General features: G+C 39.9%; 4 protein-coding genes across 5 annotated transcripts; 1 reads left to right on the top strand and 3 right to left on the bottom strand.

Annotated features, from left to right (window-relative positions):
- Window positions 1-17,304: 17,304 nt before the first annotated feature.
- On the top strand, window positions 17,305-22,110 carry LOC112173775 (salicylic acid-binding protein 2). The gene is made up of 3 exons (XM_024311455.2): window positions 17,305-17,872; window positions 21,396-21,527; window positions 21,614-22,110. Exons 1-3 carry the CDS (start codon window positions 17,420-17,422, stop codon window positions 21,896-21,898), a joined length of 870 nt encoding a protein of 289 aa, XP_024167223.1. The 5' UTR covers window positions 17,305-17,419; the 3' UTR covers window positions 21,899-22,110.
- A 23,391-nt stretch (window positions 22,111-45,501) lies between these two features.
- Window positions 45,502-46,262, bottom strand: LOC112172658. 2 transcript variants are annotated; one of them, XM_024310093.2, is made up of 2 exons: window positions 46,112-46,262; window positions 45,502-45,991 (listed from the first exon to the last, which is right to left on the bottom strand). In XM_024310093.2, exon 2 carries the CDS (start codon window positions 45,943-45,945, stop codon window positions 45,772-45,774), a length of 174 nt encoding a protein of 57 aa, XP_024165861.1. In that variant the 5' UTR covers window positions 45,946-45,991; window positions 46,112-46,262; the 3' UTR covers window positions 45,502-45,771. The 2 variants fall into 2 exon arrangements, with proteins under 2 accessions (XP_024165861.1, XP_024165862.1); XM_024310094.2 differs by having other exon boundaries at window positions 45,502-45,947; window positions 46,080-46,238.
- Window positions 46,263-49,067: 2,805 nt separating this feature from the next.
- On the bottom strand, window positions 49,068-50,002 carry LOC121049950. Its single transcript, XM_040508441.1, has 5 exons — window positions 49,868-50,002; window positions 49,660-49,767; window positions 49,484-49,553; window positions 49,278-49,376; window positions 49,068-49,166 (listed from the first exon to the last, which is right to left on the bottom strand). The coding sequence occupies exons 1-5, from the start codon at window positions 49,999-50,001 to the stop codon at window positions 49,068-49,070; spliced, it is 510 nt and encodes a 169-aa protein (XP_040364375.1). The 5' UTR covers window position 50,002.
- Window positions 50,003-65,250: 15,248 nt separating this feature from the next.
- LOC112170874 lies at window positions 65,251-67,329 on the bottom strand. The gene is made up of 4 exons (XM_024308155.1): window positions 67,100-67,329; window positions 66,177-66,980; window positions 65,973-66,078; window positions 65,251-65,886 (listed from the first exon to the last, which is right to left on the bottom strand). Exons 1-4 carry the CDS (start codon window positions 67,327-67,329, stop codon window positions 65,251-65,253), a joined length of 1,776 nt encoding a protein of 591 aa, XP_024163923.1.
- Window positions 67,330-72,089: the final 4,760 nt, after the last annotated feature.

Raw genomic sequence — 72,089 nt, 5'->3', positions numbered from 1 at the left:
TAGGAGTGTAGCATAAGCAGCATTACAAGTGGATAATGGCACAACACGTGACCAGCGTGTTTGCGTGTCAACCAATCATCATGAGATATTTAAACGTCTACAAGTTGGGTGAATCAGTCCACATAAACCCCATGGATTCTATGTAAGAACAGAATAAGTATTTTCATATCCTTTTCATAGGACGGTCTCAGTCCTAATTTCCTTAAGGAACGGGCTTTGTAAAATGAGCGAGAGGCTTTACAAGCAACCAATGAGATTTTGGTTGGGCATGAGCACCTGAAACGTTATTTGGAGCAAGTTGATGATTGCAGCATCACCTGGGGGGCCATCACCATGATGGACGCCATCTTTAGGGTTTAGGTGAGCGAGAGGCTTTAGAAGCAACCAATGAGATTTTGGTTGGGCATGAGCATCTGAAACGTTATTTGGAGCAAGTTGGTGATTGCAGCATCACTTGGGGGGCCATCACCATGATGGACGCCATCTATGGTGTCATGGATAGGGACTGTGCCAGCCCTAGGCTGGTAGTGGACGGCGGCGATACCAGAGGCAGTGGCAGCGGTCACACTTAGTCTAAGAATCAACCTTTGATTCATGCTTCATTTCGCTTGAGAGAATGGATGTCCGTGTGAAGTCTTTTGTAGACAGATCATCATATCATGACTAGGATGATCTATCCTGTCGTGACAAAGCCAATATGTGTCTAAATCCAAGAGATCTTCTCTCATAACTTTTATTGGATTAATAGCTCGAATAGTGACATAGAGTCCACGAAAGAGACACATAAACTTCTCTAAGATGCGCCTTTGTTCGTAATCATTAGAGGTATTGCAAAGGAACTCATTTCCGTTCTCTACATGTGTTTTCGCATGGAATCCGTTGGCTATTCATAGGGTACGATTTGCCCTAAGAGAGTTGAGAGTTTCTGTGACAATAATCAAGGTACCATTTGGCAAGTGGAACTTGGGCTATTCCATGTCCTTAGATCCATAATTACTCATGTTCGAATAATTGTGGTTTAAAATACGTCTACCACAGATGAGCCTACAAGTATTTAGGATAATGCAGCTTGTTTTAAACAAATGAAGTAGGGCTACATCAAAAGCAACAACACCAAGCATAATCAGCAACAACAGACTCTCCTCAAGATCAAAGTGGACTAGGTTCGATATGAGGATAGTGTGGCATACTTGCTCACTACGTCATTGCCTAAATTCCACTTTCGAGAAACATGTTAGTACCATCGTTTGCGGAAGTTATCCGAACCCTCATGACCGTAGTCATCAGGGGGAGATGCAAATATCAGGGGGAGATGTCTACATGTATGGTCTCGAAACATGAAGGGTGTGTTGTGTTCTTTTTCCCCTTCGACCGAGGTTATTTTTGTCTCACAAAATTTTTGTTACTTGGCAAGGTTTTTAATGAGGCAACGAGAGGAGCACCATGTTTGCTCTACACAAGAGGGAGTGTTCAAGTAAATCCAGAATATGTATCTGGCCCAAACTCTAGGTTACTTGACCTAGTTGTAATAGGGTATTAGAGATATTCTCGGATATATTCATAGATATCCGATTAATTGTACAATTATCTTTTCTTGTACAACTCTGATTCTATGTCTTGTAATCCTCTATATAAAGAGGCTCCTACTATCAATAAAAGTACGACTCAATTCTCTCCCAAATTCAGTTTTCCTTAAACAGATACTAATTTTTTTATAAACCTATATTTATATATCATACACTCCAAAGAGTAACCTCTATCAATTCAAAGAAAATGGGAAAACTGACTGTTGGATGTGATTATTATAATAAATTATGAGTGTGGCAGAAAATTTAGCCGATTTTACCATAATTTCTAATCTGATGGAATTGGTCGACGGTCGTCACTTGTATGTCTTCTTGGTTGACCGATGGGATGACGACCTCGAAATGTGCTTATTTTTTCACATCACATCTGTAAGTATTCCATCGATGGATGTGGGTAGACATGAGATAAAAATTTCAATTTTAGTTACAAAGATGTTGACCTCTACCAATTTGCCTCCTAAAGTTGTATGACTTATACATTGCATTACCATGAAGTGGAAAATGAATTTGGAGAAACCAACCACTCGATGGAGAGATTGTAATGTTTTATGGTGGTTATAAAAAAATCCAGCCAATTTGGTTCTCGTTTCAAATTCGATCAATTAGGTCAAACTTAGTTACTCTTATAAACATATATATATATATATATATATATATCATACACTCTAAAGTGCAACCTCTATCAATTCAAAGAAAATTGAAAAATCGACCGTTGGATGAGATTATTATAATAAATTATGAGTGTGGTAAAAAATTTAGCCAATTTCACCATATTTTCGAATCAAATCGAATTGGTCAACCGTAGTCATGATATGTAGAATATATATGCACATATTCTATATAGAAGTAGTTAAGAAGTATGAGAACTTTCACGTATATACATATATATATATATATATATGTAAACACACACACATATATCTATATATACGTATATATTCAGTACAGTCCTTCTTGGCTAAGGACATCCTTACCTAAGCTTCGGTACGGATTTCTAGTTTTTGCCCACTTTTCAGTCACATATTCACATCTTAATCATTCAATTCTGAGGTCCTAATGTATAGATCATCTCTACAAAATTTCAGCCAAATTAATGATCGTTAAGACAATCAAAACTACAAATTACAACAATATACAACAACGGTTTCGGTTCGTTCCTGTAAATTGCAGTTTTGGATGCCTTAACGATTATCAATTTGGCTGAATTTTTGCAGAGATGATCTATACATTAGGATCTAAGAACTGAAATGTTAAGATATGAATATGTGATCGAAAAGTGGGCAAAAACTAAAAATCCGTTCCGAAGGCTAAGGTAAGGACATCCTTAGCCAAGAAAATTTGATATTTTGTGTGTGTGTGTGTATATATATATATATCTGTGTGTGTGTGTGTGTATCATTCATGGCCACAAATTTCATTCAGTGAATTAAGGAATAATATTCACATGAGAGGAACTGATATAATATATTTTCAGACCCAAAAACAGAAAGGGAGGACTTTAAGGGATGCAACTGCATAAAACAAAATGGCCAAATCATATTTACTTCACAGTGCCCAGCTCCTTATATGTGTGCGCGTGTGTGTGTGCACACACATATATATCTATATATGTATATAATAGTTTACGGGCTTTTACGAGCTGGGCCTAACGGGCTTTTGGCAGACCAGGCATATAGGTCGGGCCGGGTTTCAAACCCCTAAACCAAGCCCGGCCCTCCATTGGCCCACTTGATCTGTGAGTTTTTTGATGAGGCCTAGAAAAAAATCACCCAAATTTTTGTTTTCTTGGGGAGCCCTGTACTGTCTTCACCTACGAAGATTTGAATCTTGCTCACCTGAAGGTAATGATTGAAGCTCAACCACCACTGTTACCAGATCATTTGGTTATTATCTGTTTCATATGTGTTCATAACATTTTAATGACAATTATAAATTTACTACAAAAAAATTGTGCTCTAAAACTAGGAATATGTTCATTGAACTTCTTGTACCCATCTTCCATAACTTCATTCTGCACACAAAAACTGAATCAGACGATGCCTCTCAAACGACCCATAGGGCTGGGCGTTTGAGGTAGAGGAACAGATCCGGAAACCCGAGAAACCGACGGTTCGGATCGGTCTTTTCTGTGTTTTTTTATGGACCTGGCTAAGACCGAACCAAGAATGCATACTTCAGGCCGGTCTCCATTTCTAACATCTCTAAGTTCGGGTAACCCGAATAGTCCCGATACTTAATCCTTGTATACGTGTCAGTGTGTCATTGGTTACTAGTTAGCCCTAAACCCCGAGTCCAACATGACCTTAGGTCCTCAACCTTCATTTTCCCATTTCTGATTTCGCTAGTTCTCCTTATTCAGTCAAACACGAACTGACAAACCCAATTTCTTTCCCAATTCCTTCCTTAATCTAGTCAAGCGAGCTATTGATCACAATTTCTTCCTCAATCCAACAACCAATTTAATTTCTTCCTTCAATCCACTTCCATTCTTGGATTCCCTCAATCGAGTCGAACACAAACCCTTCTTCCCCAAATTTCTTCCCCAATTTCTTCCTTAATCGAGTCGATCAAGCCATTGAGCATAATTTCTTCCTCAATCAAACAATCAACAATCGAGCCATTGACCTAAATTTAATTTCTTCAATTCTTCCTTCAATCCACTCCTATTATCGGATTCCCTCAATCAAGTCAAGGATGGCCTTGCCTAATGCGACAACAAGGTCTGCAACGAGCATGGCTTCGAGGGGCGCTGGAAACGCTATAATTCTGGCAATTTCATCGGCAGAAGCGAGTCAATCCAATCCGGAAAGTTCATAGCTCTACCACATGTTGACCCGAAAGGGAAAGGGAAGAGGAAGGGTGACAAGCCTACAAAATTTCGATCCAAAGTTTGGCTGCACTTTGAGAAGATAGAGAAGCCTGTGTTCGAAATAGTTGATGGGAAGATGCAGCAGGTTCGAACCATCACCCGTGCTTAATGCAAGTACTGCTCAACAGATTTGGCTTGTGATTCATATGACAATGGGACTAGTTCTCTTAGAAGACACATTCAAGATGTGTGTAAGAAGTATCAGGGTATGGCTGACATAGAGAAAGGGCAGACGCTATTGGGTAGTGATGGGAGTGTAAGTGTTAGTGGTGAACCTAGTCTAGCTGTTAAACTGTGGTCGCAGGATCGGTGTAGGACAACTGCAATTGAGATGATTGTGATGGATGAATTGCCATTTAGCGCATTTGAAAGGAAGGGTTTTAGGCATTTTTGTTCAGTGGCTGTCCCGAAATGGGAGATTACATCTAGAAGAACAATAGTTAAACTGTTTTTGAAGATGTATGATGCAAAAAAGCTAGAGTTGAGGAAGGAATTGCAGAGTCATAATGTATGTTTAACCACTGATACATGGACATCAGTGCAAAACATAAACTACATGGTGCTAACTGCACACTTTATAGATTATGGATGGAGCATGCACAAAAGAATTCTCAACTTTTGTGTAATTAGTAATCATTCGGGGAATAGTATAGGGAAGCTTATTGAAACATGCTTGTTTCAATGGGGTATCGAGAGGGTTTTGACAATTAGTGTCGATAATGCTGCGGCTAATAAGCATGCAATTGATTATGTGAGGAAGAAAATGGTGAATTGGTCGAAGCAGCCAGTTTTAGGAGGTCAATTTTTGCATGTGAGGTGTTTGGCTCACATCCTCAATCTCATTATGAGATCAAGACTGACAATGTTAGATAGGTTAGTGGGTTCGATTAGAAATGCAGTTAAGTATTTTAGGAGCAGTTCATCGAGGCTTGAGGTGTTCAAGAAGTGTGTTGAGAAAGAGAAGCTAGAATCTAAGAAAATATGTGTCTTAAATGTCCCAACTAGGTGCAATTCAACATTTATTATGTTGGAGACTGCCCTGGAGCTTAAGAAAGCCTTTGATAGGATGACTGACGAAGAGGACAGCAAGTACAACAACTATTTTGATGAACCTAAACCTAAAGACCATGATGGGGAAGAGGATGGTTTTGTAGTGGTTGATCCAAAGTCCAAAAAAAGGATTGGACCACCAAATGACTTTGATTGGGAGAAAGCTATAATATTTGTGCAGTTCTTAAAAGTCTTTTATGAGGTAACCTTGAGGGTTAGTGCATCAAACAAGCCTACCTCACATCAAGCATTCCATGACATTGTAAGCATTAAAGTTGAGATAGAGGACTTGTTTGAGAGAGATGAAGAAGATTTTGAGCATGAAGCACACAGAACCCTTCAACAAATGGCTGTGAAGATGAAAGCCAAGTTTACGAAGTACTTTGCGAAGCTCGAGGACATAAACTAGCTTCTTTTGGTAGCTCTCGTGCTGGATCCTAGGTATAAGCTTAGGAACTTTGGCAGTACTTGTCGGGATATACTTGGATATGATGCATTGCAAGTTAAGAAGGCATCCGATGAACTGAAGGAGCTAGTTATGCAGCTTACTGACCTTTATGCACCTTCAAATGGAACTCAGAAAAGTAAAACAAGTTCAGGGAGTGGTATTACTAGTGGAAGGACTGGAAGCAACATCTTTAGTGTAAGGACCTTGAGTGGCAAGAAGGCTGACATGTTGAAAAAGTGGAAAACGGAGTCGAGGGAATCAGAAGAGGTGGTTGTGCAATAAGAAGTAGACAAATATTGTCCTGATCCAATTGAAGATCCACCTGAAGAAGAAGATTATGACATTTTGATGTGGTGGAAGCTTAATGGAGTGAAGTACCCAAATCTGCAACTTGTGGCCAAAGATGTGCTTGTTGTCCAAGTCAGTACAGTGGCTTCTGAAAGTGCCTTTAGTACTGGAGGTAGGGTGATTGATCCCTATAGAAGTTCCATGACTCCCCGAACTGTGGAAGCTCTCATTTGCATGCAAAATTGGATAAATCTACGAGCATATCAGAGATTGAGTACTTTCCAACTGTAGAAGATATGGTGTTCTCTGAAAAAAGGGAAAAAGGTGCTTCAATGCTTCATTAGTTCATTCCATTTGTTGTTTCAAACTTTCATTATTCACTGGAGGTGGTAGTTTTTTGTTTCTGCATTGAACATTAAAGTGAACTAACTGTCTAGTTTTTGACTTTTTCTCTTTTGGTGCAGAACATCAACTTGAGGATACTACATCAAGTGGACAGGCTTGTGTGTGGGAAAGGCAAATAAGGTTGCAAAGATAAAAATCGATTGTGATGAAGTAGAAGGTTCAAATCTGTCATCTTGAACTCTTGCTACAGGTTGCTTAATACAAGCTATGTGAGTATGTGTTGTGTTATATTGTGCAATCACTGCAATGTGTTTTTCAGGATTTGAATTGTTTTTGTTTTTATAAAGTGTGGGACTGCATTGTGATGTGAATGTGTTGTGGATCATTGATCAAGTTCTCACTATTGTGTAAGGGAAAAATAACTACGACTAGAAAGAAGACTGCATATAGAAGCCAAAATTTATTAGAACTCATACACACTGATATATGTGGACCATTTAGGCATCAAACTATCTGTGGGAATGTGTATTTTATCACATTCATTGATGACTTTTATAGATACAGTTATATTGATCTACTTTCAGAAAAGGCATAAGCATTGAAAGCCTTTCAAATCTTTAAGTCTAAGGTAGAAAATCAACTAAAAAAGAAAATCAAAACAGTGAGATCAGATAGAGGTGGTGAGTTCTATGGCAAGTACACTAAATCCGGCCAACAAAATGGTCCATTTGCCTTGTTTTTGCAAGACAATGGAATTAAAGCTCAATATACAACACCCTATAACCCACAACAGAATGGTGTTGCAGAAAGAAAGAATAGGACTCTTTTGAACATGGTTAGATGTATGATGTGTACAATTGATTTGCCTAAATTTCTGTGTGGTGAGGCTTTAAAAACTGCAAATTATATTTGCAACAGGACACCTAGCAAAGCTGTAGAAAAGATTGCTTTTGAGCTTTGGTGTGGCACGAAACCCAGTCCTCATCACTGCCATGTTTGGGGATGTCATGCAGAAGCTAGGATTTATAATCCAAGCTTGAATAAACTTGACCCCAAAACTGTTAGTTGTTATTTTATAGGTTATCCAGATAAATCTAAAGGCTATAAATTATATTCTGCTCATCATTCACCTAGAATTTTTGAAACACATCAAGTAAAGTTTCTAAGTGAAAAAGTTCACAATACAAACCTTGAGGATTTAACCTCAGATTTTGAGGAAATTGTGTCAGATGAGAATATAAGTGTAGCATTGCCTTTAGAACAAGATGTAACTGATCAAGTCACTGGTCGAGTAACTGACCAAGTACCTGATCAAGTAGCTGTAACTGATCAAGTACTGTAACTGGTCAAGTAACTGATCAAGTACCTGTAGCTCAACCTAATCCTGAACATCCTCAGCCTAGAAGATCACAGAGAGCAAGAAAACCAACTTATGGGGGGGGGGGAAGAGAGTGACCACATTGTGTGTAAGTTAAGAAAATCAATTTATGGCCTAAAAACAAGCTTCTAGACAGTGGTACAAGAAATTTGATTCTGTGATTTCTACTTTTGGATTTACAGAAAACCTTGTTGATGAGTGTGTTTATTTGAAGACAGTTGGGAACAATTTTATTTTCCTAGTTCTCTATGTGGATGATATTCTTTTGGCTAGTAGTAACCTAAAACTGCTCAAAGACACTAAGAATTTTCTGTCAAAGAATTTTGACATGAAAGATTTAGGAGAAGCATCCTCTGTACTAGATATTGAGATTAAAAGAGATAGGGCACAGAGACTACTTGGTTTGTCTCAACAGAATTATGTTACCAAAATTTTAAAGAGATTTGGTATGGAGAAGTGTGCAGCTGGAGAAGTTCCCATGTCCAAAGGAGATAAGTTAACCAAGAAGCAAAGTCCCAATAGTGATTTTGAAAAGGAAAATATGGAGTCAAAGCCTTATACCAGACTTGTAGGAAGTCTCATGTATGCACAAGTCTACACTAGGCCAGACTTGTCTTTTGCAGTAGGGATTTAGTCAAGATTCCAATCTAATCCAGGCCATGAGCATTGGGTAGCTAGGAAGAAAGTGTTGAGATACTTGCAGAGAACTAAAAGCCACATGCTAGTTTATAGGCAAGTGGAGGATCTGAAACTCATTGGCTTCTCAAACTCGGATTTTGCAGGGAATTATCCAGACTCTAAGAAGTCAACTTGTGGATATGTGTTCATGCTTGAAGGAGGTGCTATTGCTTGGAAAACCATGAAACAAACACTTGTTTCAACTTCTACTATGCAAGCTGAATTTATTGCAGTATATGAAACTGTGTGTGAAGGACTTTGGATTAGGAATTTTCTTATGCAGACCAAAGTATTGAGTCACATTGTGGCAGACACACTTGTGATTTATTGTGATAATGAGACTGCAGTTTCCTTTAGCAAGAACATGCAGTACAAGATCAAATAATTCTAAACACCTTGATTTAAAGTATTACAGTGTTAGAGAAATAGTAAAGCATGGTGAAATAGTTGTTTTGAGTATTGACACAAATTCACAGCTAGCAGATCCTTTCACCAAGGCATTGTCAGTGGCTACATTCCAGAAGCATACAATAAGCATTGGAATTTTAGCTAATTTAGATGCTTAGGTTCAGTAGAGAGTTAGTCCAGTTGGAGCAATTTAAATTTCTAAGGTTTTTGAGTTCTTGTATTTTTAGTTGTGATCTTTTAGTTTTGTTTATCACAACTTGTTTGTAATGACAGATTTTATTATTAGTAAATTTTGAGGTACTTTCAGATTTTGGTTATTGCTGCAGCTTTTATTAAATGTTCTGAAAATTGTCGATTTTGTACTTAAAGTTATACTTGCTATCAGGTGGCTTAAATCATGTTTAGCATGATGTTAAGGTTCAAGCAATAATTTTAAGCCATCAGTGTTCAGTAAATTTGCTTGAGTTTCTGGTTTTAGAAACATAAAGTAGGACCTAATATATGTTTACTTGTTGATACACATTAACATATATTGTATCACTTCTGGTTGAACATATGTGGGTTGCAGAAGCTTGTGTTAGTGGTTTTGAAACTCTGCATTTTTGTTAAAATGTATACTGTTTCTTGCTCTGCATAAGTACTGTGATCTGACCATGTTGGAATGGATTTTTGGTTTGATTTTGTTGTCTGGCGTGCACTACAGTAAGTTGAGTAGTATCTGACATTTTCTGGTGCAAATTATCAAGCTTAATATGTGTCAGTCCAAGGGAGAGATTGTTAGAATCAACATGGACTTGTCACACATTAACATATAGTAAATTGATAATTAGCTTAATGTCAAAACTAGTTCAACATGGACACAAACTATAAATCAATACTAGTAGCTTAATGAAGCAGTGTATCAATTCATTAAGGATAGTAATCCATTGCTTAGTCTACAAGAAAGGCTACAAGATGTGATACATTAATAATCTAACTAGGAAACCTAATCCGATAAGGAATGCTTTAATAAGAAGCTCCTTGAGGGTTAAGTCACCTATATATATATATATATGGATGAATTGGTCCCTGTTACCACCGACGTTATTTGCATAAGTTCTGTCCATTGAGAAGCAAGTTGGTAAGTAACAGAAAGCCATATTCAGTTATCAGAGTTTACAGCTGCATAAGATGGAATCCATGCCTATTATTGCTGAAGGTAAGTTTTAGTTCTTTTGTGATTGTTGTCAAGGTACGGAACCCGAAGATGGTAGGTACGGAACCCGAAGATGGTAGCTCTCGTCACCACCCCGTTTCCACCACAGAAACAATAGGAACACTATCAATAGACACAAATGACTTTGTCTATTTTGCATCAATGGGCACAGATATATGTCTCTATAGGCAGCAGTAGGGACACATATGATTGTCCCCTTAGGCCCTTTTTGTAGTAATGTGTAGGAAATTTTCTTGCGTGTTATTGTTAGTCTTGTGACTTCCTTTCTACTATTCTGCTTGTGTATTAATGGTTGCTTTTGCTGTTGAGGGATTCGTTCTCATCCTTCCATCATGTTCTGATTGTTTTCAATGTTATATACTTTTTATTCTATTAAGTTATCCCAAAAATTTACTTCTTAATTTGCTGTTATTCTTTTCATGCCTTCATTAATTTATATAGTCTCATAATTCATTTGTCTTTCGAACTTTGACCTCTTTGATAGATCTTTATGTCTATCTCTTCAAAGCAAAAGCAGATTTTTGGGATAACTTGACAAAGGAGGGTATAACATTAAGAACAAGATGAAAGAATAAGAAAGAGTCCCTCAATTGCAAAAGTAAGTAGTAGTAGCACAAACATAATAGCTAAAAAAGAAGTCACAAGATTAACAGTTGCATGCAAGAATCTTCAATAGCAACTCCACTTACAAGTGGAAAACACATGGGACAACCTAAACCCTATTGCCACCTCACTAGGAATACAACTCTCACCCATCTAGACACCTCTTACACCAATTCTATCCCCCCACTTGAGGGATAAAATTCAAAGCTGGAAACTTGGCACTCTTTCTATGGCTGGCAGAGAGGTTCTCATAAAATCACTTGGCTAGACCCTATCTACCTTCTGGTTCTTAAGCTCACTCATCATATAGAACTCCAGAGAGAGTTTGGAAAACTCTATGGGATCTAAAAGTCCCCCCCAAGGTGAAGCATTTTCTTTGGAGAGCTTTGAATAATGCCCTGCCAGTTTTTCTTAATCTCTTCAACAGGAAGATCTTTAACTCCCCGATGTGCTTGGTGTGTGGCTCTAGTGAAGACTCGGTAGAACATATCTTATTGCTCTACCCTTGTGCTCAGTGTGTGTGGTTTGCTTCTCATTGAATTATAGTGTGAATCCACAAGCAATCACAAAATTTGAAGTTTGGTTTAATGATGTTTATTCAATTTGAATTGAGAGGTAAATATCTCACTAGGGTCTGTTTTCTTTGCTGGGAGATTTGGAAAGCAAGATGCTCCTTCCTCTACAGAGCAGTCAACATTGAGTTTGCAAATATTGCCCATCGAGGTGAGTCTTTGGCTCTTGAGTTCCTGAATTCAACTAAGAAACCATCAGTGGATCATCAAGGTACGAATAACCTCCCCCCACTCTGTCTAATTTTACTCCCCATTCTCCTACCTCCCCTTTCAATTCTGTTCCCTCCAATGATCTCATGCCTAGTCATAGTCCTCAAAACCAAGGACATATCCCAATGACCAACAACCATTCTGTCCCTAGCCATTGTACTATAAACCTAGTAGACTCCCGGATGGCTACTCTTTCTGTATCACACCAGTTTTCCCAAATCTTAACTCCACAATCTCATCCCCATCTCTACCACCATAACATACTTAACCCTTCTTCCAATTATCCTCCACGCTCTCTCCCTTCTAATCACCTCCAAAACCATGCCCCCCACCTCCTGCACATCCCCGACACATCCCCATTTCTTCCCTTGCCCCTCCCCTGCAAAGCCCCTGATGCAACCCCCGCACACCCTCCAACCTCCCCGTGCTCACTCCCTACACCCACCCCAATCTCACCCAGCTGCTTAGGGCCCGGACAATTGTGTGAAAATTAATTTAGATGCGGCTTACAATTGTTATTCTTACTAGCCTTTGTGCAATTTCCTGGAATGCGGCTTCTAAGGTAATAGCTAGTCTAAATCAGTTAGGTTTTGCGGCTTCACCCCTTGAAGCAGAAGCCCAGGTTGCTGTTATTGCTTGCTCTGTTGCAAGGAATTTTCCAAATGCCCACATTCTCTTCGAGTCCGACTGTCAAGAGTTGGTTAAGTGCATCAATAATCAAAATTATACAATCCCATGGAAAATTTTCCCAATTGTCATGAGGATTAGATGCGACTCACCTTTGTGAAGTAGATCGAGCTGGCGTTGGATCCCCCGGAAAGCAAATGAGGCTGCTCACCATGTCGCTACGCTTATAGTGAGGAAGACGTGCCCCGAGGTTTGGGCTTTTAGCCCTCCGTCTTCCCTAGTTCATGTTCTATCAAGCGATGGCTTACCTTGCCCCCCAACTATTAATCAATCAACTCATGCACCTCCAGGTGCTCCAAGACATGCGCTCCCTGCTTGAGGGCCGCTGCTGCTTTGGCTCTCCGACGAAGCTTATGATGTCTCCCTTTTATTTTGTGTTCTTGTTTTCCTTGCTGTCTTGCTTCTTTTTAGGCTCGTTTATTTGTTTGTTGCGTCTGTTCGTAGTTCCTCTTGTCTTGGCTCCAGTGGCTTTGACTATGAGAGCTCTGTCTCTTTTCAGTTTAGCCTTTTAGCTTTCTGTTGTTGTATGGTTGGACTGTTTTCCAGCTTTTTAATGAATATCTTTGACAAAAAAAAAAAACTTTTTTTATCCATTATTACATGTAGGATAATGTCCATTATTGAGTTCTATCTTTATCATATGGTAGGGTACTGATCCACAATGGATTTTTCCCCACTATCTCTGTCTTAATCTATGGTAGGGTAAGGATTAACGTACAGAACAAAACTGGATTTTAGGAGTTAACCATGTTTACTTACCTAAATCACTAGAAGATGTCTAACTCCAAAAATGTTTATAGACTTACGGACAATGGCGGATTGAGGTAGGGGCAAGAGGGGGCTTACGTGCCTACTTAGATTTTGTGCACAATGTACTTCATTTATAACGTCCCGAACCTGAATTTACTATTTTACTAGGCATTTTGGACAATAAACGACAACTATTTCCACTTTTTACTCTGTTTTGATACTTTTAATAGCCCTAAAAGTTGACTTTTTGTTCGGGTCAAAATTTGAGAAAATGTTCTTCATGAAAGTCGTAGAGGACATTAAACCGAGCTCGTGCATATATGGTACGTAAAAATCTGAGTTCGTATGTGAAAGTTATAAGTGAAAAGGTGAATTTACTGTTTATGGTAACTCTCTCTATATGAGGAAACTTACCGAGGTAAGTTCCCATTTCAGAACTTACCCTGACCCTCTCTCTCTCCTCTCCCTCTTCCCCCGCGTCGCCCTCCCTTCTTCTTTTTCCGATTTCTTCATCATCCGGCGTCCAATGGATGTGATTCCAGTTGTTTTTGGACTGTCTCTTCCTCCTCTACACGATGGTACCAGTGGGTATCGGTGATTTGGCCGGAAAACCCCGAATTTATGCAAGCATTGTTACTGTAGCAGTTGGCTTATTCTCCAGTTCCCGGCTATCTTCGGCTGTGAAATTGGCTCTATTAGGAGCGCCTCGAGTCACTGATCATCTTCCCTCAAGGCTTCTAGCTGAAATTTCCACGTTTGGAAGGTGAATTTGAAGGATTTTCCAAATTGGTGGGTTTGGAGATTTCCAGGTTTGTGTTCATCGGCAAAATTGGAGCACTTCAAGGTATTTTCTCACTTGGTCACAGTTATGAAAAATGCTTAGAATGTTGAGATGATTCTGTGGTTGAAATTTGGTGGCCGGAGGAGGAGTTGGTCGCTGCATGAACAGTGCCACGCGTGAACAGTGCGGTGCGTTAACAGTGGTGGGGTTTAAACAGTAATTTAAATTTATTTATTTTTAGCTAGTTAAATCCTATAATTTTGTAGAGGTTGAATATGTGAATTTGGTTGGAATTAGAGAAGTTTTTAATCGATTATGAATTTCTGAAAATTTAGGATTTCGATTATCGATTTGCGAGAATCCGACCGTCGGATATCTCTCGGTTCTGACTTGGAACCTTTAAGATAATGAATTGGTATTAGAGGTAAAATTTGGGTTGAATCCGAGAAGAAGTGGAGAGATGATTTATAAGGATTTGATTTTGGGAATCGTATTTAATTATTGAATAGTTATTCACGAAAAATAATTGTGTACAGGGCGACGTACCGAGCTATTGCTCGACGAAGGAACTCGTACATGTGGTCGCCTATATAGCACTGTGAGTGGACTTTTGTTTTTAAATAATGATGGATGCATTTATTTCTTAAAATAATGCTCTAGTTATTAATCATATTACATTTTGAGCAAATGAATTGATTTTCGGAATTTAATTGCGGTTTATCTTGTGGATTTGCTTTCAATAATGAGTTTCAAAGGTTGGTTATGATTTATAATAGTATTTGACGAATTACTTATTTCCGAGATAATTGCCGGAATTAAGTATATTTGTAATCGCCGATTTAAGTTCCTGGAAGATTTTCGAGACGAGTTTCGATGGAGTTGGATTTCTCATTTATTTATTGACTTTCGGTTTTGGCATTGGGAATGTCTAATTAATGATTTTGGATTTGGTTTGTTTCTTGGAGATTTTGAGAGATTTTTTGGAAATGGGATTTGTTTATACTAATTTCCTGTTTTGGTTACGGATTTGAGAATATTTTGGCGTGCGGGGTCACGTCATTGGAATATTTTATTTTCTCGTGAGATATTGGGGAAGCTTTATGGATTTACTGGTTTTCGATTGTTTTTCCCCACCATACTCGAGTCATTTGATTAGGTCTCCTCCTCACGTACTTTGTGTTTGTAAGTGGCAATTGAGGTAGTTTATTCTCCTCCTCACATGGGTGGCAGTCGAGGTTATTAGTTCTCCTCCTCACACAATCTATGTGTGAGTGGCAGTCGAGGGTAGGTAGAGCCTAAGGGGCTCCTTTACCCGTATGGTGACATCTTTTCCCCATATCCTTTATGTGTTACTTGACTAGCGGTGCTAGTCCGATTCTTTTAGCTAGCGGGGACTGGTATGTTTTCACGAAATTCCGAATTTTAAAGACATACGTTTTATAAACGTTGCATGCATCGAAGTTTTACGAATTTAAATTCGTGGGGAAGTAATACAACCTCTTTTCTTTTAAATTATTTATTTAGTCGTTTATTTTTGTCCACTCATTCTAACGTGTTTTTCAATTACCCCCTGGGCCCTTTGGTTTCAAATGCCCAGTTTGCAGGCGAAATTAGTTGAGGTCGGGCGTACATTGGAGTTGAGGCATAGTCAACAGCATGGCTTCCGCGTTTTTGTTTGATTTAGGTTTTCCTTGTTTACCTTTGCTGTTAGAATTGCTCTGATTACCTGAAGAAATTAATGTTATGTAAGTTGTGATTTGTGTTATGTGATTTTTGGTTAATGTTGATTTGGGGAGCAGGGTGACTCCAGGAGAATGAGGATGGGTGATTTAGAAGTGTAATTATGCTTTCTACAGGTTTTGTGTAGTCCATTTTTAGGAGAAGTTCTGCCAAATTTTTAATGGAATTTCTTCTAAGGTGGGCCCCGCAGGGCCACTTCGGATTTTTAGGGTGAAATCCGGGACGGGTCCTGTCATCATTGATGACCAATAAAGATAGGAGACAAAATGTTAAGTTGTTAACATATATGCCCCAGCAACCTAACCGGCTTTTTATGGGACAAGGTGTAACTTTTTTTTGAGAAATGGGACAAGATGTAATTAAATAAAAAAGAAACAGAAACATTTAATGAGAGAAAGAGACATAAAGGCATATGATCTTATAGTAACTAAAATGATAATAATAATATATGACCAATATGACCGACGTGATTAAACCGGGCTCCAATTGTTTCTTTTTGTTAAGATTTTAATGTATTGTTTTTTTTTTTGGCTAAGTACTTATTCGAATTGTTATGATATCTTTTTTTTTTTTAATCAAATAATAACTTTCTGGAATAATTCAATAGGGTTGATTACAATCAAATTGTAATACATCCAGAAAAACATTCTGCAGTGTTATCCGAACTAAAGAAACTAGTCCTAGCCTCAAGCCAGAATGACCATTACATACCCTTCCGCTGCCATCAGTATAGATCGACAAGAAGTTGTGGTGGTACATAGAAGTAGGTCCACTCATTTAACATTCCCTACTCACTGATTCTAAGCAGGCCTATCGTACTATGACTAAAACAATTGCATAGTAGATAGGCACAAAACGTAAAAGACTTAAATGGAGGGCTAAAAAGCCGTATGACCCCATAACCTCCACATGGATCCCATTACCAAAACCCTAGTAAGTCGGAGCCCGTTTGTTTGGTCCAAACTTGGGCCCAAATCCACAATTTAGACACCCAATCTGTTCTGGACACCCAAAATATTTTGGACACACAAAGCTCCCCTGATTTGGGCTGTAGACTTGACTTGGGCCTTAAAACAAATTTGAGCCACCCAGTCGAGTTGGGTCATACAACAATATTGAATGTTTACAAGTTGTGCTAAACAACGAATTGTCTTTAAGTTTGATTTAAAATTCTTTTATCTATTTTTTGCTACGCCCCCATATAAATAAAATTTTAGATCCGCCACTGCTTACGGATTTTTTTAAGTATGAAAGAACTTATTCTCATTCCTAAAGAACCCAAAGTATCAAACTTTCTCGTTCATGAAATAACGTACGTTCTATTTTCAGCAAGCACTCTACGTGGCTTTACTATATACAATGGGTGAAGAGGGTATATAGCTTGAAAATGAACCTAAGAGTGGTCTCGAATATGTTGTTGATAGCATTTTCTCTATAAGTAACCAAACTTTCTCTTTTCTAGAACCAAAAACAGATATTTTGGTTTAAGAATGAAGCAATTCAAGAAGTCAAAAATATACACAGTGTTTAGGTTGAATTCTGATTGGAATGTACATTTAAAAAAAAAAAAATCATCCTACTATCGTGGTCGTCAAAGCATTTGAAGATAACAATTTTAAAATGCAGTAGTCAAAATTCAATGAAAGGGAAAGAAAGTTTGAATAGCAAAGTTTATTACCGGCAAATTGATGAATGTTCATCACAATTGAATACTATATACTTCTAGTCTAAACCTAACCTTCAATTTCTTTGCTTGAATTATCGAATATAAATTGATGAACCCCCATCCCAATCAATTTGATGCCACCAAATGGATCAAAGAAAGCAGCACTTGATCACAGCAACCATTCCATTTCTGATCATTCTTCTCTGTTTGGCAAACAAGACCTTAGCATCATCACTGCCCGATAAGAAGCACTTTGTGCTAGTTCATGGGTCATGCCATGGAGCTTGGTCCTGGTACAAGATCGTAACCCTAATTAGGTCATCTGGTCACAACGTCACTGCTCTAGACCTAGCTGCTTCTGGAGTTGACCCACAGCAAGCTAATGATCTGCAATCAATTTCGGACTACTTCAAGCCCTTGAGGGATTTCATGGAAGCTCTTCCACAACATGAAAGGGCCATCCTTGTTGGTCATAGCCTTGGCGGGTTGGCCATTTCTCAAGCCATGGAGAGGTTTCCGAGTAAGATTTCTGTAGCTGTTTTTGTTGCTGCTTTGATGCCTGGTCCGAACCTCAACATTTCCACTCTTCAACAAGAGGTACTTTCTTGCAATATTACTCTAGCCAATTCATTTATTCTTTACGGATTTTTTTTTTCTTCTACGGGTATGACACATTGTGTCAGACTCTAATAAACTCATGTGAACAGTAAGAGATGTTCAATTTTTCAAATGTATTCAAAATCAATAATTTTAGAGTCTCTAAATATGTTAAGACAATTTGGGGTTCAGGCTCTATGTCCCCTTCTTGTATTCTGCAATTTCATTAATCAAGGTTTGAGGGCAGCCGCACCAACCCTATTTCAAAAAAAAAAAAAAAAATGTTAAGACAATAAGATTATAGCAAATTACCATTAGGTACAATTTCAGCACATATATTACCATTAGCTGACCTTTTTTTTTTCATATCCCTTGCGGTACTATTGTTGATCCATGCGCAGGCCTTAAGCCCATGCGGCCTTTTCCTTCCACTTTTGAATTGGTTTCTATTAACATGTAAATTACCAAACTGACCTTTGCAGAGTTAATGTGATTTAATATTACTGACCTTCAATATCATTCTGAAGAATACTTCATTCTTATCTTTGTTCTTTTCTTTGATTGTATTGTTTCTCTCTAGAGTTCAATTTGTTAGCTAATAAGGCATTCTACATCTACATATACTGAATAGTTGAATGTGTCAATAAGCTCAGTTTTCTTTGCTCATAAATCAATCTCTTCCTACCTATTACATGAAATAGAGAATTGATCAGTAACCAAGTGTTTCCAGCTTAAGCTGAGAGAACTGATAGATATAAGTAGAATAATAGGATATACAAGCTCAAAATTTGATCATGATCAACAATGTTCAACTTAAAGTCATATAACTTTAAACACTCATCTAATAGAGCTGAACATATAATCCCCAAAATTTCTTCAGCTTTCCTAATCTTCTTTTCGATTGTTGTTCTGTAGGAGTCTAAGATAGGCCAGAATGTATGCGAGTTGAATTTATATTGTATGTAATTAGGTCTCTACGCTCTTGTCTTCTTCCTTTCAGTTGTTGTATATCCTCTTCTTTAATTGCAGCAGCGTTTCTCTTTTGTCTTTCGTTTGAGTACTTGTTGCCCCTCCACAAGTGCTTTCCTCTTCCTCTTTGCCATTGCGATTAATCTATATACATGATATGCTAAAATATGAGTATTGACCCTCAGTAGAACATCTTTATGAAAAAATATTGACCCTCAGTAGAACATCTTTATGAAAAAATATTGACCCTCAGTAGCTTACTCATTAAATACTGACCCTCAGTACCTTATTCATTATCCATGTATCTAATCCTATCTATGCTATGATAGAAAAGGAAACAAAAAGAAACACAGCATCAAGCATAACAATCACAAACTAGTCACACATGTTGCACCAAACATAGAGGACAAAAAAGGAACACAAGCCAACTACTCAAAAATCAAATCTTTAGTATAGATGTTCAAATTTCAATCAAGATGAGCTCTTTTTCTTAGAATACAAACAGAACAGAGTAATAGTCAAGCAAAGCTGCACACATGTTTCACCCAAAGCAAGCAAAGCTAAGAGGCTTGAACACAAAGCGAAGGAATGTATCAAAAACTATAGCTATTGACCCTTAATAAGTATATTGACCCTCAGTAACTTATAAATTTCTTAGAATGTTTATAAAATGGCATCAAATTTAAAGTTAATGACCCTCAATAGGCTACTTACCCTCCTCAATACACAATCATGAGGTACAAAGATAAGAAATATAAAGAAATCATATCATGCATCCCACATGTCAAAGCAATGAAACATACATATGCTAGAAATCAGCAGCTTTAATGAAATTCTGAAGCTATTGAAATACATTCAAAGAATTGACAAGATGACTATATATATCTGGCTGAGCTAGCTAAATTCATAAACAGAGGCATGCCTTCGCATCAATGTAGATTTCAAATAGGAAACCCAACTTGCCTTATAGAAAATTACTACTAAGATTGCATAAAACACAATGAATGCAGCATGCACTCAGTTACATTACATCATTCCACTCAAGCGTATACCACTCACTATTTCAAACTAATTCTATAGAGAATTGGGCTTTGTGATTGGCGCTACTGATCCTCAATAGGCTATTGTTCCCAAATAGACTACTGACCCTTAATAGGTTACTGACCCTCAATAGGATTAGTAAGCTGGCTTTTTCCATAGATGTACTGAAGTTTATAAATTCTTCCACAACTCAACATACATATATAGCCTATAAGAATGCAAACAACCTAGTCACAAACAAAAGACCAGAACAAAATATTATCCAAAACTAGAAGTTGTCTATACATCAAAATGAAAATCAATAGCAACAAGAATGAAATATAAAAGCAAAATAAAGGTTGATAATTCTTCAAGAAAGATGATATGCTTGTCAAAATATCATTGTTACAGAGCGTTATCAAAAGATAAAAAAAAAAAAAAGAAGGAGAAAAATTACTCTCAGTAGGATACTGACCCTCAATAGGATTAGTTCCATATATGTACCTCTAAGACAAAAAAACACTCAGTGCTTCAATTTTCACCTAATAAATAGATGATAAACTCAATCCAAGACTATAAATTTGATAACAAATCACAAGAATTAGTATACAAACTAAAATAATCAACCGACATTTGAAACCCTAACTTTTTATGGATAGCATGAGCAAAAGAGATAAAGAGATCTGCAAAATTCATCAAAAATAGCACAAAAATCAGAGGCTATAACTACTGACCCTCAGTAACTAGAAATTTCTTAGGTTACTAACCTTTAAGGCATTAATCTAAGCTGCTTACCCTCAATAGGCAACTGACCTCCAAGCCCTAACCTCTCCGCACCTAACATCCCAGCCCAACCTCGCCGGCCCTAGGTTTGCTGCACCGAGCTTCGCCGCCTCCCCTCACAACACCGCGCCTAACTTTACCGCCCAGCCTCTCTGCAACTAGCTTCGCTGCCTCGCCGTCTTCAAGCCCTAGCCTCTCCACACCTAGCATCCCAGCCTAGTCTCGCCGCGCCTAGCTTCGCTGCACCGAGCTTCTCTGCCTCGCCTCACCACGCCTAACTTTTCCGCCCAGCCTCCCCGCGCCTATCTTTGTCGCCCAACCTCCTAGCTTCATCGTTGACCCTCACCGCCGAGTTTTGAGAGGCCTAGTTTCGCCTTCTTTCTTCGCCAGAATGGAAGAAAGGTTTTGATTTTGGGAGAAATGGATTGGACAGGTTAGGTTTTGGGAGAAAACATAAAAGAAGATTGTGGCAATTTTCGTAATTAACTAGAAGTTGCTGTGCCCTTTTATTATTGTGTAGACGGTGTAATCACCGCATGGGTTACAAATTTTGAATCTTGCTTGTGGTAATAAACTATAGCCCATTGTAGTTATTGGTAAAAAGCTCATAAGATTAACAATAAGAATAAGAATAAAAACTGTATTGTCAATTGTCATCTTATTTATTGAACAAATTTACTCTCGGTCCTTTTTTATAATTCTTTGTCCTAATTTATTCTTATATTTTATTCAATTTTGAATGCAACTACAGTCATTTCGGCGCCAAGATTCTCAATTGGACAGCCGATTTACATATGACCAAGGGCCAAACAACCCTCCAACAACTTTCATCTTCGGTCCCGTGTATTTGGCAACTAAGGTCTACCAACTTAGCCCTAAGGAGGTAAGTGAAATAAAACCATGTAATCATCTTGAACCTATGAAATCCGACCGTTCATGTAATTAACAAGAGCTCGTAATTTGTCGCAGGATATAGAACTGGCCAGTATGTTAATGAGACCACTACGTTTGTTTAGTGAAGAAGACATGTCTAAGGAACTAAAGCTGTCCAAGGAGAAATACGGGTCGGTCAACCGGGTTTGCATAATCTCAGATGAAGATTTGGTCGAAAGGAAAGATTTTCAACTGTGGGTGATTGAGAGAAATCGCCCAAATCGTGTGGTGGAAATGAGAGGATCAGATCACATGGTCATGATGTCAAAGCCATTAGAGCTTTGGGGGCTTCTTCAAAACCTTGCTACAAATTATTCGTAACTATTCAGTAATTATTGTAAAATAAAAGCCATGGAATATGGTTTCCAATTCATCAAGGTTGCACAGTAGAAGCACACATTATGTTTCAAAAAAGGGTTGCATAGTTGCACACTTTCTTGAACTTTAGTGTGGTGGATTGGTTTGAATTATTGGTAGCCACAGCTTCTGTTCCCCGCTGCAACAGAAAATAAAGGATACCAGTTTAAGTCGTCTTTTCTCTTTAGATATATATCTAATGGAGGTTGCTTTCAACATTATTACTGAATAAATCACCCGACAAAGTGCTGTTACTGTCTTTGGAAGTTAGAGAACAATGTCAATTCACTCATGTGCCTGCTAATCTACATAATTTTTTTTTTTAATCTAACTCATAAAGCGACGTAATATTATTCATCTCAAATCAGAATAATCATTACATATCATTCTGCTGTCATTTACAGACAGATAAAAAAATGTGTTAGTACCCACAGTAGTACGTAGAACTAGGTTCACTCATTAGACATCAAATACATGAAAAAGTTAGACTCTTCTTTCGATACTAATCCAGAGTATAGATTCGCTAAAAGCACATAAAAGTGCATAGCTCTCTAAACACTAGAGAATTATTATAAATAGACAAACTACTAACATAGGGTTCCTTAAACAAAATAGAGAAATAAACAAAAAAGAAAATCTAATTAACAGCCTACAAGGACCAAAGGGAAGATAGCCCAAAGCTAAAAGGATGGGCCCAAACTTGATCCCAATTCACCACCTCCCAGCACAAGCGCGCTCCCCACCATCGCCTTCACTTGCTATTCGTCGCCACCGTTATGCCACACAGATTGCGACCACACCGTCACGACTCCATTGCAACGAAGACATCTCCGCAACCCAATGCAAAAGGCCAAATCCAACCGAAGTTGGGAAAAACCAACGCGCTCTAAGTTTGAAGACAACTTCCTCGATACCGCCCTGCTGCTGCCATTGCTTGGAGCATAATTGGATCGATCACCAAATCTAGCCCCCACGCTCGTCACTGCCCTTGCGTCGATGTCAAGCAAAACCTTAGCGCCGAGAAGCTTCGAACCAGAACAAGAGAGACCCAACAATTGCCACCAAACCATCAATCCCAGAAGCCAGGGTAAGTGAAACTGCCCGTCCGGTAGCTAACACAACGGCAACGCAGCTATGTCGGTGCTACCATTAGCCAATCACCACCGAACAGGAACATTGTAGAGATTGAGTCGCTCTCTCGAGGAGCTAGGCTAGCACTAATCTACATAATTTGAATTGTATCAATGAGATTGTTGTTCAAGTAAATCCAGAATATGTGTCTAGCCCAAACTCTAAGTTACTTGACCTAGTTGTAATAGAGTTTTGAATTAGAGATATTCTCGGAGATATTCATAGATATCCTATACGATTATCTTTCCTTAATTGTATAACTTTGATTCTATGTCTTATAATTCTCTATATAAAGAGGCCCCTATTATCAATAAAAGTACGACTCAATTCTCTCATAATTTCAGTTTTCCTTAAACACGTTATCAGCACGAAGCCCTAACCCTAAAACAAATAGTCAAACCCTGATTCAAGAAGCTAAAACCTTAAATCCAAATACAAAACCTATAACCTTTTTCTGCCTCCACCACACAACTTGAAACCCTCGACCCCAGAAATCCAGAACCGACGGTAGAACCACCAGAACCAGCCGGAAACCTAACGAACCGGCCACCGGAAGTTCCATACAACTCGCAGCAAATATTCCACCGGTTCACCATCTTCCAGACCTCTAATTTCTCCAAATTTTGCCAGCAAAAGCCCCTAGATCTGAAGATTCAGGAACAGGAAGAAACAGCACAAAAATTGGTCTAGAAGTTAATGAACTGGCAACCAAAATTTCTTGCAGAAAACTAATAGAAAAGATAAGAAGAAAAACAAAAAAAAAAAAAAAGGAGGAGGAGGCAGCCCAAGCCTCAAGCCACGTCAGTAGCTACGTCAGCAATCCAGTGCCACATCACCGCCGGCGACTTTTCTTGCCAAATTTCCCGGCACCCTATTTCGAGTTATTTTTTACTAAAAGTTCCCGTTTTTGAAGTTTTTATTTCTTGTCTCTTCTTTGTCTCGGGGACTTGAAAATTCCCTTCTTCTACCCCCCTTTCTTCATCACAGGGGACACCTAATTATGCCAAACTGTGGGAGTTCGTGCTCACTCCAAGCTTGGAGCTTGTTGAGATGTAGAGAATTTATGATCGACCACCCACATCATTGTTTCGATCTAATCCAATTCCTCTTAGAATTGAATTTCTTGGAAGCGATTTCGCTCAGAAATTCCTAATTTCTTGGAAATGATTACGCTCAGAAATTTTATGTTTTCGTGGTAGCTTTTTTCCACTCCGAAACTAACCCTTTTTCTTGTTCTTTTTCATGATGAGTAACCTGAACAAATTAGACTTTGCTCCATTGGGAACAACTAGCTCTGGATATCAAAGGTAGGTTTGTGATGTCCGCCAGCATCTTAAGGTCGATGGAATCCCGGATACAATTCTCGAGCCTAACCAGGACGTGATAACTGTTGAGCAAGCTCAAGCTTTGGAAGTAAATAGAGCAGCCTTAGAGGCAAATAAGGCAAAAGCCATCATCCTAATGACTCGTCATATGGATGATTCGCTCCAGTACGAGTGTATGAATGAAGAAGACCCAAGAAGGTTATGGAGTCACAGACGTTGCCAAATTTTTCTTCGGCAACGTCTGTGACTCCCTGCTTCCTGACCTAGAAGTGAGATGGCATAGCCTTCAATTCTATGATTTCAAGTCAATTCTTGACTACAACTCAAAAGCACTTTGCATTAAATCCTTAATGGAATTCTGTGGTAAAGAGATCACAGATGCGATGTTGATTGAGAAAACTTTCTCTACCTTCCCCTTCTCTGCATTGATAATTGCTAAGAACTATCGAATCGATGTTACTGCAGGACGGATCACAAGGTTTCATGAGCTCATTGGAGCTATGAATGTCCCTGAAAAGCATGACAACATCCTTGTGAAGAACTATAATTCGAGATCCGTGGAAACAGATCATATTCTAGAATCTAATTATAGTCGTGCCCCTAAGAGAGGGTGCCAAGAGCGAAACCCTAATCTCAGGGATACTTTTGGATGTTCTGGTCCATATAATCGTTCTACTTGGGAATGTAATCTCCAAAATATGGGAACACGAAACCGAAGAGATCAACGTGGAAAAAGAAAGGGAAGCAAAGCCTCTGGCCATGTTGGTGCCACCACCAACATTAAGAGCCATCTACATAACGCTTTCAAAGCGCCTCAATCAATGGAGTCTGAGCAAAGAAATGTATGTTCTCGATGTGGAGTATCCGGGCATTGGGCACACATTTGTAGGGCTCGTGAAGAAATTGTCACCGCCTACAAAGCATATTGTGAAGCAAGAGAAGCTCACTATGTGGAACAAGAAGATCAAGAAGATGATCTAGAGTGAAGGGTTGAAGACTACAAATCTGGCTGGGAATAATATATCTCCAATTCTATTTGAGTCTTATTTTTCCAAGAGATGTAATAGGAAATTGCCGTATACTTTGTAGTAAATGTCATTGGTTTAGTTTTTCTTTACATATGCTCATCCAAAATGAGTGTGATGTCTAGGAAGGTTTTTGAGATAAGTGGTACTTAAGCGAGCTTTGCTCCACCGACATATCTCTACTTACCTGGTCATATTTATTTTGCAGTTACCGAAAGAAGTCAAACGACTACCTTTGTTTTGCATTAGCTAGCATTTGGATTAGATTCTCCTAATGGTTAAGAGACAATGATGTACTCCGTTAGCTTATGAATAAAATTTTGAGTTCTTTTCATTATGACTCCATTTTGATTCTGAGCATATTACTTTGTGACTACGATGGCTGGGCCATTAGTATTAATTCAAGGACATGGAATAGCCCAAGTTCCCCTTGCCAAATGGCAGATTGATTACTGTCATAGAAACTCTCTACACTCCAAGGGAAAATTGAACCTATGAATAGTCAACGGATTCCATGCGAAAACGCATGTAGAGAACAGAAATGAGTTCCTTTGCAATACCTCTAATGATTGCGAACAAAGGTGCATCTTAGAGAAGTTTATGTGTCTCTCTAGTGGACTATATGTCACTATTCAAGCTATTAAATCCAGGGCAAAATTTCGCAAACAGTACACCAAGTAAAGGCCACTAATAATTCTTATACACAAAGTTTCAAACCAAACATTTCGGTACACGAAATCTGAAACTCGACCCACTATCAGTACACGACGTCAATTTTTGACACCAAAATGTCCATTATGCCCTCAGTTCTTTTTTTTTTAATAATTTTTTTTTCTGTTATTTTTTTTTCCTTCGTTTTTATCTCTTTCTTCTTCCTTCTTCCGGGCACACTCCCTTACTTGATATTTTGCCGTCGGGGACGGCTCTTTTCCAGGCAAGGCCTTCAGCTCCGGGACCTCAATCTGGCTGAGCGGGGCCCACGAACTTCAGTTCAACAACTGCGAGAGAGCCAAAGAGGCCCAAATCCACGAGATCGAGACCTTGATTTAGACCTCATCAAAAAGCCCGCGGATCAAGTGGGCCGATGGAGGCCCGCCAAAAGCCCGCTAGGCCCGGCCCCCAAAAGCCCGCAAAATATTATATATATATATATATATATATATATATCTGTGTGTGTGTGTGTTTATATATATATTAATATATATATATATGTATGTGTGTGTGTGTGTTATATATATAGATATATATATATATATAGTCATATAGATATATATATATATATATATATATATCAATATATCATATATGTGTGTGTGTTTATATATATATATAGATATATATATATATATATATCAATATATCATAAATGTGTGTGTGTGTTTATATATATATGTGTGTGTGTGTGTGTGTGTGTGTGTGTGTGTGTGTTTGTGTGGAAGTTCTTATACTATTATACTTCTATATAAAATATGTGCATATATATATATATATTCTACATATCGGTTGACCAATCCAATCAGATTCGAAAATATGGTGAAATTGGCTAAATTTTTTACCACACTCATAATTTATTGTAGGGATATTTCCCATTTGCCCCAGTACGAGCGAAAGTTGCCCGGTTACACAACTCTTTGCTGTGAAAAGACATCGATGTCCTTATCTTTTTGAGGAATTCCTTGCTTGTCTCAAGCTGAATGTTATTTTGGCTTTTTCTTGCCTCTTGCCTCTTGGATGGCTGCTTCGTTTCTTCTTGCCAGTTGCTGAGAAAACTATGTTGAGCTGTTCATCTTGATCTTCTTGCTTGAGAAATGAACTTCTTGAAAAGTGTAAAGCTATATCTTCATGCTTGAATCTTATCTTCTATTGATGCAGTGAGATGATCGTCAAGCTTCCATCATGTTTTCAATGTTGTGGAGTTCTTCATCATCGAGATTATCCCAATAATCAGCATCACTTTCTCTCACTTGTTGGCTCTCCTGCTCTTCTTTATACAATAAATCATACACTTCTTTAGTGGTTGTGCTCATATCAACAGTGTACAGCTCTCCTGGTCGTGGTACTCCATCCAGGTGTTCTCTGGTGTAGATATTTAAAGCATTGGCTTGGTAGATTAATTGCAGATTTGTATCATCAAAGAAATCATCTACTACAAGCTGGGCTGCACGAAATTTGTGAATATCCTCCACTGTTGGTGCCACATCAATTGTTGGTAAAGGAGGTGGCTCTATATAATTACGAAGTGATATGATGACTAGGTGTCTGGCTTTATCATGATATAGACTGGTTCTACGAGGATATGAAGGAATGCTAATTATTTCTAGTCGGATAGTACTATAACCTAACCCTATACTTCCCCATTGCTTAAGATAATGAGATATAGCATACTTAAGGTGATAGGAGAATGACTCTATATGATGTTCATTTTGGACATAAAGACTTTTTAACACTCCATGTTCCATTAGAAAACCTGGAGTAACTCTAACTCTACGATTATCATGCTCAATGTACATTTCACCAAAGTCTCTCATATTAATAGTAGCTAATAGAATATAAAATCGTGCTTTTTCTTCAGGGTGAGAAAATGTATCATGACAAATGACTCCTATACCAGGTTGAGGATGAGATATAAGATTAAAGAGACAATTCTGGATAGCTACTTGAAGGGAAAGATGCTTATCATGCTGTAACTTGAAGATTTTATCTTTACAATCATGAGGTAAATACGAAAACCTTTCTTTTGCTAGGGCTTGTAAAAAGTAGGGATTTTTTGTTTCTCTTTCTAACAGAGATGCAGGCCAACTACTTTCTTCTTCTTGCTTAATAAACTCAACTGTTTTCTGATAATTTATATTCAGTGTACGAAAATGATCAACTACTGTATCATGCTCATTTTGCAAATTATAATACAATGCATTCAGATTATCATGCTGTGATTTAAGGTGATTATATTGTGTCTGAAGTCTAGCATATTGTGCTCTTGACTTAGGATACTCTTCTTGATATCTAGCAAGATCACAATTATTGGCTGAAAATTCCTGCTCAAGTGCTCTAATTAATTTCTCTTGACCCCTTCTCATATCCATAGCATTTATTCTAATATTCCAAAAATTATCTAATAGAACTTGTTGTCTAGTCGATAATGATGCTGTACTTTTATATCTAAAGAGTGGATTTCTAATTTCTTGCACAGTGTAGCCATTAAAGTTATAACTAATATTTTCTGATCTTGCTGTCATGCTTAGTGGATTACCACTTTGAGGTGGTACACCACTTTCTGCTCTTTGAGTACTAGAAGATGAAGGCCTGAAAAAGTCCATACCTGTCAAAGAAGAAGCCGAGATAAGATATCTGCAAGTGTATTATCAGCTCCTTTTATATGCTCAAATTGTGGCCTAAATCCATTTCCTGTAATACAATCTATAAAATTGACCCATCTTCTGGCTGCTTGTTTATTAGTAGTGATTTTATTATAATGAGAAACAATATTTTGACAATCAGTTCTAATTGTAAATATTTCATTATGTAAGAATAAAGAAAATGCTTCTAAAGAATTAATTATGCCTAATATTTCTAAATCTGTGGCTGGTAATCGAGATTGTATATCACTAAATTTACCTGATGCATATCTACAAATTTGCTCATCAGACTTTGGTAATTCTTTAAACTTTTTCTGATATAAAATTCCTGCCCAACCTAATGCTGATGCATCTGTTTCTACTATTTTGTAACTACTATCTAATGGTAGTGCTAAAGGTTTAAGTTGTGTAATTTCTTGTTTAATTTGCTGAACTAATTTAATATCTTCTGTATTAAAGTATTTCTGACCTGTTTTGCTAGTCTTACTATGTAAAACTGCTATTTTTCTTCCTAAATCTGGGATGAAACTTCTAGCATAATTTAATAATCCTAAAAATGCTTGTAACTGCTTTTTATCCTCTAATCGATCTGGAAATTCTATAACCTTCTTAGCTATATGTTCCTGCAATTGAATAGTTCCTGACTTAATATATATTCCTAAAAACTCTATATCTTGTTTTTCTAAGTCTATTTTATTTTTACTAATAATGATACCATTATCTATAAACTCTTGCAAGATTATTTCTAAGTGTTTTCTATGTTCATTTCTATTTTTGCTGTGTATAAGTATATCATCTACATATACACTACAAAAACTATCATACTTCTTCAAAAGTTGATCCATTTTTCTTTGAAAAATAGAAGGTGCATTTTTCAATCCAAATGGCATGACTAACCATTCAAAGTGTCCTTCTGGACAAGTGAAGGCTGTCCATTCTATTGATTCTTCAGCTAATCTAATTTGCCAAAAACCTGATTTACAATCAAATTTACTAAAGTATTTACTCTCTTGAATCTTATTTATTAACTCATCTTTATTAGGTAATTTATAACTATCTTCATAAGTATTGTCATTGAGTCTCCTATAATTATAAACTATTCTAGCTTTACCTCTTTTTAGTTCGGAATGCTTTCGAACTACAAAGGCTGCTGACCTATGTCTAGATTTAGAAGGTCTAATTACTTTAAGGTTTAATAACTCTTTTATTTGCTGCTCAAATTCTTGTTTATCCAATAAATTACAAGGCATATCTGCTGTTTTAATAGTTAAATCTGGGTTAATTATATCTAATTTTGCTAAAATCTTATTTTTATTCCAATGTAGTTGGGGATCTTCTCCTATGATTCGAGTATGTTCTGCTAATTGTAATAATTCTTCTAATGTTTTAGGTCTACCTATTTGTTTTAGTTCTACTAGAGCTACTTCTCCTATGTTTGGATACTCAAGTTCAAAGATTGATTCATCATATTCTATACTATTCTGCTCATCGACATTGTTATCTAGATTTTCTTCTTCTCTAAAGCTATTTTCTCTTGACTCTTCTATGCTAATGCTAGTATAAGCTTCTATCAAATTACTTTGATCAGTTGTAGTTATACCTTTCTTAAAGAAAGTTATATCCGGAGGTATATACAAAAATCCTTGTAAGCTTTTAAGAAAGTTTAATCCTAAGATAAATTGATAAGATCCTACAGGTGATATAAATGTTAAAGGTAAGGTAAATAATTGTCTTTCTATCTTTATAGGTATATTAGTCATACAATGTGTTAAGTATACAGTTCTAGTATCGAATTGTGATACTCTAACTGGTTTAACTAATTTTTGCCTAAATTGTGTTGGTACTAACTCTTCCTTTATGACACTCTTAGTGCTACCTGTATCTATCATACCTACTATTTGAATCTTATGTTCTTTAGATAGTTCTAACTCACAATTAATAGTTATTAAAGAACTAGTTTTCTGATTTTCTCCAATGTTTTGCATATTAATTTCTTCGTCCTCTATTGAATTTAGCTCTAATGTTTCATTAGTATAACAAGGTTTACAAAATATTATCTTGCTTGTATAATATTTTTCAGCTACTACTTTCTTACATTTACTACATTCTTGAGGCCAACCTAAATTAACATATTGAAATTCTTCTTGTTCTTCCTCAAACATACATATATTTGCATCTAGTTCACTATCTGAATTATTAGAGTAATCTGACTCTAATTCTGATTCGGATAACATATCTATGCTATTTATGCTATAAATGCTTTCACTATCACTTAAGTTGTCTAAGCTATATATTGACTCTAAGTCTTCATCTTCTTCTAATTTAAATTGCTCAATTAATTGTACTTTTTCTCTAGGTTGTTTTCCTAACTTAGGACATTTAGGTCTAATGTGTCCTACTTCACCACAAAAATAACATTTACAAGTACTCTTATCTTTTGGTGCTTTGTATTTTCTAATCCAAGGTTTATTGGTTCTTTTCCTAAAGTGCTTAGGAATGTATTTTCTCTTCCTAAAGGTTCTTGAAGGTTGTATGTCAAAGGTCTTATGTTGCTTATATGATCTATACTTCTTCCTATAGCTCTTTCTATATGGTCTAATTTTCTTATTATACTTATCTTTCCTATGACAACCATATTGCTTAGGTAAATCTATGTTCTTACAGCTCATGTAAAATTGTTTTCTAATTTGTCTCTTTGCTTTTAATTGTCTACATTCTTCTCTTAATATATCATACACATGTTGTGTTCTAGGTCCTATTGCTACATCATCTTTTCTAGGGTGTTTTTGCCATTCTCTCCATATTTTTTCTCCTATTGGTCCTTTAATTTTAGTCATATATGTATTTAATAAATTTATGTCATTAATCCTACCTGTTCTTCCTAAATATTTAAAGAAATCTGTAGTATATTCTCCTATGTATTGCAAATCACAAATTTGTAATTGCTCTAAATTTCTTATTGCTCTAATTTGTTCTTGTTCGTTTCTACCATCTAACCTATTATGATCTAGAAACTCATACTTAATAAGTTTAACAAAAATATCTATATTAAAAGTTTCTTTTGCTGCTTGATGTTGTTGTGGATTTTTTACTTTCCATGCTTGAAAGAAATCAAATACCATTCCATCTAAAGTATGTTCAAAATAATCTAACATATCAGTTGTATTACTAAAATCTAACATGATTGCCGCATGTACACATCCTTTCTCCCATCTTTCTATTGTTTTTTCCCAATCTTGTGGGTCTACATGATCTATGTTTAATATATTTCCTGCTAAGTTTACATGTTCTATTCCTGAATAAGGTATTCTATTTCTTCTAGGTCTAGTTTCTTCATAATCATAAGTTCTACTATTTTCTGCATAATGTTCTCTAGTTGGTCTTATATTTTGTTGATCGGTTCTACCTACTCTTGGTTCAGTATGGATTCCTGAAGTTCCTGTTGAACTAGTTTCTTCTACAGGCATACATTCTACTTGTATTAACATATTGTTATAATCTTTTTCTCCTAAAATATGTTCTAATCCTATTTTTAATATTAATTGCTTCAGTTCCTCATCATTTAGTCTATGTAATCCTAATTCATAAGTTTTATATTTTTCTAAGTATTGTTCTTCACTCAAATTATCTATGTCTTCTATTAATTTATCTACTATGTTATCAAAATTATGTTCAATCATATTGATTTCTAAATTATCAAAAGCCATATTAATTTCTGCTTCACTTTCTAAGTCGTCCACATTTTCTATTTGTCTATAATTGCTAAACCTTACTGATGCTTCTCCTAAGTGATTTTCAAAAATTTGTGCTTTATCAGGTTGTTTATTTTTTGATCCATGTAAATTAGGTAATAACCATTGAGTTCCTTCTAAAAAACTATTATCTACTGGTTTTGCTTCTATCATATTAACATGTTTACTTCCAAAAGTTTGTACTAAGTTTTGGAATTCAACATTAAACTTATAGTTAAATTTGTCTGACACTTTTCCTACATACATTAAACTAACACTTAAGTTTTTAAAATCGCCTTTCATATTATAATTTTTTGTTCTAATGCTTACCTTAATATATTTACTAAATTCTTTAATATTCATTACATAATTTGGAATGCAACCTATAATTGCTAAGTTTGTGCTAAGGTCTACTTCAGCTGTTGCTATGGCTGCTTGTTGGTGATTATCCCATCTATCATCATATATGTATACTAATGCTTTAGTTCCTACTTGTGCTCTAGTTAATCCTGCTATTCCGATTAATATAGTTCCTATATGAATTTGTGAATAGTTTGATTTTCTAAGTTGTTCTATTGCCGAATTACTAAGTAAATTTAGTATAACTTCTTTATCTATGCAACTTATTTCATATTGACTTATGCTACTTACTATGCTATTTCTATTTTCAAATCTTCCTAATTGATATAAATTATGTCTATTTCTTTGTGATCTTAAAAATCCATTTCTAAGAAAGTCCTGTGCTTCCTCTTCACTAGGATATATATCTTCGGTTCTTACTATTTCTTTTCCTTTTCTTCTAAAGAGTTCCATTTGCTATTATCAAAAGGGTTTATTTTTCTTTTTCTTATATTGCTTGTGCCTAATGTTAAATTTTCTAATTTATTAACTAATGATGGTAGTAATGATGCTGATGTGCTATTTAAAAGTTGATTAATTTCTGCTATTTGTTCTTCTATGTGATCTATTTTTTCTGCTAAATTTATTATCAATTGGATAATAATATTATTTTGCCTTATGGGAATATTATTACTAGGAACACTTGTTGTAAAGTCTGAAAATCCTATTGGTTCTTCTTCTAACTCACTAACTTCTTTTAATGCTTTGATGTAATTATTATTATTTCTAGAATCATTCATTAAACTAATAATCTATCTATTTTACTATGCAATTTGTCTACTTGCTCTGTTAATTCTTTTTGTACTAATTTAATTTTCTGTACTTCTATTTTCAGCTGTTCTACAATTTCTAAGGACTGCAATTCTACTTGCTTCGGCTTACTGTCAATGATGTCTACAAGCTCTTTTATTTCTTTTCTACTAGGAAACCTTTGTATATTTCTATTATTATCTTCTAGTTGTGATTGTATAAAACTTAAATTTTGTCTAATTATTTGTAGGGAATTTTTCTGAAAATAATCTAATACTTGCTGTAATTTCTGATTATACTGACTATGTTCTAATTTTATACTTTCTGCTTGGCTAATTATAAGGTCTATGACACTATTAATTAGTGGATGTTCTTCACTATGCAAAATATGCTTATTATTCTTCTGTGGAAAATAACAAACTAAAGTATTCTGATCTAGAGTGATCTTACGTTTTTGATGCTCTGTAATCTCTAAATTAAGATAATCTATCATAAAACAACAACAGATTTAAATATATGTAACAAACAGTTTAGATTTCAAGATAACTGAATCGTCTATTGGCCTCCAATAGTCGTCTATTGCCCCCCAATACAGGGTCGGATTGTACTGACTCTTAATTACAGGTTCAAATTTTTCTTGTTTTCTTACTAGGTGTGTTTATGACTTCTGTCCTCAAGGTACTTTACTGATATAACTATACTATTATAATGCTAAACTAGGCTCTGATACCAAATTTAAGGGGGTCTGTCCTAACTACACATATGCCAAAACATCTATTAAAGATTGAGTCTTGAACATGGACAAGAGCTTAAAACTGCATACAAAGCCAACCTATTGGGCCAAACAAGAGCAGAAACAAAGGTTCTTAGACTCAGAGGTTCCCTGACTAATTTTATTAGTTATCTTGGCATGCATGTTAATTAAAACAGGAATCCTTAAAGATAATATGATCGTCCGTTTAGCAATATAATAGCATAATTATCTCAGTGTTTCCCTATTTTGGACTAGAAGTCTACTAAGAAAACCGGAAAATAAAAAGTAAGATGAACCTACTTGAACGTGCTAGTACAAACTGTACAGTCTTCTATGGAGTTGCAATAGAAAACACTGGTTGAATGCTAGTTTGCTTCACACGAACATGAATAAAGTGTCACCACAGCTACTACTAATCATGAACAGCTACTGCTCCATATTACAGCTACAGATTATTGTTGTGGGTTATGTATGGATGAATGTGGTGTTAATAAGTAGAAAGTATATGAACAGATGATATTATGAACAAAGGGCTTTATTGATACTGAAAGTGTTTACAAAGGAAAGCAATGGGTACTGAGATTTTTTCTTCTTCAACGTACTCCATCTGCTATCTATTCGTCCTTCTTATACCAGCTCTAGCTGGCTTTGTACAAGATTACGGTGGTGATTGCAAAAACAGGTGGAAGAAGCATGCATAACTATACAAAACAGCATGCAGAAATAAACAAAAGCCCATGCAAAAAGGGACAATAGCTCTTACGCAAAGAGCTTGCTGACAAAACTACAAATAAAAGCTATAAAACTATATTTTATTCTTTCTAGGCTTGCAGGCTGACCCACGGGTTTTCAAACATGAAGGAGACAAACTCCATGTGATGGTAAGGACAAGTGATGGTGCAGATCCTGCTATGCTCCTCCTGTACCCCTTTTCGGTATTTTGAAAATACTTTGGGTGACTGGGAATTACCCCCCTAGAAAATGTGTAAGTGGGAATTTCCCCTTTATTGTAATAAACTCATCCAACGGTCGGTTTTTCCATTTTCTTTGAATTGATAGGGTTGCTCTTTGGAGTGTATGATATATAAATATAGGTTTATAAGAGTAACTACGTTTGACCTAGTTGATCGAATTCGAAACGAGAACCAAATTGGCTGAATTTTCTACAACCACCATAAAACATTACAATCTCTCCATCAAGCGGTTGGTTTCTCCGAATTCATTTTCTACTTCATGGTTGCTTTAGAATGAACCTAAACAATTTAAATGCAATGTATAAGTCATACAACTATAGGAATAAAATTGGTATAGACCAATGTGTTTGTAATTAATTTTTTTTTTTTATCTTATATCCACGCACATCCATTGATGGAATATATACAAACGTGATGTGAAAAAATAAGCACGTTTCGCAGTTGTCACGGCATCGGTCAACCAACAAAACATATAAGTGACTACGGTTGACCAATCCGATCGGATTCGAAAATATGGTGAAATTGGCTAAATTTTTTACCACACTCATAATTTATTGTAATAAACTCATCCAACGGTCGGTTTTTCCATTTTCTTTGAATTGATAAGGGTTGCTCTTTGGAGTGTATGATATATAAATATAGATTTATATGAGTAACTACGTTTAATCTAGTTGATCGAATTTGAAACGATAACCAAATTGGCTGGATTTTCTACAATCACCATAAAACATTACAATCTCTCCATCGAGCAGTTGGTTTCTCCGAATTCATTTTCTACTTCATGGTTGCTTTAGAATGAACCTAAACAATTTAAATGCAATGTAAAAGTCATACAACTTTAGGAATAAAATTGGTACAGACCAATGTGTTTGTAATTAAAATTAATTTTTTTTATCTTATGTCCATGCACATCCATTGATGGAATATATACAAACGTGATGTGAAAAAATAAGCACGTTTTGCGGTTGTCACGGCATCGGTCAACCAATAAAACATATAAGTGACTACGGTTGACCAATCCGATCGGATTCGAAAATATGGTGAAATTGGCTAAATTTTTTACCACACTCATAATTTATTGTAATAAACTCATCCAACGGTCGGTTTTTCCATTTTCTTTGAATTGATAGGGGTTGCTCTTTGGAGTGTATGATATATAAAAATAGGTTTATAAGAGTAACTACGTTTGACCTAGTTGATCGAATTCGAAACGTGAACCAAATTGGCTGGATTTTCTACAACCACCATAAAACATTACAATCTCTCCATCAAGCGGTTGGTTTCTCCGAATTCATTTTCCACTTCATGGTTGCTTTAGAATGAACCTAAACAATTTAAATGCAATGTATAAGTCATATAACTTTAGGAATAAAATTGGTATAGTCCAATGTGTTTGTAATTAAAATTAACTTTTTTTTTATCTTATATCCACGCACATCCATCGATGGAATATATACAAACGTGATGTGAAAACATAAGCACGTTTCGCGGTTGCCACGCCATCGGTCAACCAATAAAACATATAAGTGACTACGGTTGACCAATCCGATCGGATTCAAAAATATGGTGAAATTGGCTAAATTTTTTACCACACTCATAATTTATTGTAATAAACTCATCCAATGGTCGGTTTCTCATTTTCTTTGAATTGCTATATGTAGCTCTTTGGAGTGTATGATGTTTAAATATAGATTTATAAAAAATTAGTGTCTTTAAAAATTTATTTATCAACAAATTAGTATCTATATATAAATGTAGATTTTTTTGGTACAATATAGTTATATAGATTGTTATCTTTGGTTGTATTTGATCATTATCCATTAAATTTCCAAAGCTTGATTAAAAAAAAAAATACTTGTGTCTTTAAATATTTATTTATAAATAAAGCCCGCAAGGCCCGGCCTGAAAAAGCCCGAAAGGCCCGCTTTATATGGACGGGCTTGGATCCTTTGATTTTTAATAAAGCCCGGCCCGGCCCGCAATTATTTAAAAATATAGCAAGGCCCGGCCCAGCCCGGCCCAAGCCCGCTATGAATGGGCCTGGCCAGGCCCGGCCCGGCCGGTTGACGACCCCTACCTTGATTTGCATCCCAACTTCCGACGGTGTTCTTTAAATGGGTTCCTCCGGTTTGATCAGAGAGAACTGGGGGTTGATCCAACAAGCCAAGTCGTTGTTCGGGTCGGATCAGCCTAACCCAGAAACAAGACCGCTCGAGTTTATCAACCGGAACTTCTCCATTTTTGACATCGGCATCATTGTCGGCGTGCAGGAAGAGGATCACAACTAGTACAATGATGACAAGAAACATGTTTTTGGTTCTAGCAAGAAGAAGAACGGAGCTCCGAACCCAAACCCGGACTTCGCAGATTTCACTGCTAGATGAAATGAGCGCCGAAGAAACGGGGCCGGAAACCCTGGCTGGGCCGAGACACATCGCTCAACCACGTGGAGGCGGAGCGGCAGCGGCGGGAGAAGCTCACCTCTTAAGGGTGCGTTGGAAGTGAGGGAGTGAGCGTGGAGGTGAGGAAGGAGGCGTTGGAAGCGAGGAAGTGAGCCCGGAAGGAAGAAGAAAGAGATAAAAACGAAGGAAAAAAAAATAACAGAAAAAATTATTTAAAAAAAAATTGAGGGCATAATGGACATTTTGGTGTCAAAAATTGACGTCGTGTACTGATAGCGAGTCAAGTTTCAGATTTCGTGTACCGAAATGTTTGGTTTGAAACTTTGTGTATAAGAATTATTAGTGGCCTTTACTTGATGTACTGTTTGCGAAATTTTTCCTAAATCCAATAAAGTTATGAGAGAAGATCTCTTGGATTTACACATATTGGCTTTGTCACAACAAGATAGGTCATCCCAGTCGTGATATGATGATCCATCTACTAAAGACTTCACATCGACATCCTTTCTCTCAAGCGAAACGAAGCATGATCAAAAATTGATTCCTAGACTAAGTATGACTGCCGCCGCCGTCCACCACCAGCCTAGGGCTAGCACAGTCTCTATCCATGACTCCATGGATGGCGCCCATCATGGTGATGGCACCGTAGATGATGCTGCAATCATTAACTTTGCTTCAAATAGCGTTCCAGACGCTCAGGCCCATCCTCATTGGTTGTTTCTAAAGCCTCTCGCTCGTTTTACAAAAAATGTTCCTTAGGGAAGTTAGGACTCAAACCGTCCTATGCAAAGAATATGAAAATACTTATTCTATTCTTACATAGAATCCATGGGGATTCTGTGGACTAATTCAACCAACTTGTGGACGTTTAAATATCTCATGATGTTGGTTGACATGCAAACATGCTGGTCACGTGTTGTGTCATTATCCACGTAAATGTTGCTTATGCTACACTCCTAGCACATATCAAATGACAACGGACTCACTCCCCGGATCATCCTATTTAGTCAATTGGACTTACCAATGCTAGAGAGTTTATCTCGAAGACTTTCGATGGTTATTGCATTGGGATTGATGTTGGACATCATATTCCCATGAACACACCCAATTGGCCTAGCATAAACGAATACGATGGTAGTCCGGACATTGGTAATGTGCACTGATCTCCTTATATCCACTTGGGGTGATGCAATATCGCATGCAGCTATGCTAATTTGTCTACGACCCACCGCCACTCAATCTACCTCTGCATTACAGCTAGTGACTAGGTACAAGTATCGTACTTACACATATTTGAGTATGTCTTTTATGTGCCAACTGCACAGCCACAGCGCTCTATGATGGGTCCTTACAGACGAATGGGCAACTACGTTGGATTTGAGACTCCAACCATCGTCCGCCACTTAATGCTCTTGCAAGACAATCTAGGGGGAGATAAGAACATGAATGTTTAGCAGGAATGATAGGAATTATCGTGATCTATCCCCACTATGTCTCATCTCGATCCCTGTTAAAGTGACGAGATCACACATATCTGCTGCAAATATGCCTGCAAGGAAGGACGTCCCTATGAGAAGACATAGCGCCACCCTACACGGAAGTAGGCATGCCGCCAACGCCAAAGAGAGTGGCACTCTGGTGTTTTAGGCCATGGCCCCAGCTAGGATGCTTGGGAGGCCCGTGGATTCGAAAGATATTTTGGCACATTCCGATCCTTTGATCATCAAGACTCAAAATCCGTCTCATGAGAATCTTCAAGGTTATCGTTATCGTTGGGGGACGCCTCAACATCAGAACCTATTCCTGAGAATATAGAGCTCTTTGAAAATTACACTAGTGTACATGAGACGTGGGATAGAAACTCCATCATAATTGATGATGTAGTTGGGCATGAGTTTATTGAGTCCGATGATATCGAACCACGCTCCGTTGATGAATGAATGTAAATGTAAAGAAATTTGGCCTAAATGGAAATATGAAATCCAGGTTAAGATGAATTCTCTAATAAAGAGGAAGGTTTTTGAGCCAGTGACGCCAACACCTCCTAACATAAAACTTATTGACTAATGGGTCTTCATTAGAAAGCGTGATGAGAAAATGAGATGGTAATCTTGCCCTATGGCGCAAGGATTCTCGCAAAACGCCCTGGAATCGACTATGATAAGACATATTCTCTCGTAATGGATGTCATTGCACTCTATTAACCTGTCAGTTTGGTAGTTTCCGAATAACTGAACATACAGCTTACAAATGTGGTCACTACATATCTCTATAGGGATCTAGATACGGAATATACATGAAGGTTCATGGTGAACTTTATTTACTCAAGTCAATTGGCTCTAGACCACGGAGCGCGTTCACAATAAGGTTGAAACACTCACTAAAGTGACTACTTGATTGGGAAGGGATCGATATGCTCGCGCATTTCCATAACAAGTTTCAGATTCTATCGTGATTCATGTTGGACATTATCTTCATTAGAAGCCCTTAAAGAATTAAGGAAAACCGCTGAACACTTGAAATCTGATTTTAAGATGAATGATTTTGAGAGTACACGATTATGTCTCAGTTTGAAACTTGAGCATCGTGTTGATAGATGCTTAGGCATTTTGACAAGGTCAAACCTCCAAGCACCACCATGATCACCTGTAGTCATGATCCTGAAAATGATCCTCTTCGTTTAAAGGATGATGACGAAGATGTGCTAGAGGCAAAAGTGTCATACTTGAGTACAATAGGCGCATTATTGTACTTAGCTCAATGCACAAGACTGGACATCTCATATGTTGTGAACTTGTTAGCTAGCTATAGCTCTGCACCAACGCGACGCCATTGGTTTGGTGTAAAAGATATCTTTCGGTAGTTGAGATGTACGATTGATATGTGTCTGTTCTATCTCTACAGGGAGATGATGGATTCGGATCCATCACACACTAGGAACGCCGCCAACACTTGCCTGAGTTCACTATCCCCATCCCAAAATGACATGTGTTTTGAAAGGTTTTGTTGATATTGGGTATCTCTTTGACCCACACAAAAGTCATTCCCAAACAGGTTAAGTATTCACCATGGGTAAGACCGCGATATCTTGGAAGTCTACAGAATAGACCATAGTCGCTATATCTTCGAACAATGCAGAGATTATTGCTCTTCACAAAGTGGTTCGTGAATGTAAATTGTAACGTTCCATAACTTAATTTACCTGTTTACTAGTCATCTGGACGGTAAACGACAACTATTTTCACTTTTTACTTTGTTTCGATACTTTTAGTGGCCCTAAAAGTTGATTTTTTGTTCGGGTCAAAATTTGAGAAAATTTTCTGCACAAAAGTTGTAGAGGACATTAAATCGAGTCTGTGCATATGTAGTACGCTTAAATCGGAGTTCGTATGCAAAAGTTATGGCCAAAATACTAAAATTACTGTTCATAATAACTTTCTATATATAGAGAAAGTACTGTGGTAAGTTTCCATATTTTTCCTGAAACTTACCGAGCTCTCTCTCTTTCTCCTCTCCACTCCCTGTCACGTTTTCTGGGGGCTTCTTTGTCCGGCCATATCTTCCTCCACAGGCCTCCAATCAACTTGATTACAAAAGCAATTTTTCTCGCCTTGACGTCGTCTACAACTTCTCAGAAGACATCGGGGTGAAAAACAAATTTTGGAGGGCACTGCATGGATGAGAAGCCGCACAGCTTGAGCTGGAAATCGCCTCCCTTCACCGGCTAATGTCTCCCACGTCCGGCGTCCAATCGACGTGATTCCAGCTGGGCTAGGATCGCCTCTTCCTCCTCTGAATGTTGATACACGTAGGTCTCGGCGATTTGGCAAAAAAACCCCGAATCGAAGCAAGGAACCTCACGGGGGCAGTTTGAGCTTTTCCAGCGATTCGGCCATTTCCGACCACCAAATTGGGTCAGTAGAGGCGCCCCGAGCCGGTGATCATTTCTCCTAAAGCCATTGACTCCGATTTGAAGCGAGAAGGAAGAATTGAAGGTTTGAAATTCTGGGTCACTATTCATGAATCGGGTTCAACCTTCTCCTTAATTGTTGAGGTACTTCTACTCATTTTTTGACTTTGTCACAGTTGAGAAAGTTGTTGGGTCTGTTGAGTAGGTGTCGCTGCCAAATTTTGGTGGCTATTGGAGCTGGTGGCGGTGGCGACAGCGCCGCCACTGTAGGTCGAGCGTGGAGGCACATAGGGCAGCTTTTTTATATTCAATTTTTAGCCTCTTAAATCCTATAAATGTTGTAGAGCTTATATATGAAGTTTCGTGAAGATTAGGGAAGTTTTGGATCGATTATAAATTCCTGGAAATTCAGAATTTCAGTTATCGATTTATGAGAATCCGACCGTCGGATTTCTCTCGAATCTGCTCTAGAACTGGTAAATTAATGAAATGGTGTTGGTGGTAAAGTTTGGGTTGAATTGAAGGAAATGGAGATGTTGATTTAAGAGGATTGATTTTAGAATCATATTTAATTGACGAATTGTTGTTTACGGAATAAAATTGTATACAGGACGCTATACCGAGTTACCGTTCCACGAAAACCCGTATGCGTGATCACCTATATATTACTGTGAGTGGACTTTTGATTTTAATTGATGCATGCAAATCAATTTCCGCAAATTTTGATTTTATTGATTTATCAATTTAATTATCGAGTATTTTATTTTGGTTTGGATTATTAATTGATTTATTGGTTTGAACTTTTGAATTAAGAGTCACTATGCTCAATTTGAGAATCTTGATTTATGTGATATTTACCTTACTATTATCCCGTGGTAATTTTCAGAATTTTTTTATTATAATTAACTATCAATTCTTGAGATTTCAAGAGAGATTCGGAATTAGTTTTGGAATATATCATTATTATTTTGGAAATATGATTTACGTGATTTTTCGACGATATATTTTATCGAGATGATTTCCGGATTACATATTATATTTAGTTGCCAATTTTGAGATATTCTGGAATATTTTTGGAAATGGGATTTTCCAAAGGAATTTGTGCTCGTACTAATTTCTAGGTTTGGTTACGGATTTGAGAATATTTTGGCGTGCAGTGCCACGTCATTGGAATGGTTATTTTTCTCGTGAGAGATTGGGGAAGTCTTTTGAATTTTTCGGGATTTTTTGAATGTTTTCTTCACCATACCGGGGTCCAATTACTACTTCTCCTCCTCACGTACTTTGTGTTTGTGAGTGGCGGTTGAGATAGTTTATTCTTCTCCTCACGTGAGTGGCAGTCGAGATTATTAGTTCTCCTCCTCACACAATCTATGTGTGAGTGGCAGTCGAGGTTAGGGGTTTCTTTACCCGTATGGGGATATTTCTTTCCCATATCTTATTATTTTTGGGCTAGCGGGGTCTAGTCCAATGATACGATACTCAGCAGGTTTGATTTCCAGTTTCCTGATTTTAAGAAATAAAATTTTACAAACGTTGCATGCATCGAGGTTTTATAAATTTAAATAAGTGGGAAAGTATTCAAGTTTGCTTCATTTAAATTATCTTGATTGTATATTTTTGTCCACTCACACTAACGTGTTTTTCAATACTTTCCCCTGGGCCATTCGGTTTCAAATGCCCAGTTTGCAGGCGAAATTAGTGGAGGTCGGGCATATGCGGGTTGAGGCATAGTTGTCACTGCTTCCGCATTGTAGGATCTATCGATCCTTCACCCTCTTTACTTTTATTCTACTATTCTAGTATACCTTTTGTTTTAGATTTGCTCTGATAACCGTGAAATTATTGTTATTAAGTTGAGATTTGTGTATTGTGAATTGTAGAATGTTGTGATTTGAGGAGCAGGGTGGCTACAGGAGAATAAGGATGGATGGTTTAGAAGTGTAAATATTTTTCCACAGGTTTTGGATAGTCCTTTTTAGGGGAAGTTCCACCAAATTTTTGGTAGAATTTCTTCTAAGGTGGGCCCCGCAGGGCTACTTTGGATTTCGGGGTGAAATCTGGGGCGGGTCCTGTCATATATGGATTGGATTCATAGTTACGCATGTTCGAACAATTGTGGTTTGAAGTCTACCATAAATGAGCCTACAAGCATTTAGGATAATGATGCTTGTTTTGATCGAAGGGAGCAGGGCTACATCAAAAGCGACAACACCAAGCATAATCAGCAACAACAGACTCTCCTCAAGATCAAAGTGAATTATATTCAATCTGAGGATAGTGTGGCAGGCTTGCTCACTAAGTCATTGCCTAAATTCCACTTTCGAGAAACATGTTGGTAGCATTGTTTGCGGAAGTTATCCGAACTCTCATGACCGTTGTCATCAGAGGGAGATGTCTACATGTATGGTTTCGAAACATGAAGGGTGTGTTGTGCTATTTTTCCTATTCGACCGAGGTTATTTTTTTCCCACAGGGTTTTTGTTACTCTGCAAGGTTTTTAATGAGGCAATGAGAGGAGCACCACGTTTAGGCGACACAAGGGGAAGTGTTCAAGTAAATCTAAAATATGTGTTTGTCCCAAACTCTAAGTTACTTGACCTAGTTGTAATAGAGTTTTGAATTAGAGATATTTTCGGAGATATTCATAGATATCCGATTAATTAATTATACGATATCTTTCCTTGTACAACTCTAATTCTATGTCTTATAATCCTCTATATAAAGATACTCCTATTATCAATAAAAGTACGATTCAATTCTCTTCCAATTTCAATTTTCTTTAAATAATTATAACTTTTATTAATTTACTGACGACAAAATAGTGTTTTCAAGAAAAATTATTGGTCTAAAAACTTTAGAAAGGACTAAAAGAGAATATTTTTAAAATCTCGTTATTTTTGTTTGACCACAATTAAAAGTTGGCCGTCTGTATCAAGAAAAAAAAGTCGGAAAGAGTCGAAGGTTCAAAGTTCACCTCTAGAAAAATCTTCTGTTCGGTGGTGGATTAGTTCAATAGGTTGATCCAATGGACCATTACAAAAAGAACATGTCGGCAAAAGTAAGGATATTTTTTATCTTTGCACGGTGGAATGCAATAAGTATTGAGATAAGATATTTTTAGATATCAACTAATCGAACACTCGAATAGCCCACTGACTCGACCGACAGATAAGACTTTCCGCCGACTAGAGTTGAAACCTATTCTTTGATTCCTTTACGTATGCTATTGTCCGATATCAATAATTCAGAAGCATCCAACGATTCAATTGCAGAAATAAGCCTCCATCTTTATCGTATGCGTGAGCTACCGTCTACTGCGCTTTCAGGGGTCAACTTAAGCTAGCTGCTAGCGTCTGTTGCAAGGCTGTGGACTTACATGCATGAAGCGACATTTACTCTGTTCCCCATTCTATTCCTGCCCTCATCTATCCAGCAAAACCTGTTCGCCAGCTAGCAGATTCTTATTTTCTTTGGGAACCAAATCCAATTTAATATGAAATATGAAATATGCAATTCACGTGTTTTTGGCCTACATTGTGACCAACCAGATTACCTAACATTTTTTTATATTAACCAGATTATCCATCACTAATACTCGTAGCTGGTTAAATTATTTATTAAGCAGCTTATTATATGTCGAGCATTCCAGGGCTAAACAGACCCTAAAGAAACTGAGCGAACAGTATCAATGTACCATTTCAGAGGCTACTGGAACTAGGTAAATTGGTAAACCAAACCAAAATCCACACCAATTTCACAAAGACAGGTATCTATCACGCTTCAGTGCTTGAATACCCATTTTCTCTGTTTATTCAAAAAAAAGTACCCATTTTCTTTTTATTATAATAATGGGGAAATTCAAAACCATCGATCTTTGCGAATTGGCTATCGGCTCTCTGTTTACCAAGCATCAACGGTGCCAGTAGAGCTCATAATACAAATCTCTTCTGGCCCCCAAAGGAATAAGCAAGTGAGTAGAATTTAAACGAACCTGAAGCTTTACATTAGAGATTAGCTGGACTGTACAATTTTGCAGATATAAAACTCATGAGCGCTAGCTAATCTATACAAAGAATCTCAAGGGAGAAAGCCAACAAAAGGAAGATGAGTGCTGGTATAAGCTGAAGTACTTGTAAGATTTGGAGGGAAGTTCTGCTGAAGAGCTATCTCGACTGCTTCTGCTACGACGATGACGAACTCTATGGCCAGCTTCAGTAGCTCCACACACGTGTCCAACCTCAGAATCACCATAGCTGCAATACACTCTTCGCTTTTATGATATAATCCTCTTCGCTTTCTATTCTCCACATCCCATGTGATCGAACGTGTATTTATGCATCCAAATAAAGAAGTAATAAACAGGTCAAAACTAGTCGATACTTTACCTGAAAACACGTGATTTACAAGTGATCATTACCCGTAATCTGAGTTTATCCCAACCGAAATACGTAGATCGGGATTAATGAAAGAGGCAGGTAGAAGTTTGAAGCGAGCCTTAATGTGGCTTTTGGAGGTTTGGGGGGGGGGGGGGAGGACTTGCCTCCACTCGATCTCTCTTGGTATCTATCTCTATCGATCTCTATCTTTTTGTTTGAAATTTGATCATATCTAGCTGACCACAAAGAAATATCCCCTTATGAAGGCAAAGAAACTATTGTTTAAAGCCATATGGCATTCTACTGATCTTATCCATTACAGTACGAATGAGACAGGGTTCGAGACATAGATGAAAAGGACCTGCACTTGGTAATGGCCAATTGTGTTGCTTTATCAAATTTAAAAATGATATGGCAAAAACAATGGTGGATGTAGGTCCGGTGAGTCCAATGCATTTTTGCTACAATAGGATCCACCCAACAAACAAAGGCATCTTCAAAGTTTGAAGTCTCCAATAATTAATGCAACAACTAATTAAAAGTAGCACATACAGTCAGATCCCATAGAGTCGGATAACCACGTTGAATGCAATAGAATTGCCTATATGCTTTTGCTAGTTTTACGTTGTACTACTATTGAATGGGGTATGACATTTTGGTCGGAGAACTACATGGACTAATTAATCTGGATATGTTCACCTAATTAACTTAGATTTGGTTCAATGAATAAGTACATATTTCTCTCCAACCGAACTTGGTCGAGGGCTTAAGTTCAAAACAACACTTCACTCTTAATGTTACAAAAATATATGTCATAAGTTGAGTTCATCAATAAATAAAAGGGGGAATTCATTATAGACCCAATTTCTATAAAATCTAATGGAAAAAAATCCACCTACTATATTTTTTTTCAATTCACACTTAATTATTACCAACTAGAATAAAATAGTCTTTTTTTTTTTTTTTTTTCTAAATTACACATATTGTCACTATTTAAAGCTGATAAATATTAATCAAATAGCAAAATTAACTTTCTCTTTAAATACCTTAATTGTAGATATTTTATTGGTCTCATTATGGATTCAAATTTGCTCACCACCAATATTTTGGTGGTGATTCCACCACTCAATACAAAACTGTCATGAGTTATAAAACATAATTATGGTTAATCATGATGTTTTATTAAAAAATAATTTCAATTAATTCTATATGACGTGACAAGTTTTAATAGGGTGGTAATATCACCACAAAATAAAAGTGGTGAGCAAATTTGAATCCCATTATTATAGCAATTTTCCTTCTACTCATCATTATTGCTAGAATTATTGAGCCTTTCTTTACATTTTTTATTTTTTATTTTTTGAATTGAAAGGCTAGATTTAAATGAATATGAAATTTAATTTTTGGTAATTTAAAATCAATTTACTTGCAACCTGACTTAAAGGTAGAGGTTTAAGTTTTTAACCTATCTAATAGGTTTTTATTTTAATTACAACCTAAAGATTAGACGCGTATGTTTAGCTAACCTCACTAGGAATTTCCATATCAACCTCTTTATTAGGTATTCTATCATTGTGAATTGACCATATTTCTTATGTTAGAAAACTCTAACTTATCCCTATATGCACACTCTGCCAATAATGCCTTCAGACAATAGATGATATCTGTCATCTGATATGTAAATTATATGTTGTGTATCCAGCTGCCATCTCTTACTGCATCAGATCGACAACGGACATCCTTCGTCGTCTCACCTCCTTCACACAACAGAAGTTTCACAAGGCTCTATTGTCTGAAAAACCCAACTTTGAAGGATTTGTGACCTTCTGTCATTTTTAACATAGAAACAACAGATAAATGTTGTTCCAAAAGCATTATGGACAACAGACTTAGACATATATCTGTGGTTTTAATGCTTCTTAATTGACGGGAAAACATGTGTTTCTGTTGTTTGAATATACCAATTTTAGCATTTAATTGACAAATATGTTGTCTGAATTGGTTTTCAAGGTCAATTTTATGTTGCTTTAGATTCTTCTAGTCAACATCTATGTGGTGAGTTCTGTCGTTTGATTGCAATTTCTGTTGTTTGATATTGATTTTGATTTCACTTTTCTGTTGTTTGATATTGGTTATGATTTCACTTTTCTATTGTTCACAAGTAAGAAGAAATAACAGATTATAGTCATTGTAGTTTAGTTTAGTTGTTCCTATATATGTTAATACGTACAACATATATAGTTAATCCTACGTTGGATTGTAACTACAACATCATTCATAAATAACAATCACCAACACTAGTACAAAAATTGAATCAGACGACGGCTAAAAACTGTCGTCTGATGCGGAGCTGACTGTCGTATATCTCGCTGCCGTATGATGAAACATGATTTAGAGAACTGTTGTCTGAAGAACTTGGCATCCATGTCGATAGCATGTCGACAGGCTGTTGATAGCTTGTCGACATTATTAACTGTCGTGTGAACATCACTCAGACGACGGGCAACTTAAGAACCCGTTGTGTGACTGTAATTCAGAAGTCATTTTTTTTGTTATAACTGTTGTGTGATTGTGATTCAGAAGTCTTTTTTTTTTTTTTTTTTATAACTATTGTGTGATTGTTATTCACACAACTAAAACATTGATTGCATCTGTGATCAATATTAGTCTCACACAACAGTTTTTATTGTATGCTTGTTGTGAACATTGTGTACGCACAGCAGAAAATGAAATCAAAAATTACCATATGAACAGTAATTACCAATATATATCTAATATTGTTATAATCCACATAATTATACTGAAATGTATTACACAATATTGCCAAAAAGGAGCACTGTACTACTCCATGCCAACACCAAAATATGGAGCACATCTATACTACTCCACTAGCAAAATAAGTGAAGAAATGCACTTTAAATTGTCACTTTGGAGCACAAAAATACATTTCTAGCCTATTTCACTTCACAGCTTCTAGGGCATGAGCAATTGCATACATTACAGCTTGAGGATGTTCTTCAACACATAACTTGCAAGCTCATTACGCACTTCATCAATTTCCACTTGACCATAAACATGGTCGGCTCTCCTAGCCCACTGTAATAGTTTGAAAATAACAATGAAATAAATGCCATCTGATAAACTAAAACAAAACTATTTTGAAAAACTAACAGCAAACATCCAAATTAAGAAGTTTCATGCAGTTACCTTATCTGCAAATGACAAGTTTGTATCATGGATGATATCCCTCATATATCTCATCACAAAATAGCCACACTGTTTGTCGTTTGGCTGTGATGGAATACCCTAAAAAATAGACAGCGCTCACCATCATTCAACAGCATACATATACTACTATAATTATTGACTGAATCATTATTCAAAAGGAAATAACTATGTCGAACACTACTTACTGCCATGTTCTTCCATTGAATAGAGCTCCGTCCTTTCTTGTTGCGTTCCCCTTTAAACATTGATATAGCACTATATAAAAGCATACCAACATAAGAACCAACAATATATAAGCTCTCTGCTGACCAACATTAGAAAGGACTAACAATATATAAACAATCATTAAGCAATATCTTACGTGTCAACAATATCTTTCCATTCTCCGCCCGGAAGGCGTCTTCTCAATGGATCCATAAAATAGACAGTCTCATTGTCCGGATCGATCACAGTCAACATCCAATGAACACTATAATTCATTAAAATTATTTTAGGGAAATATCCATGTACATGTAATAGCGGCAATCTATCATATGAATAACAAAGGCTTAGTTTAAGCAAACACATACGATGCATTGTAAGGCAACAAGAAAATCTGATTTGGAGAAGCACTTATCAGGCGATCTTTTATACTTCGGGACCTCGTTGTTGCACTCCCACACCCTTTCTCACCAATCAATGTTGGGTCAATGAAACCAACCATGTCTAGCATTTTGGATTCTTTAAGTCAATCATGCAAGTACCTACAGCAACATCAACAACAACAGCAACAGAAACATGCACGTATGACATACTAATATATAACCAAGAAAGGTTCTGAATTTGGGATAAACATGCATAAATATCATTGAATTTCATGTTAAGAAGCACAAATTTACCTCATATACAGCACTATAAGGGTTCCTGTTACTTCTGTCATGGTTGCAAGCCTCGTAACATCTAAGTCAAGTAGATAGCTCTTAGCATTAATACCAAATACATGATCTTCTTTATAAAAGCAAATAGCCCTTCCATCTTTGAACCCTTCTTTTCCCCACACACATAACCTCTGCAATGCAGTTGGCAAGCTTGATTCGAGTGACAACAAGCCAAACTCTTCTTCTGAATCTTGCATAAACTGGTTTTTTTTTCTTCTTCCTACTTGCTTTAGCACTTGTTTTTGTCTAAATGAAGAGTTAACAATACAATTAACAATAGGATAATCCTCACAATATCTAAATAAAAATATACTTATCACATACAAGTATATATACCTTTTCATCAAATATGATCAAGTTTTTCGGCCACATTACCCAGCTTCCCATAGCTTGCTTCACTGTCTTGATCTCATCTTCTACAACAAATGGAATCAGAGCATTTTCTTCCAAAGTAGCATAAACAGAAACACGCAATCTATCATCTCCCAATGGAGTCCCATGACAAACTTCTAAGGGACCATCGCTTGTGATAACCGTTGCAAAAGCAACAATATGGTCAGCTGAACCCAATGCTAACTTGCATTTCTTCTCCATAGGATTTACCTATACCGACAATCAGTAAATAACAATACACACATTAAAATGAATACAATGATATGTAGATACTTGTGCATCAATAAAAGAACAATCAGCTTTCCACACGAGTAGTCAATCTACAAGTTTTGATTGCTAATCTTATAAACATTCCTACTATAATTGAAATGTAATAGAATGATTAAGGTTTAGAAATTGAACTCCATAAATTACCCATCAAGCTAGGATTGAATCACACACATTCAACTAGAACAATATGTATCTTTATAATGCACGTAAATATACCTTTCTTTTTTTCTCTAGGAGGGTCAAATCAACTGATTCTATTTCCTCTGTAACATTCTTCATTGCATCAACATGCAACTGATTCCTTCAAGTTCTCCAATTGCTGCTTCAAAGTCAATGTTGGACTGCTTGACCTTTAAAGTCTTCTTCCTCCCTTTTTGCGCCAACTTACTCTCCATCACATCCAAAACTTTTGTCACTTCAGAAACTATCGCCCCCTTTTTAGTGTCTTTTTTGTTAGCAATCTTGAGACGCCGATCTGCCGCATGTGAACAGCTTGCTTGGCCAGATGTGTGTTCTTGTACTACAACTTTTCCTTCTTCAACAGTGGGAGCTACCTCAGGGCAGGTTACAGGAACTCTTGCTTCCAATTGTTCAATCCTAGAAAGCAACAATGCCCTTTCAGATGCCATTATCTTTTCCCTCTCTTCAGCTGCTATATTTTCCCTCTCTTCAGCCGCTATCTTTTCCCTCTCTTCGATCGCTATCTTTTTCCTCTCTTCGGCCGCTATCTTTTCCCTCTCTTCAGCATATATCTTTTCTCTCAACTCATCCTCCAACTTCTGTTTCTCCTCTTCAAGTATCTGCCTCACGCTTTGTCTCATCGACTCATTAACACTCTCTTTTCTGCGTTTTGGGAGGTGGAAGTATCCATTTGGGTTAGAAACATAACCCCCCACGCCTCTAACTCTTCCAGTCTGCTCCGGAGTCCCCAAAGCTAATGTCAGCACATCATTACTTCCATTTATAGTCAATTCTCCATCTCGTTCCTTATGTTTCAGTGTGTCCTGCCATATGCAATATAGGCTTCAAGTTAAAACTCAGAAATTCAATACCGAACTAAAATAGCAAAATGAAACAAGTATAAAGTACATACAATTTTTTCAGCAGTCTCTTTAATCGCATCACGTTTAAAAGTTCCCTGTTTGGTTTGGCGTCCCTTGACCCAAAGCATTGCTCTATCAATTTCCTCCTCCGGCACTGTTTTAGACTATGTACAACAAAGCTTGATCTTATTAGTTTTACATTAAACAGACTATATGATGTAGCCTATAATTAAATATATGCAGAAACTTTTACTAACCAGCTCTTCTCTCAATCCTGCATATCCCTTACGCGACATATGGTGGTCATATACATTCATGCGACGCTTTTCCTTTTGATCCTCATGCAATTTCTGCATTTCATTTACATAAATAAGCACACATCAATACAATTAGTCATTCTGAAATGTAGTTTAAAATATGATCAGGAAACTAACCAAAAATTTTGGGCTTGTCCTTTCCTTTACAAATGCAGTCCAGGCATCAACACTTATAAACCTATAGTCATCTGGGGGAAACTTTAAAGATTCAGGATCATCTAAATATGGAATTACATACTGTTAATGTCTAAAAGTCTAGCGGTAGCTGGACCTTAGTTAACGCTGATCCGGCAGGCGGATCGCTACCTTTGTTGTGAATGGTTCCCGTTACCTGTCAAATAAAATACAACGGGCGTCAGAGGGAGACCGCGCCGGGCGGTCTTCAACTCTCCGATGCCTAAGTTAGTCAATGTATTTATGTTGACAAAGTAACAGTAGGTAAGTATTGAATGCGTAATAAATGAGGAGAGAGGAGAGGACCTTTTATAGGTGAGGAAGAGGATGATCTTCTCCTTGTTTTCGATGTGGGACTGATGGTGCTTCAGTTCCCAGTTTCAGTAGCTTCTGATGCCATCTTGACACGGCGCGTGGCGGCGCGTCGGCGGTGCTTTGGGGTTGATCCGGGGCTCAGGCGGTAACCCGGCTAACTGTCTTTACGTCAGTCACTCATATGGTGGGCGTTGGTACCCCCGGTGGTACCATGAGCGTGGCTCATTATAGCTAATTATGCTTGCAAATGGACATGCATGTACAAGTCCCCCAAATCCCCAGTCAAGGAGGGCAATCTTGGTTGGGGAGTTGATCGGCGGTTTGAAGCGTTTCTCCCGCTAGACTTTGCAGAAGCATAATTAGCGTCAGTGCGTTGTCAACCATGGATTTATTGAGCAAACGCTTTGTGCCCTTTCGGGTGGGCCCCTGCTAGGCCCCCCAGGGAGTCCCCCACTCCCCGGCTAAGATGGACCTCCGGATGGTCGTTGTTATTGTTTGTTGAGGGGGAGCTGCATGGAGCAGCGCTGCACGGAGCAGAGGGTGTTGGGTTGCGAGCCCAATCTTAGCACCCAGGTGACGGGGGTCAACGTACCTGATCAGGGCTGTCGTAGACTGTTGACTAGTCCCCGTGTCCCGTAGGGACATTCTGACCGTAACTCCGCGTGGCGGCGTTGTCAGAGAGGCGTGGCCTCGGGATCCGCCGCTGGCGGAAGTCCCCCGCTAGATGTAGCAGGAAGCAGCGTCAAGTAGACGTGCTTGGTATTTTATTGAGCGGTGTTGCGCTGAATAAAGTACGCAGCTTGTCAGATGAGAAATGGGGTCAGCCAGCGGTGCGCTGTGTCGCGGAGGACGCCCCGTTTACCAAATGAGGAGAGAAGCTCCGCCGGCGGGGTTTCGCTCAGCGGAGACTCCGTCACTTGGGAGATGCAAGTGAGGATCCGCTGGCGGGGTTTCGCTCAGCGGAGACTCCGTCACTTGGGAGATGCAAGTGAGGATCCGCTGACGGGGTTTCGCTCAGCGGAGACTCCGTCACTTGGGAGATGACAAGTGAGGATCCGCTGGCGGGGTTTCGCTCAGCGGAGACTCCGTCACTTGGGAGATGACAAGTGAGGATCCGCTGGCGGGGTTTCGCTCAGCGGAGACTCCGTCACTTGGGAGATGACAAGTGAGGATCTGCTGGCGGGGTTTCGCTCAGCGGAGACTCCGTCACTTGGGAGATGACAAGTGAGGATCCGCTGGCGGGGTTTCGCTCAGCGGAGACTCCGTCACTTGGGAGATGACAAGTGAGGATGGATCCGCTGGGCGGGGTTTTCGCTCAGCGGAGACTTGCCATGGTTGGGGGGTTTACTTGTCAGGTGGTGACTTCCCTTGGAAGCCAAAGAATGATGACGGTGGACACGTGGCTAACTCTGAGAGGGTTAGCGTCTGGAGGCTTGCCTCCTAAGCCTAGCCGTCTTCTCGTCATTAATGCGAGTAATGATGGATCTCGTAACCGAGGCGACGCCTCGGTTAATCCAGGGAGTTAATGAAGACGTGGGACACGTGTACGGTTGGTACGTGATGTAGTTTTGTAGCGGACGGCTCAGGATTATTTGATGTTGACATAAAAAGGGGGGAACTGAGCGAGTTTCGACATTTCTGGAAAATCTTCAAATCTGAGTTGCCTGCTTCGAACCTTGTTCGCCTGCGAATTGCGAAGGAGATCTCCGGGCCTGCGTGGAGTAGTCGGACTGGAGAGGACGAACACTGTTAGTGAAGACGAACTGCACTCCAAAGTCTTCGACGTGAGGTTGGTATTTCGGATCCTCTTCCTGTTTCATTGAATCTGCAATGGTGGTTTCTGGGTTTTGGTATTTCTGTTAATGGTATGATACTGCCTCTGTGCTGTTTTCGGAGGGTGTAGGGAGAGATTTGAGGGAGGTTATGGTGTTTGACAGAAAGTTGGGGTTTTGGGTTTTGCTAGACGGTCTAATCTGGGTTGAGCGTGCGGTTGTTTTTGTTTTGGTATTTTTGTGGGTAGTTGTTCTTGGCATCTTTGGCTGTATCTGATGTGAGAGTAGGTTAGATCTGTATTTGTGCTAACTGATGTGGGTTTTAGGGTTTGGGATGGCCAACGTCATAGATATTTCGAGCAGTGAGGATTCCGGGTCTGACGTGTCGTTCAGCGTGGCGGATATGACCTTTATTGACTCGTTGCGTCCGTCTGCCCATGCAGGAACCTCACTGCCAGAACCGCTTGAAGTTGAGCCACTTCGGACCATCCCCTGGGAAATAGCTATGGATCGTGGCTCGCGTCCAGAGAGCTCTAGGGCGGGTGAGTTGGCTAGGCGTGACGAGCGCTTGGCGAGCAATAGCGCTGCTAGCGGCTCCGCTGGCGAAGGGGAAGCGCCGGGCCAAAATGTCGAGTCGGCGTGGTACCTCTCAGATGGCACCGCCGTCGACGAGGCAGGTGGGCGGATGGATGCCGCCGCTGTTAACCGGATGAAGCGGACGTTCCGGTTGCCGGGCTCGGTGAAGCTGCGCCCCCCGACAGCGGATGAGAAGGCCTCGATGCTCCCAGCGGGATGTGCTGCCGTGCACGAGGCCATATTCCGCCAAGGAGTGACATTCCCGCTAGTGCCCAATCTCCAAATTCTTGTGTGCGAGTTTGGGCTTGCCTTTGGGCAGATCTGTCCCAACATGTGGCGGTTGCTGTTGGCGATGAACTCCCTGTGGCGCTTGTCGGGGTGCGAGGGGCCTACCGTGGCGGAAGTGCTTCACTTCTACGAGCTAGTGTATGTGAAGCGCCGAGGTTGCAGAGGGTGCGTGAACCTAAGCCGCCGCCAGGGAGCGCCCAAGTTGATTGAGAATTTAAGGGACTCAATGTCCTACTGGCGGGGGACTTTCTGCGTCGCCACAGATGGCTGGGAGTACCATACTAGGTCGAATGTGGAGGGGCCGACGTTTAAGACTAAGTCGGAATTCCAGCCCATCCGAGGTTGGCAACTGGTTTCCGCTAAAACTAACTGGCGGTTTCAAACTTTTGCAAACCTGCGGTTTTTGCTAATGATTATTGTGTTTGTGCAGCGGGACTAAGGTATATTCTGACGCGCGAAGAGGAGTGTCGCGTGGCGAGGATCCGCGGCTGCTGGCGGAACCGCAATTTGCTTGACTTCCGTCTTCTGACCGGTTGGGAATTGCTGGTCGACCTGGGGCTAACTCGCTCTATTGGTGAGAGCCACTCCGCCACACCTCATCATTTTTTTTTTTTTTTTTTTTTTTTTTTAATCCGGACTGACGGGTGTTTGTGTTTTTCTTTTCAGAAACCCCGCCCGGTAACAAATCCAGTCGCGACGCTTTCGAAAAAGCAATGGATCGCGCCGAGATAGAAAATTTTCTGGAGGCTATGTATGCCGAGGGGTTGGCGGCCCAGCAGACGGTGGTGAACCCGGAGACGCTGGTGCTGAGCCAGTCTGAGGTTGCGGTGGAGCTGCCGATGCCGCACCACTCCCACCTGGGTGAGGATGGCCTGCCGGTAGTGCAGGCGGACACTCAAGTGGGTGGCGGGGAGAGGGGGAATGTTGGTACAAGGCCGCGGGAGCGGATGCCTACCACCCGGCGCGGTCCTCAAAAGAAGACGGTGCAGCCGACGGTGACTGCCACCGAGTCCCGGGGTGAGCCGCCGGTGCGGGTGACGAGGACCGCTGCTGGGACACAACGGGCGTTGGAGAGAAAACGCCGGCAGCCTGACTCCCCCGTCGAGGAAGAGGAAGAAGAGGTGGTGATCGGAGTCCGCCAACAAAAGAAGGCTCGAGAAGCTGCGTCGAAGGGTGCAGTGGCGGAGGGGGAGGCAGCAGCCGTCAGTGATCTGGACTCCTTTGCCGAGTATGCGCCATTCATGACAGAAGGGGAGCGGGCGTTCCTTTTCCATTTGTGCGAGCGGCTGGGGTTCGGGGGTCTGGCGGGCATATCGCGCCCGACGGCAATTGACCAATCGCCCTTCAGCTCGGCGTTTGGTCAAATATCTGCGGGGTTACATGATATGTTCGAGGCGGCGTCTAAGCAGCCCCGGATTGAGGAAGAGCTCAGGGGGGAGATCGGAGGTCTCCAGAGGGAGCTGGCGGAGGCCAAGGAGAGATTGGTGGAGGCCGAGCAGGGGCTGGCCAAGGCGGAGTGTGACTATGCGGACGCCCGCGGCAAGCTTAATGCGGCCATAAGGCGGGACCTGGAGAGGAATGAACGCGTCTCCCAGTTGGAGCAGGAGATCGCATTGCTGCAGGAGCGGATAGCCGCTAAAGATAAGAAGCTCATCATTGTGCAGCGGGAGTCTGCCGCCAGACTGGGTGAGATGCAGCGGCTGGACGGGGAGGTCAACAGCCTGAAAAATGAACAGAGTTCTTCTGCAGCCGCCGCCGTTGAAGCGTTCAAGATGTCGGCGGAGTATAAAAAGACATTGACCGAAGCGGCGAAGTCTGGGGCCCGGGCAAATATAGACATGTTGACGCGGAAGGGCGCCATTGACTTTGTAAAGGCGTCACAGCCCGACGTGCCGGTGGTCGAGGGTGTCCCGCCGGAGACAGAAGTCGTGCCTCCCACTGCGGCAGGTACTCATTCGGGCAGCGGGGAAAGTGGCTCCCATCCGCCGGAAAGGTCCCAGCAGACTCCCCAGCAGACCCCGTCGGAGGTGTCACGTGCCGGATTTCTGGAGGCACACACCCGGGCGGATGGTACAATGGAGACTCCCAGTCCGACAGCTCGAGGGTCCGATCAGGCGAGCCGATCGGTCGTGCCGCCGCCAGTTGAAGCCGGAGAAGCCGAAGACAACCGCTGAAGCCAGCTGAGACTTCCATAGGGTTTTTTTTTTTTTTTTCACTGTAATAATGAACTATTTTGGGTGGGGAGTCCCAGCCCTGAAATGAAATTTCAGAGTTTGACGTTTGTCATGATGTGTTTGTACCGCTAGAGTTTTGACGTAGAGATTTTTCTTTTGCCAAGCAATGAAACATTAAAGGAATTAAAATTGGTCCAAGTGCACCACGTAGCGGACGTGGTCCGCTGACGATTCCTGGCGTTGCCAGTTGCCCTCAGTGCTAGACTTGGTAACAATGGTTTGAATAATTCCTCGTTTCATTGATAGCTGACTGATCAGCGTTTACAAAAGAGGGGTAGTACCCGTTGGGTAGCTTCCCTTAGCTAAATATTGAACAAAAATTTAGCTAAGTCAAGATGCTCTTGGGTAGCGGCATGACTATTTGTAATAATACCGAAGGTGTTCGGTATTCCAAGGGTGGGTCGTTGTGACGCCATCCTTGTCCATTAAGTAGAAGGTGCCTGGGCTAACGACTTCCACAATTTTGTACGGACCTTCCCAAGTTGGGCGAAGCTTTGTTGGCGGTGGAATGACTTCCTTCATTACCCAGTCCCCCAGTTGGAGGTTCCGGGCCTTGACTCTGGCGTTGTAGAAACGCGATACCCGCTGCTTGTTTTGCAGGTTGCATAGGTGGGCCCTGTGTCGCCTTTCCTCCAGGAGGTCCTTGTCCAGGTTGATGCCGTCAGTGTTGGTCTCTGGGCGGTAGCCCTCGACTCTGGCGGTAGGTTGAGAGACCTCAATGGGCAGGACAGCCTCCGTTCCGAACATCATGCAGAAGGGAGTTTCACCTGTTGCGGAAGTTGGGGTTGTTCTGATGGCCCATAGAACTTCCGGGAGTTTCTCCGCCCATAGACCCTTTGCTTTGTCGAGTTTTTTCTTCAGCAGCCTTTTGATTATCTTGTTTGCTGCTTCGACCTGACCGTTGGTCTGGGGGTGGGCGACAGATGCAAAACTCATCTTAGTACCCAAGTTGGCGGTGAAAGAGATGAGCTCCTTGTTGTTGAATTGTGTGCCATTGTCGGTGATTATCGTGTGTGGGACACCGTAACGGCAGTAGATGTTCTTCCAGAGGAAGTGAATTACCTTGGCGGTAGTTATTGCTGTTAGTGGTTCCGCCTCTATCCACTTGCTGTCGTAGTCGATAGCCACTATAATGTACTTGAACTGGCCCTTGGCGGTTTGAAATTTTCCCATCAGATCCAGGCCCCAAGTTGAGTGGATCCATGGGGCGACGATGACCGATAGTGGTTCCGCCGGTGCATGCGGGATGTCAGCAAATTGTTGGCACTTGTGGCATGATCTTGCTACCTGGCGGGCATCGTCGCCGAGAGTAGGCCAAAAATAGCCTTGTCGCATTGTGCGATTGGCTAAGGATCTGGCGCCTGAATGGTTTCCGCATTCTCCGCTATGAATTGCTGCCAGAACGACCTTTCCCTCCTCTGGGGTTAGGCAGCGGAGGTTGGGATGGGTGAATCCCTGGCGGTACAGCTTGCCGTTCTGGATGTTGTAGCGGGTTGCCCTCCGCTGGAGTTGTCGCGCCTTAACCTTGTCGTCCGGCAATGTGCCGTTGCGCTTGTACTCGATGACTTCGTCCATCCAGCTGGTATTGACCTCAATGTTGAAGATCTCCGCCAGGGTTTTTGTGATACTTGGCTTGTCAAGACATTCCACTCTTGTGTCCGCTGGACTCTGATGTGGCTGGGCGGTTGCTAGCCTTGCCAGTGAATCAGCCTTGGCGTTCTTTTCCCTGGGGATTTGTGTGATGTTATGAAATTTGAATTTCTTGAGGAGTGTCTTAACGTACCCCAAGTATGCCGCTAACTGTTGGTCCTTGGCCTGGAAGCTGTCATTGACCTGATTAACGACCAACTGGGAATCACTAAAGATGTTGACGCTGTCAGCCCCTGAATCGATGGCGAGGAGTAGGCCGGCAATGAGTGCTTCGTATTCCGCCATGTTGTTGGAGGCTTTGAAGTTGAATTTTAGTGCGTATTCCACATTCAGCCCCCCAGGGCCCGTGAGGATGACTCCTGCGCCGCTGGCCTTGGCGCTGGCGGAGCCGTCCACATGCAGGTTCCAATCTGATTGTAGGGGAGCTGGCTCCTTAGCGGTGACCATTTCCGTCCCGGGCTCATTCTCCGTGCTGGGACTGGGCTGGCGCTCAGTGAGCTCGGCGATGAAGTCCGCTACCGCCTGACCCTTCATGGCGGTTCTTGGCTTGTAGTCTATGTCAAATTCACTGAGCTCGATGGCCCACTTGCTGAGGCGCCCTGAATGTTCAGGGTTCTGCATTACCTGTCTCAGTGGTTGATTGGTCAGCACGTGGATTGTGTGCGCTTGAAAATACTGGCGGAGGCGCCTGGCGGCAACGATGAGTGCAAGAGCTAGCTGTTCTAAGGGTGGATACCTTGTTTCTGCCCCGTTCATGCCCCTGCCGGCGTAGAAAACTGGGAGCTCGTCCTGTCCCTCCCGCCGGACAATGGCGCAACTCACCGCTGATACCGATACCGCTAGGTATATGAACAGTGTCTCTCCTTGCACAGGGATAGAGAGTAGTGGGACTGCCGCCAGGTAATCCTTCAAGCCCTGAAACGCCGCCTGACATTCTGGGTTCCAGTTGATGACTTTCTTGTGAGTTGTTTTGAGTAGTTTGAAAAATGGGGCACACCTGTCAGTGAGCCTGGAGATGAATCGAGAGAGGGCGGTTAACTTGCCTTGGAGGCATTGGACGTGTACCTTATACTCAGGGTCTGCCAGGTCGAGTATGGCCTGCACCTTGTCCGGGTTAGCCTCGATGCCTCGTTCACTGACGATATAACCCAGAAATTTGCTGGCGGTGACGCCAAAGAAGCATTTTTCTGGGTTGAGGCGCATGCCATAGGCCAGGAGGATGGTAACTATGATCTTGAGGTTTGCCACGTGTCCGCTGGCTTTTATACTCTTGACCAACATGTCGTCCACGTAGACCTCGATTATCTTGCCCAAATGCTCAGCGAACATAGCATTCATCAGCCGTTGATAAGTTGCTCCGGCGTTCTTCAGACCGAAAGGCATAACATTGTAGCAATAGAGGCCCTTGTCGGTGGTGAAGGTGGTACACTCCTGATCGCTGGGATGCATCTTGATCTGATTGTAACCGGAGAAAGCGTCCATCATGCTGAGGAGTTCATGCCCGGCGGTTGCGTCAACCAGCTGATCAATGCGTGGGAGAGGGAAACTGTCCTTTGGGCACGCCTTGTTGAGATTTTTGAAGTCGACACACATCCGCCACTTGCCGCTAGGCTTCTTGACCATGACCAGGTTGGAGATCCATTGGGGATAGATTACCTGGCGGATGAATCCAATGCCCTGGAGTTTGGCGACCTCTTCTCCTATGGCGCGGTATTTTTCCTCGTCGAAGGCCCTTCGCCTCTGCTTGATGGGATGGAAGGATGGCTTAATGGTTAGTTTGTGTGTGATGATTTCGGGAGAGATACCTGGCATGTCCGCATATGACCATGCGAAAACGGCGGCGTTGTCCCGCAGGAATTGAGTAAGTTCTGCGGCTACCTCTGGGTCTAGCTGAGCTCCTATGCGGACTGTCCGCTCTGGGTGCTCGTCAGAGATGCTGATGACCTTCAACGATGTTTCAGGATTGACCGGTTCCTTCCTTACGTATTTCTCCTCCTCATCCCTAGGATCCTCGAAGATATCCGGTGGCGGTGCCTGATTTCCTACCGTTAGGATTTCGTGGCGGCGGGTTGACCGCGCAATGGTGGTAGAGTAGCATTCTCGTGCCAGTTGCTGACTTCCCCTGACACAGCCTGTGCCGTTGGGTGTGGGGAACTTCATGAGAAGCATGTATCCGGCGATGATGCATTTGAGCTTGTTGAGTGCCGGCCGTCCTATGATGGCGTTATACGAACTGAAACAGTCCACAATTATAAATTCGGTATGTGCCTCCGCCATACATGGACTGGAGCCGATGGTTAACCGCATGTAGTCAGAGCCCAGCGGTTGAGTGATATCGCCGGAGAAGCTAAGCAACGGCTCATGGTCTTGTAGTAGTTTCTTGTTCCGCTTAAGGTTGTTGTAACAACCGCTGAATATGACATTGACAGCAGATCCGCTATCCACCAAGATTCTTCCTACTGACCATCTGTCGAGAATGGCATCGATCAGGAATGGGTCGTCATGGGGTAGATGCACTCCTCGCTCCTCCTCCTCTGAGAAGGTGATGGGCTCCCAACCAGACTTTGGGAGTTTGGTGGATCTCTCGTAGCGGATGTTACAGACTTCCTTTGGGTGATTGGCGCGTGCGTAACGCTTTCTTGCCCTGTGAGACATGTTGGTGATTGGAGCCCCGCCGTCGATGGTGTTGATGCGGCCCAGTGGCTCAATGTTGGCAATCACAGGTGGCGGTTGGCGCACCTTGAATTGATCCATCTTGCCGTCCCGGTATAGGGTCTCAATGGTTGTTTTGAGAGCGTTGCAACTGTTGGTATTGTGACCGCTGTCCTCGTGGTACTTGCACCACATGCCGGTGTTTCTTGGCTTACCCTTTTTGGGGAATCTCGGCGAGGGTGGCGGTGGTATCTGATCCTTGCACTGATTGTAAATCTCCTCGTACGAGGCTGTGAGGACGGTGAACACTGCATACCGCTGAGAGGATTCCGTCTGCTTGTTGCGATTGTCCCCCTGGGATTGGCGGTTGCCCTTGTAGTGGTTGTCTTTCTGCCTCTTGCTTTGGTAACCGCCCTGCTGCCACTCCCTCTTCTTGTCAGCTGGCGGTGCAGTGGGGGCTTTGCTGGCGGTCTCTTGATGGCTGGAGGAGGGTTGAGATGACTTTGTTGGTGTTGCTGGTGGCGGTGGGGTTTCTCCATATGTGATAAACTCTGCCTGGGCATGAATGACCGCCTCACTCATAAGGTGATCATACGCCGCATTTGGATGATTGTAGTTGAGGTGATATAGGAATGGTCCCTTGAGGAGTCCCTGCCTGAAAGCCGCCGAAGCCATTGTTTTATCGAGATCGCGGCACTGAGATGCTGCCGCTCGCCATCTTGTGACGAATGCCTTCAATGATTCGTCCCCTCCCTGTCTGACGCCAAACAACTGGCTCGTGTTGTGATGACCGGCGGACAACAAGATGAATCGAGAGAGGAAAGCATGAGATAATGCGTGGAATGAGTCGATGGACCCCGGCGGACACTCGAAAAACCAACTCATTGCCTCACTATCCAGCGTTTCGCTGAACAAGTGGCACAGGGTGGCGTCATCAAATCCCTTGTTGTTGGTGACCTTCTTGAACGTGTCCATGTGGACGAAGGGATCGGTCTTACCGCTATAATGTGACATTTTTGGGGTCTTTGCAAATGCTGGTCTGACGGCTTGCAAAATTGTGGCGGTGAATGGGCCTGGCCTGGACGCGAAGAGTGGGTTTGGGGCTGGCGCCGGGGTGCCTGCCTCCGCCAGGATTAATCTCCGTTCTAACTGCTGCATCCTCTCCAAAATTTGGGTGGTTGCGTCGCCCGCGGGGCCCGCTCGGGCGTTCCGCGGATCGAACCCCCGACCGGGAATGGGTAGATTACCCTCAGTCCTTGTTCTAGTCCTCGAGTGGTGGGTGCGCAGCGATGACTCCGCCTCCTGCTCCGGCAGGTGCGGGATAGGGGGTGGTCCCATTCCTGCCAGCTCAGGTGGGCTTAGCGGTACCTGCATTTGCACGATGGGTCCTATACCAGCGGTAGGCCGGCTGTGTCTGGTGCTGTGTGACTGCTCACTTCGTGCAGGGTTGGCGTTTGCGTCCAGCGTTCGCCTTAGCTCGTCGAAACGTGTCATCAGCGTGGCCACTTGGTTTTGGGCCTCCGCCTTCTCCTTGCGTTCCTGCTCGCGCTCTCTGTTTGCTTTGTGGAGGTCCGCCAGCGCCAATTCATACAAGGCGGTGAGGTCCTGACCTGGGGGACGGCTGCTGCTTGGATTTGTTTCACCGCCTGGGTTGACCGGGGTGTTGAATAGTGCACGGTTGATGCTTACCGCTGGGCGGGCGGGTTGGGGAACGGCGGACTGGTCTGCCTGCTCCCCGATATTTCCCCCGCTACCGTTAGTCATGGTAACTGTGATGGGATGACCTTCTGTTCAAGGATTCCCACAGACGGCGCCAATGTTAATGTCTAAAAGTCTAGCGGTAGCTGGACCTTAGTTAACGCTGATCCGGCAGGCGGATCGCTACCTTTGTTGTGAATGATTCCCGTTACCTGTCAAATAAAATACAACGGGCGTCAGAGGGAGACCGCGCCGGGCGGTCTTCAACTCTCCGATGCCTAAGTTAGTCAATGTATTTATGTTGACAAAGTAACAGTAGGTAAGTATTGAATGCGTAATAAATGAGGAGAGAGGAGAGGACCTTTTATAGGTGAGGAAGAGGATGATCTTCTCCTTGTTTTCGATGTGGGACTGATGGTGCTTCAGTTCCCAGTTTCAGTAGCTTCTGATGCCATCTTGACACGGCGCGTGGCGGCGCGTCGGCGGTGCTTTGGGGTTGATCCGGGGCTCAGGCGGTAACCCGGCTAACTGTCTTTACGTCAGTCACTCATATGGTGGGCGTTGGTACCCCCGGTGGTACCATGAGCGTGGCTCATTATAGCTAATTATGCTTGCAAATGGACATGCATGTACACATACAATGTTGTGAGTCTTGACTTAAATTCCCTCCATTTGGTTCCAGCAGATTTTAACACCATCTTCTTGCATTCGGGTCCCAATACGAAGGACGTCTATATAAATAGAAGATCAACAATAAAAAAGAATCAGTGGCATGAATAATATTACATTCTACTTCTAACATAAAAACCTCACTAATAATTAATCAACACTTACCAAAACAGTCTCCCAAAGATTGGTTTTTTTCGTCTTGGATACACCAGGCCAAGATGCTATAGAAATTGGGATATTGGTTCTTGCCAAAACACCAATGTAGGATTGCAACTTGTCTGCATTTTTCCCTATTGGATCCCCTTTCTTATCAAACTCGACTACAAGTCTCTTTTTCAAAACCTTGCCGGTTGTCACCTTGGACATTGTAACGCGGTGACGCTTGAGCAACTTCAACCCTCCAGTACATTCATCATCTACCTCAGATTCTGTCTTCCTCTTCCCATGTTTTTTTCTTTTACTCACATTTGCAGCAGAATTTGAAATAGAGTCCTTATCCTTGGTCTTTGAAGACTTCGACTTCCGTACTTTGTGCGACTTTGAACTCTTTTTGGTTGGTGTTGAGACAGCCTTTGAATGCACCATTATCTGTACCAATTAAAACAAATCAGTGCTCATCTAAGTATATTCAAATAAAAACCATAGCTTTCATCATCCAAGTACATTCAAGATTAAATACAATCAGTCACTGCCATATACATTCAATTATCTGTACCAATTAAAACAAATCAGTGCTCATCCAAGTATATTCAAATAAAAACCATAGCTTTCATCATCCAAGTAAATTCAAGATTAAATACAATCAGTCACTGCCATATACATTCAATTAAAAGTCATCCAAGTACATTCAAGATTAAAACAATCAATAACTACCATATGCATTCCAGTAAAAATCAACCAAGTACATTCTATTAGAAACCATAGCTTTCATCATCCAAGTACATTCAAGTAAAAATCAACCAAGTACATTCAATTAAAAACAAATTAATCATGAGCCAAAACAGTCTCATTGTCCGATCTGATGTAACCGTTCTCTCCCTTCCCACTCTCAACAAATGGCATTCTATCAGTAAAGGGGTGGTGATCAATTATAGTGTCCCCAAGCTCATCATCATGAGCCAAGTCATTGTAATCCCTTTGAGGGACTCTTAGAACAACTGACCACCTAGGATCTATAGGATCTTGCACATAAAAAATCTGATAGACAGATGTAGCCAAAGCAAATATGTCATTTACGTGGCCTTTTCTATTCAAATTCACTAAGGTGAAACCAAGGTCGTCCACTTTGACACCTTTTGAACTCTCAACCCAATCACACTTAACGAGGGGCAGCCTAAACTTAGTATAATTTAGCTCCCAAATTTCATTTATCACCCCATAAAAACTCATATCGTCATCTACAGGATTTCTATCCCTAGCACTAGCAACAACCATAGCTTCAGCCTCTAGATAAACGCCACTATTCTGACACACTCGAACATTGTCAAGAGACTTGGTGTAAAATTGGACTCCATCAATTTTGTAACTGTTGAACTTTGCTACTTCATGACTTGGTCCATCTGCAATCCATCTCACTATTTCAGATATGTTGCTTGCATGATCATCCAGTTGTTGCCCCACCTGTAATGATAAATTATTACAAAGGTCGGTCTACATAAACAAGCGTAATCACACTAATTCAAAGCAGCTAGCTAATGATGACTCACCCTTATCTTCACCCAATCTGCAAATGAACTGTTTTGTTTGTCCTTAAGCCACTTCTTATTCTTTTTGTACCTCGGAAAAGCTCCCTTCAAATATTCCATATGCTCGCTGCAAACAAAAGACAGTCACAAAGTTGCAGGGTTAATTATGAAGAGAACAATATTAAATATATCTCTGAGACAAGCTAAACAAAATGTTGGACTTACATAAAGTAGGTTCTGAACTCTTCGGTGTTTTGTAGAACACATAGATGCGCTTGGTTGAACTCACTGCCATAGATAGAGGAGACTTTAGCACCAGAAGTAGGCTTGCACTCCTTCGAACGATGTTTTGGAATTCCAGCAGTTTGCTCTGACAACAAGCGTTCGGCTAAAAATTCAACAGCTTCTTCAGCAATGTAATTCTCTGCTATACAACCCTCGGGACGATTTCTATTGCGGACGTAACCCTTGCAGACCTTCATGTATCTTTCAAAAGGATACATCCACCGATAGAAAACTGGTCCACATAGTTCAACTTCTCTAACTAGGTGAACCGTCAAATGTACCATTATGTCGAAGAATGAAGGAGGAAAATACTTCTCCAGCAAGCACAATGTCTCAATAATATCACTTTGAATTTTAGGTAGCTTAGATACCTCAAATGATTTACTGCAAATCTCAGTAAAGAAAAGACATAATCTGATAACAGCAACTCTAACCGGTTTGTCTAAGACAGCCATTAATGCAACAGGAAGGAGTTGTTGCATTAACACATGACAATCATGAGACTTCATCCCACTAAGCCTTACGTCATCCATAGAAACCAGATTATGAATATTTGAACAGTAGCCATTAGGGACCTTCATACAACAAAAACAACCACAAACTGATTTCTTCTCATCACAAGTCAGATTCCAACTCGCTAATGGCAAGCGATTTTTTTTCGGACCATCAAGATTAGGTGCAAGTTCAGGTCTAATACCCATCTCAACCAGATCCAAACGAGCCTTGATCCATCTTTTGTTTTTCCTGGAATGTTTAACAATGTGCCTAAGAGACTATCACAAACATTTTTTTCAATATGCATCACATCTAGGCAATGACGAACTAGAAGAAATTTCCAGTATTCAAGTTAAAAAAAGATCGACTTCTTCTTCCAACAAGGTCTGCTTTCATCCTCTTCACCTTTGTATGGAAGAGGAGGATGTTTCTTCCCAAACGGCCAAATTAACACTTCTTCTTCCATCCTTTTCAGAACTTCTTCTCCACTCAATGGAATAGGAGCAGCTTCACGTTCTTGCTTGTTATCAAAAGCAGCCCTTTGCTTTCGATAAGGATGATTTCTTTCTTTCCACCTTCTATGTCGCATATAAGCCATCTTCCCTCAGTGGACCAGCCTCTTTGGTGAGGTCTTTTCAAGACATATTGGGCATGCATTATACCCTTTAACAATGCTCCCAGACAAGTTACCGTAGGCTGGGAAGTCATTGATTGTCCAAAATAGTGCAGCCTTGAGAGTAAAATACTCGTTGCTGCTTGCATCATAAACTCCCTTTACTCCCTCCCAAAAAACCTTCAAATCATCAATTAATGGTTCCAAATAGACATCGATGTCATTTCCAGGTTGTTTAGGCCCGGAAATCAACAACGTTAACATCATGTATTTTCTTTTCATACAAAGCCAAGGAGGGAGATTGTAGTTAACAAGAATGATTGGCCAACAACTATATTTGCTGCTTAAAGAACTATGAGGATTAAAGCCATCAGATGATAGCGCAAGCCTTAAGTTTCTTGACTCCAAACCAAACTCAGGCCACTTCTCATCAACTGATTTCCAGGTCAACGCATCTGCCGGATGGTGCATTAACCCATCTTTTGATCTATCAGTGGCATGCCAAGTCAAACTAGTAGCAGTTTTTGTAGACTGATACATTCTCTTAAACCTAGGAATCACTACACCAATTTTTCAATCAGACAACACATATCAGACGACAGCAAACATTTTAACTGTCGTCTGAAATAATCAGACAACAGCAAAAAAAAATATGTCGTCTGAATTTTCGAATCCAACGACAGTCATTACTTAGCTCTTGTGCAATTACTTTTCAGACAATGGTTGATATAATAGATGTTGTCTGAATGGATCAATTCAGACAACAGTTATTATTTCAATGTTGTCCAAGGTTTATTCAGACAATGGTTGATTTTTGATGTTGTCTGAATGGATCAATTCAGACAACAGTTATTATTTCAATGTTGTCCAAGGTTTATTCAGACAATGGTTGATTTTTGATGTTGTCTGATTGTTCAATCACACAACTGTTATTCATTGTCTGTTGTGCAATAACTTTTAAGTCAATACTTGCTAAAAGATATTGTCTGATTTGGTTTCACACAACTGTTTTTATTCATCTGTTGTCACATTATCTTCAGACAATGCACCCTAAATGCTGTTGTCTGAAGTTAGATTCCCCCTCTTCCTAAAAACTTTTGTTAAAATTTTTGCGGGAATCACAAAAACGCGGAGCGGTGAACTTAAAATTAAAACAGTTGAAGGTGGGAACAAAAATTTTAATTCCCACACTAGGATATATTTTCCCACACTTTGCATTTACTCCCCAAACCCTAACCGAGCACAACTCATTTTCTCCCAACTCTCCTCTTCATCCTTCCCCGCCTCCGACCAGCACTTTTCTCTCTTCTCCTTCTCTCTCGCTTCCTTGTCCTTCCAAACCCTACTCTCTCTCTCTCTCTCTCTCTCTCTCTCTCTCTCTCTCTCTCTCAGTTTCTATTTCACCAACCTCAAGAAAATCGAGAGCTCCGCGGCTCCGATTCATTTCGCAGAGACCGAGGGATTTGAGGTCGGAGATTTCCCGACGGTGAGTTTGAATTTGGAATTGGTGCGGAAGCTGGAGTCGGCGCTTGGGGTTTCGCTGGGAGGGTCGGTGACGGACATGGCGGTGGTGATAGCGACAACTTCAATTGAGTTGATAATTGGGTTTTTGGTGGTGCTGTGGCGAAGATTGTCTGATAAGACTAGTCGGATGGTGAAGCAGCTGGCGGTGCTGCTTAAGGAGGAGGAAGATGAGTTTGAGGTTGCATTGGGCAAGACTAGGGTGACTATTTTCTCTGGGACTCAGACCGGCACCGCTGAAGGTTTTTGAATTTGTGGTGGTTTTGTTTCCGTTGAGAATGTTCCAGTGGGTTTTGTTATGGGGTGGTTTTGCTCATATGTTCAGTTTCTTAGTTTCTTTTTATCAGCTCTCATTTTTGGTGAAAGTAACTTAATGGGTAGTAATTTGGATGTGGGTGGCTGCTTTCCTCGTGATTAAAGATTGCTTCTGCTCAGCAAAGATCAAATTTTTTTTTTAATTTTTTGAATGGACAAAGATTAAAACTTTACCTTAATGGAGTTGGTGGGTGTTCTTTTGAACTAGTTGGTGCGGCAAAGTTTCGTTTTTGATAGATTTTGGGATACAATTGTTCCTTGTTTTTGTGTGGAAATGATATGTGAATTGTTCTGTATGGTTTTTCGATCATTGGGATACCTTTTTTGATTGAAATGGATCATATATTGAAATGGGTTGAAAAAGAAAGAAACTTGATGAATGAAAAGGGGTGTAGGTGCATAGATATGATCTCATTCCTTTGGTAGGTTCAGTTTACTTTTTTCCTTTATAAGAGTTCTGTGATGGGGATTTTGTTCACAACAGGGTTCTGATTCCTAGTTGAAACTGCTGATGTAATTTTACACCCATTCTTGTAAACCTACAGAAGGAGCAATGACAACTTGTATACCAGCTGGAACTGGTAAACTGCATTTCAGAGTAAGGGACTTCAACGCACATGGCTGTAGAAAGGCTTCTTGGGTCACATTTAGTGAGCTTTCATGGTACCTTATCACTGCCTTAGTCATGCAGCATTCCACATTTTTCTGAAATTAATTGTGCACATGTGGATCTGAATTCCATACTAAGCATTGTAATACAATTTGACATGAAATCATTCACCTACAATTTGGAAATATGTTTATTTGCTACATTTGAAGTGTCCAAATCATGGGCCATAAGCTAATTCTAGCTAAAAAAGAGCCAAGCCTGTAAGCCTCTGAATGACAATGTGTATAAGAGCCAAGTCTGTAAGCCTCTGAATCAAATGTGTAAAAGCCTTGTCTGAACACGTCATGCTTAGAATTACTGAAGCCGTACACACTATTGGTTGCGTCTTCAACATGGTATCTGTATATGTGTGTGTGTGTAGGGTGGGGGATCTGGTTATTGTTTATCTCTGTCGTCTATTCTTATAACATGAAAGGAGAAACTAAGTTTGCCGATGGTCTGATCTTTTTATTTGTGCATGGCTTCTTATCTGGGCTTTCTCAGGTTTGGAGGGAGAAGAACGTTATAAAGCCAACACCAGGAAAGAGACGTTGTAACTGTAGAAATGAGGTCTATCACAGGCAAATCGGTCCGGGAATGTTCCAACAGATGACGGAACAGGTATATGCTCGAACAAACATTTCTTCCGTCACTATATGATTTAAAAAAATAAAAAGTTTGGAGAGAACGACCATATATTTAGCTGAATAAAGAAGTTGTTCTTCCATTCTTGGTAAAGAGTTTTCACAAGCATGCCCCTTCTTCTGCATGGAACAATTTATTTTGTGTGTGACTTACTTTTACCAATTATACTACTATATTAACCTTAATGAACACTCGTGAAGAGCTCTTTCAGGTCTGCGAACCATGTAACAATGTTAAATATGAAAGGGAGGGATATTTCATCACTGTTGATATTGAGAAAGGGATGCAAGATGGACAAGTAAGCTTTCATTCTTCATATTTTCTTCCAAGATTTGGAATTTGGTTATATCAGTAAACAAGGGGTACTTCTTCCTTGTGCATTTACAGAGAAAATCAAATCCTATGTTTCCATTTATTTAGTTCTGTTTCATGTGCATGTTGGTGATTTGATTCTGCCGATGCCTAATTTAAGACTTAGAAGTATCATTCCATATTTACTGAAATATATGCTTTTTTTTCGGTAGTAACTGCATTTGCTTAATCTTTGTTGCAGGAGGTGGTTTTCTATGAGGATGGTGAACCCATAATTGATGGAGAACCTGGAGATTTAAAAGTCAGTGCTTTGACCTTACCACCTTGGTTTATATAACGCCATATTGAAACATCTCAGATACCATTTTTTATGCGTAGAAGTTTTTATTGCATGCATATTGATGATACAATGCCAAATGCATTCACTCTCTCATGAACTCCAACATCATTTAAGTGTTTAATGGTAGTAGTGAGATTGCCTCTTTGATAGCAAAATGTGGGATTTTAGACAGCTTAACTTATCATTATGCTTTATTGTATAACCATCCACATCTAGGTCGTGTGGGGTTTCAAAGTTCTTGCAAATTCAGAGATGTAACTCCTCCCAATCTCCAATTAATGAGAGCTCAAAGCCCTTAAGAACCATCACTTCATCAAGTTTGCGAGATGGTTCCACTAAATTCTTCGATTTTACTGTTATTGGTAGTGGAGTTGCTGGCCTCCGCTATGCCCTGGAAGTGGCAAAACATGGATCTGTTGCTGTCATTACCAAGGCTGAGCCTCATGAAAGTAATACAAATTATGCTCAAGGTGGTGTTGGTGCTGTACTGTGCCCTTCAGATTCTGTGGAGAGTCATGTCCAGGACACCATTGTAGCAGGAACTTATCTATGTGATGAGGAGACTGTCAGAGTATGTTATAGAACCAATTGTAAACAGGATTGGTGGATCTGGTATGGATCTCAGAAGCAAAGCAAGGGTAAATAACATTTCTGCAGTTTATCTTGGTTACTTTATTGTGGTTTGATTAATTGATTGAGTGAATAATATTTTTTTTTGGGTGTGTGAAGGCTCTGCCAGGACCTGTTAGGAGAGGCAACAATATCTTGGTAGGTTAAATTTATCCCCTGTTCTTAATAGAATAACTGGACAAGAATCCAGAAATAGTAAGAAAGTAATAGCTTGTGGTGGGTTAAATTTATCCCCTGTTCAAAATTAAGATCTACTTCTACTATATTGAGGCCGAGTAGCTATCTGATTATCTCTTGTGTTAATTGATATATGATTAGCTATATGATTGTGTT

This window comes from Rosa chinensis, chromosome 6 (genome assembly GCF_002994745.2).
Source record: "Rosa chinensis cultivar Old Blush chromosome 6, RchiOBHm-V2, whole genome shotgun sequence".
Taxonomy (NCBI): domain Eukaryota; kingdom Viridiplantae; phylum Streptophyta; class Magnoliopsida; order Rosales; family Rosaceae; genus Rosa; species Rosa chinensis.
This window is presented reverse-complemented; position numbering and strand designations above follow the sequence as displayed.

What these genes read in the sequence shown, in the direction of transcription:
- LOC112173775 (XM_024311455.2), top strand. Translation starts at nt 17,420, where the DNA reads ATGGATCAAAGAAAGCAGCACTTGATCACAGCAACCATTCCATTTCTG. An exon ending in TTTCCACTCTTCAACAAGAG is followed by an intron (nt 17,873 to 21,395) that starts GTACTTTCTTGC and finishes ATGCAACTACAG; the next exon opens with TCATTTCGGCGCCAAGATTC. An exon ending in ACCAACTTAGCCCTAAGGAG is followed by an intron (nt 21,528 to 21,613) that starts GTAAGTGAAATA and finishes AATTTGTCGCAG; the next exon opens with GATATAGAACTGGCCAGTAT.
- LOC112172658 (XM_024310093.2), bottom strand. Translation starts at nt 45,945, where the DNA reads ATGGTGATTCTGAGGTTGGACACGTGTGTGGAGCTACTGAAGCTGGCC.
- LOC121049950 (XM_040508441.1), bottom strand. Translation starts at nt 50,001, where the DNA reads ATGGTTGGTTTCATTGACCCAACATTGATTGGTGAGAAAGGGTGTGGG. An exon ending in TTGTTGCCTTACAATGCATC is followed by an intron (nt 49,768 to 49,867) that starts GTATGTGTTTGC and finishes AATGAATTATAG; the next exon opens with TGTTCATTGGATGTTGACTG. An exon ending in TGGAAAGATATTGTTGACAC is followed by an intron (nt 49,554 to 49,659) that starts GTAAGATATTGC and finishes GCTTTTATATAG; the next exon opens with TGCTATATCAATGTTTAAAG.
- LOC112170874 (XM_024308155.1), bottom strand. Translation starts at nt 67,329, where the DNA reads ATGGCTTATATGCGACATAGAAGGTGGAAAGAAAGAAATCATCCTTAT. An exon ending in GAGTTCAGAACCTACTTTAT is followed by an intron (nt 66,079 to 66,176) that starts GTAAGTCCAACA and finishes TTTTGTTTGCAG; the next exon opens with CGAGCATATGGAATATTTGA. An exon ending in CAGATTGGGTGAAGATAAGG is followed by an intron (nt 65,887 to 65,972) that starts GTGAGTCATCAT and finishes TTATCATTACAG; the next exon opens with GTGGGGCAACAACTGGATGA.